The sequence below is a fragment of the Magnolia sinica genome, chromosome 3, assembly GCF_029962835.1.
Source record: "Magnolia sinica isolate HGM2019 chromosome 3, MsV1, whole genome shotgun sequence".
Lineage (NCBI taxonomy): Eukaryota > Viridiplantae > Streptophyta > Magnoliopsida > Magnoliales > Magnoliaceae > Magnolia > Magnolia sinica.
The window spans coordinates 103,265,057-103,337,145 of record NC_080575.1 but is presented as its reverse complement, the minus strand read 5'-3'; the positions used below and the strand labels follow the sequence as shown (position 1 = coordinate 103,337,145).

General features: G+C 39.1%; 2 protein-coding genes, 1 long non-coding RNA gene and 1 other non-coding gene across 18 annotated transcripts; all 4 read right to left on the bottom strand.

The window, feature by feature from the left end:
* Positions 1–7,458: 7,458 nt before the first annotated feature.
* On the bottom strand, positions 7,459–7,565 carry LOC131241903 (small nucleolar RNA R71). Its single transcript, XR_009169467.1, has one exon. It is a non-coding gene; the product is annotated as a small nucleolar RNA R71 (small nucleolar RNA).
* An 11,058-nt stretch (positions 7,566–18,623) lies between these two features.
* LOC131240488 (uncharacterized) lies at positions 18,624–22,721 on the bottom strand. The gene is made up of 7 exons (XR_009168775.1): positions 21,939–22,721; positions 20,170–20,388; positions 19,943–20,022; positions 19,713–19,855; positions 19,365–19,420; positions 19,158–19,284; positions 18,624–18,959 (listed from the first exon to the last, which is right to left on the bottom strand). It is a non-coding gene; the product is annotated as an uncharacterized LOC131240488 (long non-coding RNA).
* Positions 22,722–28,330: 5,609 nt separating this feature from the next.
* On the bottom strand, positions 28,331–30,543 carry LOC131240487 (alpha-glucan water dikinase, chloroplastic-like). 3 transcript variants are annotated; one of them, XR_009168774.1, is made up of 5 exons: positions 30,334–30,543; positions 29,750–30,121; positions 29,589–29,651; positions 29,311–29,408; positions 28,331–28,875 (listed from the first exon to the last, which is right to left on the bottom strand). XR_009168774.1 is itself a non-coding variant. In XM_058238747.1 (3 exons), the coding sequence occupies exons 1-3, from the start codon at positions 29,990–29,992 to the stop codon at positions 28,749–28,751; spliced, it is 468 nt and encodes a 155-aa protein (XP_058094730.1). In that variant the 3' UTR covers positions 28,336–28,748. The 3 variants fall into 3 exon arrangements, 2 of the variants coding, with proteins under 2 accessions (XP_058094730.1, XP_058094731.1); XM_058238747.1 differs by lacking the exons at positions 29,589–29,651; positions 30,334–30,543 and having other exon boundaries at positions 28,336–28,875; positions 29,750–29,992; XM_058238748.1 differs by lacking the exons at positions 29,589–29,651; positions 30,334–30,543 and having other exon boundaries at positions 28,337–28,764; positions 29,750–29,992.
* A 739-nt stretch (positions 30,544–31,282) lies between these two features.
* Positions 31,283–34,320, bottom strand: LOC131240485 (receptor-like serine/threonine-protein kinase SD1-7). Of its 13 annotated transcripts, none has more exons than XM_058238745.1 (5): positions 33,837–34,320; positions 32,959–33,502; positions 32,761–32,852; positions 32,275–32,318; positions 31,283–31,746 (listed from the first exon to the last, which is right to left on the bottom strand). In XM_058238745.1, the coding sequence occupies exons 2-5, from the start codon at positions 33,118–33,120 to the stop codon at positions 31,736–31,738; spliced, it is 309 nt and encodes a 102-aa protein (XP_058094728.1). In that variant the 5' UTR covers positions 33,121–33,502; positions 33,837–34,320; the 3' UTR covers positions 31,283–31,735. The 13 variants fall into 13 exon arrangements, 5 of the variants coding, with proteins under 5 accessions (XP_058094728.1, XP_058094729.1, XP_058094726.1 ...); XM_058238743.1 differs by lacking the exon at positions 31,283–31,746 and adding an exon at positions 31,767–32,183; XM_058238744.1 differs by lacking the exon at positions 31,283–31,746 and adding an exon at positions 31,767–32,180.
* Between the last annotated feature and the right edge of the window lie 37,769 nt (positions 34,321–72,089).

Below are 72,089 nucleotides of genomic sequence, written 5' to 3'. Positions count from 1 at the left end.
CATGGTAGCAGAGCGGATTTGCGTATAATAGGACTGCTCCACCGTATGTAGGCCATACAAAGGTTTGATAGAGGTAATCGCAACATCAGTATCACTGCAACCTCTCCATTGAGTACTAAGCATGTATGCTTAAAAGAAGCAATACCCGAATAGGGTGTCCAGGACCCGAATTCCAGACCCGTGACCTATATATAAAAAATAAAAAATAAAATAAGGTATGACAATTTCATATACATTTCATTTTTTTTTTTTTTTTTACACCATAGCCCAAAACTTTAAAATCCAAACACAAAATAAAATAACAAATTACATAATCTATTATTACATCGATGCATAATTATTTAACTTAACTTGAAGTAAGAAAATCAAGTCAAACATTACTACATTCAGAGTTCTAAAATAAAATAAAATTTATCATATGTAGGACATGCCACATGCATCTAACCACATTCCATGCTCCACTACTAATAGTAGTACCCTACATCTTTAAAATATTCATAACCTGAAATGATTAAAACATAATGAGTTGACAACTCAATAGGATCACATCAATCCCGAGTTGAAAATCTCACAAATATTATCAAATTTAATCTTGACATATTAATCAAAATAAGACGAACATTGGATGTAAAATTATAGTAAATAATTTGACATTCATGAATATGGAATGAATAAATTGTTTAACATAGCTTTTCTAAAAATACTAAGATTTGAAGTGAGCAAAATACTCATGTGTGCTAATCCTTTTAGGGGATAACCCACGGCAGAGCACCGGTGTTCATCCTTTCAGGGTATGACCCTCGGCAGAGCACCGGTATAACTTTTTAGGGACAAAAGCCTAGGGCAGTGCACCCGTGTGTATTGATCCTTTTAGGGAATCACCCAGGGCAGAGCACCCGTGCGATCCTTTTAGGAATGACCCTGGGTAGAGCACCCGTGTCGTGCTGATCATTTCGGGAATGACCCTAGGCAGAGTACCCGTAAGAATCATTGCATAAAAGAATAATTGTTCACATGTGATGCATCTAACTTATAAGGAAACATTATAACAAATAATATTCGAGCACCCCATAACAAATAATATGGTGATCCTTTTAAGGCAGAGCACCTGTAAGAATTATCGCATAAAAAAAATTGTTCATATAATAAATATTCATCATCACCACTAGATAATATTAAATGCAAATAATAATAACAATAATAATATTTGCATTGGTTCAGTAGTCAAATAAAGAATATCCTTCAATAAGGAATTACTTATGAATTTTTCAATGTCTAGATTATATAAGGCAATTTCTTATGAATCTTTCAATAGGGATTGATCACCTACCTGCTATGGAAAAAATGTGCGATGGGAGGAAAATAATCTGAAGCGATGCTGATTTCTACGTATACTAACTTGGATTGATCAACTCTAAACTTGATGTGGAGCCCTCACGGATACTCTTCCTTCTCACAGATTTTCTCTATGGTTTTCTTTTTTATTTTATTTTATTTATTTTTAGTTAAAACCTTCAATTCATTTCATATCAGAAAAAGGCTGTTTACAGGGACTATACTTCAGGATGCCCATAAATCCAAAAATTGACCATGGGCAACCTATCATAAGAAAAACTATACGTGGACCACCCTCCTAATGTTCTTGATGCCCACTTTATCTAAGACCACCCTTCCCCTAATATCGTGTGGAAGATCCTGAATGGACGTGTAGATATGATGTGTCTGGGTCTTACTACCCGCCATGGCCAGACCATCTGCTGGGCCATTGCCCTCTCAGAAAATGTGTGAAAAATGGAATGAACCGAGGTTGGTTAAGCTAGTGATACGGGCGAGCTAGTGAGACCATTTCCAACCCACCTGCGAGACACTGTTGATAAGATCCACTACTAATTTGGAATCCGATTCGACCAAAACTTGCCGCAGGCCCATGCGTGCACAAATGGAGAGACCCTCTTGAATGGCCGAAAATTCTGCACTATTGTTGGACCCCTGCCCGTATTTAGAACAGAAAGCAAAAATCATATTACCATCCTCCTCCTACAGATGCCGCCGCCTCCACATGGTCCTGGGTTGTTCAAGGCCGACCCATCGACGTTTAATTTTACCCATTGTGAGCCCAGTCTCCCCCATTTGACCACATCGAGGCGCATGGCGGGGGAGGAGACTCGGGAATTCCCAAGCTCATGAGGAGCATCCGATTCAGCTAGGATTGTGCGGGTTCCCTTTTAACACCCAGGCTAGCCACCATTTGGTCCTAGAAATAACATTCCCAATGACAATCTTCTTACCCTCAAACCTAGAAAAATTTCTGGCTCTCTAAATTTCCCAAATAAGGAAAACTAGAATCAGACCATGGATTAGGAGATTTGGAGCCCCTTGGACCAGCGCACCCACCCCACCAGTGGTTCAATCTGTCGAGAATGAGCTGGTTAGATGCACCTGAGAAATCTAGCAGGCTATAGAAGTGCCGCCATGCCGAGACTGCTAGGTGGCCCGAAGAGAAGATATGATCCAACGTTTCAACATCTGGCCGAGTGTAGTGGGGATCGTAGCAGACATAGCAAGAGGTGAGGACTGCTCCTTTCTGCTGAACTCTTTCGTCGATGGGGATAGCACCTGCCATTAGCCGCCAGATGAAGACAGAAATCTTGGACGGAATCTGCTGATGCCACACCCATCTAGACCAATGTTGAGCCTCACCTCTAATCCTGGTCGCCGCCCAAGTTGTTTTAACTGAGAATTCACCTAACGGAGTCAGGGGCCAAAGAAATTGATCATCCTCACTTGTGGTACAAAAACCACTGTCAAAGATATGGTGAGTAGTTTCCTGTGGAAGGAAAGCAAAAATAGAGGAGGGGGGCAGGGGGCCCTGACACCCAATGAAGTCCCTGACCTGTAATTTCTTCAGGTTCGAAGGAACATCCCTTGTAGCCAGGTTGATGAGCGGGCCTAGGCCTGTCCAATCATCAACCCAAAGGTTGCGTTCACCTCTGCCAATTAGCCAGGGCACTCTGGATGAGAGGTGGGGGATGACGGAGATAATTTTCTTCCAAAGGGGGGATGCCATAAAAAAAAAAGAAGCAACATCTTAGGAGTGAAGAAGATGAGGGGCTTCGGTGATTCACAGCTTAGCATCAATTAAACAAATGGTGACTAGACAATGAAAGACGAGAAACTAGTTGCATATTACGTCTATTTTGTACTTCTTGTCAATAAATTTTACAAAGTTACTTTTACATATATGTCGTTGCGCACCTAAAATTAATTCGCAGATGATCTTACTACACTGGCATCAATGCTAGAAATTTCCAAATGAGCAACCCATTAGGAAATCACAATCGAACTTCAAAAAGACTTGGCATTCTGCCTATAAATTGAAGAAGCCAAAATGCGACTTGATGGACATCCTTGGTATATTGACATCAAAGAATATCCAGAAGGTCAAGTATAACCAGAAAGCACCACATTGACAGACCCTCACACTATTCAATGACTGCCTCCACAAATCACAATTAACAGTAACATCCTGTAAAATGGTCCTTCAACGAAGTTCTTTTATAATGTGTGAACGAGATAGAAATGGAAAAATTCATTCATGAAGTCCGCGATGGAATTAGTGGTTTGCACATGAACGGTTACATGATGGCCAAGAAAATCCTATGGCTAGGATATTACTAGTGTTGAGGGTCAAATATTGCATATCAGACCCAGTTGTTACCTGGATTTACAAACATAGTATTGTTTAAATACCTGATTTAATGGTGTTTGTGATACAGAGTGTATTTACAAGCAGAGACTGGAAAAGGGTGGTAAATGCATGGATTTGACCAGGAACACCAAGGCAAGGAACGGACTCTAGAAGACCAAGAGCGACGGAATTATACACCAGGGGTCCGCGGAAATCGAGGAATTGAAGCTCAAGTGACCTGAAAAGTGTCCAGAATGCAAGATCATAGGGTCCCCACCATCTGATCAGTTCGAAACTTCATACGTGGCCTGAGGACCATAAACAAACCGTACATGTCAAATCTCAGCTCCCGGATCCCTGTGGAAGTGGCTCAATAGACACTTTAGCCACTAAAACTGTGATTTGGGGCCCACTTGCTATCTGGATGTGCCTCAACTTCGCCCTCCACGATTGAAAGGATATGAGAAAAAAGATGAACGGAACAGATCTTGCATATACATCCAAGTAGACCCCACCTTGAGTGGCATGCACATCCAGCGCATGCACACTCGCTGTGCACCGGAAGAACTGGACCGGTCAGCAGGCGCTGACTCGATCCATCTCCTCAACAGAGACAGCGGGCGGACGCTGTTCATCCGGTTTCACGTAGTGGGCCCCATCAATCGCGGTTTTCGATGATCAGAACCGTCCATATGCTCTGAAAGGTGACCAACACCGTTGCCTAGCTTTCCTTTTTGGCCCATGCACACGCACAAAGGCAGAGTACCTGATAAACGTCAGATGGACGGCGGAGTAAGCAAACTTGTGGACCACACCGATTCGCTCCAAAAGATACTTATTTCCGGATAGTTTTTCGTCCTGAACCTAGAGAACGGAATGGATTTCTCAAAATACATCACTGTGGGGTCCACCGACCATCACAGCGCTCAACGCGCAGGCTCTGTTTCGCAACAGAGCCTGCGGTGGATCGTTGTGGGCCACTCTCTGAGGTGATTGGGTCAATCGGGACCGTCTAGTGGATTCCAAAGAGGCTTGGGACCATCACCTAGGTGGAGTTTTTTTTGGAAGCAACATGTAACGGATTTCGATTGCCGAAACTCATGAAGGACGACGGAATACAGTGTCCAGTGGGCCATACAAGAACCTACAAAAATCACTCTCTCCTGACTGGATTTCCACGAGGATTCCAATGGACGGCGGGGATCTCGTTGAAAGTCTCGATCGTGGGCCTCATCAAACATCAGCGCAAAGCAAGATGCGCAGTTACGCGAACGTCTGATCGTGTCCCAGCAGCCCACGAACGCAAAAGAGGCAAAGTCCCACCAGGAGTCTGCTGCGAATGGAGAGAAGCAGAGGCGGACAACTGCATAAGAGGGAGAGGCTTTGGGACGTGGAGGGGATCCGATCAAGTGGGAAGTTTGGGAGGAGCCGTTGCTGCTGTGCACGGCTGGGAGAGAAAAGCAGAAGGCTGCATGTGGAGTACACCGCTGGTTTCTCTGCTGCTGGAGACAGGGAGCAAGGGGATCGGTTTTAGAAGTTTTGGGAGTTGGACGATTGAAGGAGTGGCTGCTGCTGTTATCCACGGTGAGGGAGAGAGAGAGAGAGAGAGAACGGCTGGAGAGAAGCACGTTCTGGGTGTTCTGCTGCTACGTGGAAACAGTGGGGTTCGGCTGCTGCTACGTGGAAACGGTGGTGTTCTATTTTTCTTTTGTTCCTTTCCTTTAATGTTTTTTTCCTTCTTCTTCTTTTTTAGTTGGAATTTAACCTATATCATGCTCGGCTAAACCTCTTAGCTAGGGCTAAGGGGTGAAGCTTGTAGCCTGGTGGGAGAGATTTTACTGTGTGCCTTTAAAAACTGAATTTGATATAGTTGATTATTAAAGGAATATTTTTCTTAGTCTTTAATGGTCTGTTGTGACTGAAATTACAATGGGTTTGCAATGGCTTTAAATATTTCTTTTCTCTTTTGATGTTTATGACGTCAGGAGGCCCTGTTGTTCATCATTGTCCCATGGGCATGGTAGGATGACAGTACCTTCCTGATCTTCATGGCATGTTGATTGATTGATAATTAGATTAATTCTGTTGTTTGCTTTGTCTCCTGGGCATGGTTTGGTGATGGAATCTATTCTAATTCATACACCTTTCACCTCTTGAAACCTATATCAATGGCAGTTCAGTAAATTTCCGTAATCTGTGATCTTGGTATACGATCTCCCTGATCTCTACAAGTGGATCCTCTGAATCCCTAGTTCCCTATCTCAGAATTCCTTAAAGTCTTAGATAATTCTTCCACAATTATTTCTTAAATTCTATTTGGTGTAGATCACATCTTAGTCTAGTTCTAGTTCTACTTGGTTTCAGATAACGTACAGGTATCAGTCCCTGTGGATTCGACCTCGGTCTTACCGAGTTTATTACTACATCACAACCCTGCACTTGGGGAGTGAACAAGTTTTTGGCGCCGCTGACGGTTACGATTTTCTTAAATTAATTAGTTTTAGAATTAGGATAAGATTAGGATTTTATTAACTTTAGTTTTAGATTTTTATTTCTATTTGATTTTTAGAACTAACTTGTTTCCTGTTTTGTAGGATCCTGACATAAAATCTCTAAATTGGTAATTCTTTCCTAAATTCTCTACTTTTTCTTTTTATAGAATTAGGGTTTAGATTTTAGACACTTTCTAATTCTAGTATCCTCTGTTCTGTAGGAAATAGTTTAATTTTAGAATTTAGGTTATTTAGAAATTGACTTTCTATTTTGGTTCTATTAACTTTCTAATTCTAACACTTTTTGAATCTAATTCTGTTTCTTAATTTATTTTTAGGATTTTTGTTTAGAAACTAACCTTCTTATTTTTATTTTTTTTTAGGCCTTTAAGATAGAAATCTCTATTTTGGTACACTCCTTCCCTACTCTCTATTTTTCAATTTTCTTGTAGTAATTTACTTTTTAGTTTAGGCTTTCCTAGTTTACTTTAGAAATTTCCGTTTTTCTTTAAAGAATACTTTCTTTTAGAAATTAATTTACTGTTATTTTTCTTTTAAAGTATCGTTTCTCTCCTTTATAGAATCTAACTTATTTTTGTTTTATTTTGCGGGTCCTTAACTTAGGGGCTTCAATTTGGTAATTTCTTTCCAACTCTCCTTCTCTTTCTTTTTAGATTTTCTTTTCCTTTCTTAGGATTAGACTTTGAATTTGATTGAGGGCTGCGAGTGTTTCATGCCCAAGGGCCCGTGACGACACTCGACGTCTCTTGACTGAAGGAGGATTGGTTGAGGGGTTGACTATCCATCGCAGGACTAGACACGCTCGAGATCCCCAGAGTTAATTAAAGTGATGGCTGCAAGCTAACCTCTTCTACCCAACCTAGGGTGGAGGACATCTAGGATGAGAATGAGGTGCATCAAGCACCCCCGCCTCGTACTTACGAGATTATCTACAACCGGCGGGAGTGAGTACGCCCTCATGCATGATTTTTCCTGAAAACACGGGACAAATGGACATCAAGCCAGGAGTTATCCAACTCCTTCCCAAATTCCATGGACTTGAATCAAAGTCCATATTTACATTTGAAAGAGTTCGATGAAATAATAGCTACATTATGTTTTCCTAATGTATCCTTAAATATTAGGGTGAAACTCTTTCCTTTTTCCTTAAAAGAGAAAGCTAAGACGTGGTTACATTCACTGCGTCCTAGATCCATTGGCACATGGAACGATATGCGGAGGGAATTCATAAAAAAATTCTTCCATCATAAAACGATTACCCTCAGAAAAGCGATCATGAACTTTGCCCAAAAGGAAGATGAAACATTCTTTCAATGTTGGGAAAGGTTCAAAGATTTGGTCAGTTCATGCCCACAACACGGATTTGAAACGTGGCGCATTACAAATTTTTTCTATGATGGAGTGACATGTTCCATGCGCCAAATGGTCGAGACAATGTGTAATGGAGAGTTCATTAATAAAGATATCGACGAGGTATGGGACTACCTCGATAGTTTGGCTGAAAAAACACAATCTTGGGACTATTACCCAAAGTCGAACACCACGTCTAGGCCAACTCAATTAAAGGAGAAAGGTGGATTATATCTCTTGAAAGAAGAGGATGATCTCAAGTGTAAAGTGACTACGCTCATAAGGAAAGTTGAGGCCATGGAAGGAAAGAAGGATAAGGTCAATGAAATTGTTTTCGGCATCTGTGATTGCAACATTCACACAACTTGAAAACCGTCCTACAATACCTGCCTTTCGAGGAGTGTTGAATGAACAAGCCAATGCCGTAAATAACTATCAAAGACCTTTTACTGGACCCAACTCCAACACATACAATCCTGGCTGGAAAAATCATCCAAACTTTAGTTGGAGGAATGGACAAACGGCGACTCCTCCCGGTTTCTTCAATCAAAATCCAAATCAAGTGAAACCTCAAGAGGAACCGGTTCAAAATCCCATACAAGAGTTGGCTCAGGCAATGCGGGGAATTACAGATTTTATGCCAAAGATAGATTCTCGTATGACGGTTATAGAAAAGGGGATGCTTCCTGCACAACCTCTCCCCATCCTAAACCGCAGTACGATAATAATGATCCCAGCTCTTCAAATCAGATGGGGCATGCTAAATCCATCACCACTCTTAGGAGTGGGAAGATCATTGATAAAACTCTTGCGGATAGGCCCGAAAAGCCTCAAGAACCAGAAGAGGACAACAATGATGGATCCAGTGATGCCCCACAAAAAGTAGAACCGGAACTTCTAGAGAAGCCGGTTGCTCCATTCCCCAACGGTTGGTTTCACCAAAACCTCTCTCTAACTCTCGGGATATCCTAGAGGTGTTAAACAAGTGAAAGTCAACATTCCTCTACTTGATGTCGTTAAACAGATACCTTCATATGCCAAATTCCTAAAAGACTTATGCACGACCAAGCGACGGAAAATTATTCAAAAGAAAATCTTCTTGACTGAGAAAGTGAGTGCCATCCTGAAGCAAGACGTGCCGCAGAAATTCAAGGATCCCGGTAGCCCAACCATATCATGTGTAATCGGGAACCATCGAATTGATCACGCACTTCTTGACTTAGGAGCAAGCGTCAATCTGATTCCCTACTCGGTATACAAACAGTTAGGTTTGGGTGAATTAAAACCCACCCTAACCACACTACAACTTGCTGATCACTCTGTTCGTGTACCAAGAGGGATAATTGAGGATGTGTTGGTCCAAGTTGATAGATTTTACTACCCTGTAGACTTTATCATCCTGGACACTGAACCCATCAATAACATGAGCACTCAGATTCCTGTCATTCTTGGTCGCCCATTCCTTGCCACGTCAAATGCAATTATCAATTGCAGGAATGGTATCATGACTATGTCTTTTGGAAATTTGACATTGGAGTCAAACATCTTTTTCAATAACGGCAGCAACTCAGAGGATGATGACGATTTCCACGATATTAACATGATTGACTCTTTCGTGGAAGATACGACACCTCTGACCTTATCCTCCGACCATCTAGAGACGTGCCTGGCCCACTCCCATGATTTTGATGATGACATGATTAGGGAGACGTGCGCCTTGCTTGATACTGCACCGGTACTTTGAAGTTAACCGATGGAGGCCACAATTTGAAGAATTACCACAAACCGATGTAGTGCCTCTACCGCTAACCTCAAGCCGCCGAAGCTTGACCTAAAACCTTTGCCATCTGATTTGAAATATGCATATTTGGGTCAAGATGAGACATACCCGGTGGTGATTCCCACCTGGAGAAAGAACAGGAGAGTATGCTTATATCTACTCTCATTGAGCATAAAGGAGCCCTAGGATGGACGATAGCGGACCTCAAGGGAATCGATCCCTCGATTTGTACTCACCGCATATATCTTGAGGATAATGCAAAAACCGCTCGGCAACCACAACGTAGACTAAATCCCAACATGAAGGAAGTGGTTAAGGCCGAGGTTCTTAAACTATTAGATGTGGGTATTATATACCCTATATCTGATAGTCAATGGGTGAGTCCAACTCAAGTGGTCCCTAAGAAGTCCTGGAATCACCATCGTAGCCAATGCTAATAATGAACTCGTGCCAACTAGAGTCACTCTTGGTTGGAGAATGTGCATTGACTACGGGAAGTTGAATACGTCACGAGGAAAGACCACTTTCCTTTACCATTCATTGATCGGATCCTGGAAAGGTTAGCTGGTCATTCCTATTACAGTTTCCTTGACGGGTATTCAGGCTACAACGAGATAGAGATAGCCCCGAAGACCAGGAAAAGACCACATTTACATGTCCCTACGGCACCTTTGCCTATCGAAGGATGCCATTCGGAATATGTAATGCCCCTGCCACCTTTCAGCGATGTATGCTTAGTATCTTTTCTGATATGGTGGGGCAATATCTAGAGGTCTTCATGGACGATTTCTCTATTTACGGTCCATCTTTCAGCAAGTGCTTGGAAAGTCTTAAATGTGTGCTGAAAAGATGTGAAGAAAAGAACTTGGTACTTAATTGGGAGAAGTGTCATTTCATGGTTCAGAAGGGAATTGTCCTTAGGCATATCATCTCGTCCAAAGGAATCGAGGTAGATAAGGCAAAAATTGATCTTATTTCTAACCTACCTCCACCCAAGAACATCAGAGACGTGCGATCCTTCTTAGGACACGCAAGATTTTACAGGCGATTCATAAAGGACTTTAGTCTCCTCTCTTGTCCTTTATGTAATCTTCTTCAAAAGGATGCTCCATACGAGTGGAATGAGGAATGCCAGGAAGCTTTCACCAAGCTTAAGGGCACGTTAACCATTGCACCTATCATGCAGCCACCCGACTGGAGCCTTCCTTTTAAGCTTATGTGCGACGCTTCTGATTATGCTCTTGGGGCGGTCCTAGGCCAGAGAAAAGATAAGAAGCCCTACGTCATTCACTACGCAAGTAGGACTCTAAATCCTGCCCAAGTGAACTACTCGACTACGGAAAAGGAACTCTTAGCCGTAGTGTTCGCCTTGGACAAATTTAGGTCCTACCTGATCGGATCCAAGATCATTATCTATACAGATCATGCGGCACTGAAGTATCTTCTTTCTAAGAATGATTCTAAGCCCCGCTTGATACGATGGATCCTTCTACTCCAAGAATTTGATTTGGAAATTAAAGATAAAAAGGGAGTAGAGAACGTAGTGGCCGATCACCTTTCTCGCCTTAATACCTCTGAGTCCCTTGAGACGACTCATATCAATGACATGTTCCCTGATGAACAACTGTTCAGAGTCTCCCATTCACCTTGGTTTGCTGATATTGCTAATTATCTTGCTACAGGTGCCATACCGACACAGTGGACTGCGCAAGATAAGAAGAAATTTTTCACCGAGGTGCGTAACTTTTTCTGGGATGATCCTTATTTATTTAAATATTGCCCAGACCAAATTCTAAGGAGATGTGTACCAGACGATGAGCATCAGAGCATCATCTCCTTCTGTCACTCAGAGGCCTGTGGTGGTCACTTTTCTGCTAAAAAGACCACGGCCAAGATTCTGCAGTGTGGCTTTTACTGGCCCACTATGTTTAGGGACACTCATGAGTTTTGCAAAGCTTGTGAGCGTTGTCAGAAATTGGGAGCATTGTCCCGTCGAAATATGATGCCTTTGAATCCCATTCTTATCATTGAAGCATTTGATTGCTGGGGCATCGATTTCATGGGACCATTCCCCCAATCGTTTGGAAATCTGTATATTTTGCTCGCCGTGGATTATGTCACTAAATGGGTCGAAGCGATTCCGTGTCGAAAGAATGACCATCGCACGGTCATTAAATTCCTAAAAGAAAACATCCTTTCTCGATTCGGAACGCCTCGAGCCATCATTAGTGATGGGGGCTCACACTTTTGTAATAGACCATTCGAGAGCTTAATGAAGAAATACGGTATCTCTCATAAGGTGAGCACCCCATACCATCCACAGACAAGTGGACAAGCCGAGATTTCTAATAGGGAGATTAAGCACATTTTGGAGAAAACGGTTAACCCTGATCGTAAGGATTGGTCAATCCGATTGATCGATGCCTTATGGGCATACCGTACTGCATTTAAAACTCCTATTGGAATGTCTCCCTTTAGACTTGTCTATGGGAAAGCTTGTCACTTGCCTGTGGAGTTGGAACATAAAGCGTACTGGGCGATCAAAAATCTTAATTTCAATCTGGACAACGCTGGCTCGCTACGTAAACTTCAATTGAATGAACTTGAAGAAATCCGGAATGATGCGTATGATAATTCGAGAATTTACAAGGACAAGATGAAAGCATTTCATGACCAACACATTTTGCGAAAATCATTCACGCCTGGTCAGAAGGTCCTTTTGTATAATTCTCGATTACATCTCTTTCCGGGTAAGCTTCGATCTCGATGGACCGGCCCTTACATTGTTGTTACTGCTTATCCTCATGGGGCCGTCGAGATAAGAGATCCCGACAATGGCAAGGAGTTTAAAGTAAATGGACATCGTTTAAAGCCATTTGTCGAGAAATTTGATTCAGAGGACATGTCCATGCCTCTGACTGATCCTGTTTACCAGGACTGATCTCCTAGTCTGATGGAGGTATAGATAGGTTTATCGCTTTCATAGGATTATGGTAGTTGCTTTGGTCTGGCTGAAGACGTTAAACTTAGCGCTCCTGGGAGGCAACCCAGCTTTTCAACTTATTTCATTTTCCTAGCAAGTTCAATGTTTGTGGGTAACATTACTGCAAACCCTCACGAGACTACAACTCGTCCACTAAGGGTAACCTAGGGGTTTAAAGGCTTGTTGCATACGCTAAATGCAATCGAGAGCACCTACGAAAGTGGTATAGATAGGATTTTATTTTGTGTCATTTTTGTTGCCTTTTCTCTCGTGCTGATCGGTGCCCAGGCTGTGATCTCTTGAAAAGTGTCTCTCTATGCATCATCCAGGTACTATCTTCCCATTACTTCTCATTTACTCATTTCGTCCCATGTGCATTGCATGCTTATTTCTTTTACATTGAGGACAATGTAGATTTTAGGTTGGGGGTGGGAGATTAGGCTTCCTAATCAGTATGTTCCTAGTCATGAGCAGAGATTGTGAAAATTTTTAAAAAAATTTTCTAGAATTTCATATGAATTCGAAGCGATTTTAACGGCCATCTTGGATTTAGAACTACAAGATGCGTGATGTTGGTACTTTATGACTCTTGGATTCAGTCATCTATCAAATTTCAGGGTTAAGTTTGAATTGTTAATCCATTATTAGAATTTGTAAACATTGATTGAGTCATAAATTCGCAGGACACATCTCGCTTGCATATTAAGGTTTCAGTTCGATATTAAAGGATTAACTTAGTAATCACTAAACATGAAAGGAACCAACTTGGAAAATTGAAAGGATTAGGCGAATGGTCTACACCATAGGTTTGCTCCCTATAGGTGTAGATTTAATTCCCCATGAATGATATGTGAACAAATTGGGTGTACAGTCTTTACCTTAGGTTTGCTCCCTATAGGTAAGGATTTGATTCCCCTTCTTGACATTACTTTCAATGGAAAAGTCAAAAAATTAAAAGAATAAAAAGATAAGGTGTAAGCCAAGTTGGGTTATCGTAATTTCTCTTATTTGTTACCAATGATATTCTTAAATATCAAGGTGAATCTGAATGATTAACAAGTCAAGATTGGACTATACATCCATGGGAATTATTCTAATTAATGGACAAATATTTTGAACCTGATTATGAAGTTTACCGTGAGCTTGATTTGAGCTTGATTTCAGGAAAAAGTAATGCCAACATTCATGAATCTTAGAATTCGAGTATCTGAACTATTTTTCATAAATCTCTTGAGTTTGTAGAAATTATCCTGTAATTCTCAATTTATTTTTCGCATACTTTGCTCGGGACTAGCAAAATGCTGGTTGGGGGTTGTGTTGAGGGTCAAATATTGCATATCAGACCCATTTATTGCATGGATTTACAAGCATGATACCGTTTAATAGCCTGATTTAATTGTATGATACAGAGTGTATTTACAAGCAGAGACTGGAAAAGGGTGGTAAATGCATGGATTTGACCAGGAACACCAAGGCAAGGAACGGACTCTAGAAGACCAAGAGCGACGGAATTATACACCAGGGGTCCGCGGAAATCGAGGAATTGAAGCTCAAGTGACCTGAAAAGTGTCCAGAATGCAAGATCATAGGGTCCCCACCATCTGATCAGTTCGAAACTTCATACGTGGCCTGAGGACCATAAACAAACCGTACATGTCAAATCTCAGCTCCCGGATCCCTGTGGAAGTGGCTCAATAGACACTTTAGCCACTAAAACTGTGATTTGGGGCCCACTTGCTATCTGGATGTGCCTCAACTTCGCCCTCCACGATTGAAAGGATATGAGAAAAAAGATGAACGGAACAGATCTTGCATATACATCCAAGTAGACCCCACCTTGAGTGGCATGCACATCCAGCGCATGCACACTCGCTGTGCACCGGAAGAACTGGACCGGTCAGCAGGCGCTGACTCGATCCATCTCCTCAACAGAGACAGCGGGCGGACGCTGTTCATCCGGTTTCACGTAGTGGGCCCCATCAATCGCGGTTTTCGATGATCAGAACCGTCCATATGCTCTGAAAGGTGACCAACACCGTTGCCTAGCTTTCCTTTTTGGCCCATGCACACGCACAAAGGCAGAGTACCTGATAAACGTCAGATGGACGGCGGAGTAAGCAAACTTGTGGACCACACCGATTCGCTCCAAAAGATACTTATTTCCGGATAGTTTTTCGTCCTGAACCTAGAGAACGGAATGGATTTCTCAAAATACATCACTGTGGGGTCCACCGACCATCACAGCGCTCAACGCGCAGGCTCTGTTTCGCAACAGAGCCTGCGGTGGATCGTTGTGGGCCACTCTCTGAGGTGATTGGGTCAATCGGGACCGTCTAGTGGATTCCAAAGAGGCTTGGGACCATCACCTAGGTGGAGTTTTTTTTGGAAGCAACATGTAACGGATTTCGATTGCCGAAACTCATGAAGGACGACGGAATACAGTGTCCAGTGGGCCATACAAGAACCTACAAAAATCACTCTCTCCTGACTGGATTTCCACGAGGATTCCAATGGACGGCGGGGATCTCGTTGACAGTCTCGATCGTGGGCCTCATCAAACATCAGCGCAAAGCAAGATGCGCAGTTACGCGAACGTCTGATCGTGTCCCAGCAGCCCACGAACGCAAAAGAGGCAAAGTCCCACCAGGAGTCTGCTGCGAATGGAGAGAAGCAGAGGCGGACAACTGCATAAGAGGGAGAGGCTTTGGGACGTGGAGGGGATCCGATCAAGTGGGAAGTTTGGGAGGAGCCGTTGCTGCTGTGCACGGCTGGGAGAGAAAAGCAGAAGGCTGCATGTGGAGTACACCGCTGGTTTCTCTGCTGCTGGAGACAGGGAGCAAGGGGATCGGTTTTAGAAGTTTTGGGAGTTGGACGATTGAAGGAGTGGCTGCTGCTGTTATCCACGGTGAGGGAGAGAGAGAGAGAGAGAACGGCTGGAGAGAAGCACGTTCTGGGTGTTCTGCTGCTACGTGGAAACAGTGGGGTTCGGCTGCTGCTACGTGGAAACGGTGGTGTTCTATTTTTCTTTTGTTCCTTTCCTTTAATGTTTTTTTCCTTCTTCTTCTTTTTTAGTTGGAATTTAACCTATATCATGCTCGGCTAAACCTCTTAGCTAGGGCTAAGGGGTGAAGCTTGTAGCCTGATGGGAGAGATTTTACTGTGTGCCTTTAAAAACTGAATTTGATATAGTTGATTATTAAAGGAATATTTTTCTTAGTCTTTAATGGTCTGTTGTGACTGAAATTACAATGGGTTTGCAATGGCTTTAAATATTTCTTTTCTCTTTTGATGTTTATGACGTCAGGAGGCCCTGTTGTTCATCATTGTCCCATGGGCATGGTAGGATGACAGTACCTTCCTGATCTTCATGGCATGTTGATTGATTGATAATTAGATTAATTCTGTTGTTTGCTTTGTCTCCTGGGCATGGTTTGGTGATGGAATCTATTCTAATTCATACACCTTTCACCTCTTGAAACCTATATCAATGGCAGTTCAGTAAATTTCCGTAATCTGTGATCTTGGTATACGATCTCCCTGATCTCTACAAGTGGATCCTCTGAATCCCTAGTTCCCTATCTCAGAATTCCTTAAAGTCTTAGATAATTCTTCCACAATTATTTCTTAAATTCTATTTGGTGTAGATCACATCTTAGTCTAGTTCTAGTTCTACTTGGTTTCAGATAACGTACAGGTATCAGTCCCTGTGGATTCGACCTCGGTCTTACCGAGTTTATTACTACATCACAACCCTGCACTTGGGGTGTGAACAACTAGCAAACTATGGAAATAGACTATTGCTGGCACGTCAGGACATACTTCAAATGTTATGAGCATGTAAATCGGATCCACTTAGCTGCTTCTGAATTATACAACCTAATGATACCTTGGCCTTTCCCAATATGGGGTATCGACATCAAAGATAAAATCAGCCCCAAGGCATCCAACGGCCATGAATACATCCTGGTGGTAGTCAATTACTTCACCATATGGATGGAAGCAACATTATATACCACTATAACAACATTACATACATGGTGTGGTTCCTAAAGAACAACATCATCAGCTAATATAGAGTTTCACAGGTCATCATTACAAAGAACATGGTACCCTTTGTAAATCAAAAGATGGATAACTTTCTCAAACAATTTAAGTTTAGAAGGCATAGATCACACCCTATTGATCGTAAATGAATTGAGGGGTTGAAGTTGCCAACAAAACATTCATTCGCATCCTCAAGAAGATGGTAAAAACATACCATGACTAGTTGGGGATGCTTCGATATGCACTCTGGGCTTATCGAACGTCCATATACACTGCTATGTACGAGTGCCACTCCACAAAATTCTTATATATGGAATGGAGATCGTTCTACTAGTCGAGGTTGAGATTACATTGCTACGCATACTATTAGAAAGTGAAGTCGAAGAAAGAGAATGGATACAAGCTCGCTATTATAAGCTATATCTAGCAGATGAAAAGCGCATGCGAGCACTATGTCATTCCCTAACTTACTAAAAGAGAATCGCACGAGCATGTAACAAGCGGGTCTACACAAGAACATTCAGAGTAGGGAACATGGTAATGAAGAAAATCTTACCTCCTGATCACTTGCCTGATCCAAGGGATAGTAAATTTAAACTCACGAAGTACTTCCTACAAGCACTCTTTACGTCACCAATAAGAATGGTGGAGATCTTTTTGAGCTAATCAATGCCGACCACATTAAAATTCACCACGGGTAGATTCGATAAGCCACCCAAGGTCGACCCCCATCCTTCTCTACCAACGTGCCCCAAGAAAAAAAGGGAAGCAAAAACAAATTGTGTATAGAAAAAGGAAAAATATATGTTGAGGTAAATTAACTTTGAAAATCACAACTTCTTGCTGGACTGTTCTGTGCACTTTTGGTCAGACCGAACCAACCTCAAGTGGGACCAAATAGCCTCTTATTTTTATTGTTACACTGTGTGATTTTGCTGTTGGTTTCCTTAGATCTTTGGCACTTGAATTCTTCAATAATGATCTCTAAATCTCCAAATCTTTACTTGATTAATCTTTGAGCTTTAATCCTCCTTCATAAGTATGATTTTGTTTTTGTTTCCTAAATTAGATCGCATATATAAAATATACACTACCAGAAAAATGGGCAAAGGCTACGGATTTAAACTGTAGCCATAGACCTATGGCTATGGATTAAATCCGTAGTACGACCGTCGTCGTAAGTGCCGAGCCAATAGGTTTAAAACCTATGGCTACGGATTTAATCCGTAGCCATATCTTAAAATAGCTACGGATATAATCCGTAGAAAATATTTCTGTAGTTAAAAACACCTACAACTACGGATATTATTGGTAGTTAAAAGTAGTGTTGGATCCGTAGTAATATGCTGAATTTTATAACAGCTACGGTTAATATCCGTAGCTATTGCCTATATTAAAAAAATTATAATAATTTATTCATTCATTCAATTACAACTTGCATAATCATTCATTCATTCAATTATAATCCTTCATTCAATCAATTACAATCATTCATTCATTCATTCAATTATAATCCTTCATTCAATCAATTACAATCCTTCATTTAAATAATGTTGAAAATACAAAACTTGGTGAGTCTGTGTGCACTCGCATATGGCCAGGTGCATCCTTTATCCTGGCCTTTGGCTTCATTAGAGAAATTTGCTCGACTTCACCCTGAAAAAAGACAAAGTGAAAGAAGTGCATCATGTATGACCATTTTCTTTTTTTACCTTAATGAATTAATAAAAACTCAAAGAGGAATGAAATTAACACAAAAGGAATGGTCTCACCATATGGTTTGTAGGGCCAAAATAAACGTCTAGATGATTTTCGCAAGGACCATCGGTAGCCACAAGTACCCACTTCCCAAGTGGAACAGATACTGACCACGAGTATCTATGACTTAAAAAATGTGCAAGCAAAGCTGACTATCATGAAAAGAAAATCTCCATTTGCTTGTCAATTACAAGTAGGACATGCTAGTGATTAGTGGCAATGCCTCGAGTTCTAGATAGTTTCTAAGGTATACAGTGCATCACGTTGTATAGAGAAAAGATCACCATCAGAAAATAATCTAATGATGTTCAGAAGTAGGTTCACCACTTGCTAGAAATGTGTACCTTCTTGGTAGAGCCCACCTGAGGAAGGGAAAGAGGTTTGCTAAGCTCACATGCATGTACAAGTGAGCTAATGCACACACTACCACATGCCAGCATGGCAGACATATGTTATATCCAAGCCATCCATCAGAAGGGTAAACTGTATATTCTGTACATATCCCAAGAATCAGGTCAGTCCTCTAGTCAGGCCACAATCAACTGAACGAATCTATAGCTATGAAAGACCTATCTAAAGTTTTCTAACACATCCACTTATTTCTAATATCATGGCACAACTATTGAGCAGACCGCCTTTATCTTTCACCAGTAGTATCTATGCAGTGAGATCCACATGATGAGTGGGGCTTGGATATTTTACCTGTGTGCCAAGCTGGTGCATGCATTAGCTGACTTGCACATGCATGTCAGCTTAGAAAAGCTTTGACGAGGAATGCCCGGAACATTGTTAGAAGATCCAACTAGGATCAACTCGTTCGCTCTGAGTCGAGTCATGACTCTCCTATATGAATTCAATTGGCAACTTAGCTTCCTTACTCTTTCACATCACTTCTACTGTTATGTTTTAATTCTTGGGGTAAGCTAAAATAGCAAATTGTAATTCCATATACCAAATTTCAAATGAAGTTTCAACAAGATTTTCATCGTAACCACAAGAAAATAGGAGGAAAGTCAGATATGCATGTAAGAAAATGAGTACCTCCAACAGCTCTAGTGAAAACGTTAAAATTTGCAGCCTTTTTGAATCTTTAAGAGATCTAGAAACAAAATGCCAATCATCTCATCCAAACACCCATTCCATTATCCATAGATTTACAGCTTCTTTTCTGCAATCGAAGGTGAAAATACTTGTATTATCTGTAACTCTACAAAAAAAGGCTGAAATAGAAGAAGATACCAAACATACCAACATTCTGAGAGTTGCATCTAACTTGTAAAGGCCTTTGCTTCATGAATAGGCAACTACCCATTTGAAATTGTAGTTTCTTTTGCAACTACCCACAATTAAAAATAAAATAAAAAATAAAAAATAAAAAGAACATGATTTGTTTCTGTCATGCTCAACAAGCCCATAAAAAGTCCGACAAATTCTAGAGGGGAAATAGGGCATTTTAGGCTCTCAAATTCACATTCCTTTTGGTGTTTTACTTGTCAGTGTTTTCACATAGCTGCCATTGGTAAGATAATATTGATCATCTCCAATATTGGGATATCCCATATATGATGGATGTCTTCTGAGAATACAAAAGCTTACCCGCTCATTTGTAGTTTAACAAAGGCACGTATGGGTTAGTCTTCTATATTTCTTCCGGCAGAACTGACCTTTTTTTTTCTTAAACGAACAAGTAACGACGTTGTGCCCCTAAAAAATGAAGGCTTCTTGATGCAGTTGATGCCCTGTTGTGAAAGATCATAAAGTGTCATACCCACTGACTTGAAGAGAGAAATATTAGATGATTGATGTGCTTATAAATAAAATCAAACCATGCTTGACGGCATCTAGTAGCTTCCTAGAAAACGGGCCTCTTTGGATTTTCGAGAGCCTTTGATATAGCCCGTAGTACCTGCAAAAAAGTTTTTCAAATATGTATTACATAAGAAGCTTTTGCAATCAGCTGACATGAAAAGGCATCGACTATCATAAACTGTCCAACAAAATGCACATAGGGGAATTCATGTCGTTGAGTTTACAAATGTAAAGGGAAACCAACCTGCGGTCTCATGGGATAAATCGTCACATGGGGCAGCCCTGACATGGCTACAAGGCATTGAATTGCTGTTTAGTGTTGTCTATCCGACAACATTCTAACCCAATGATAGCCTTTAATTGTATATCCGACAACATTCTAACCCAAACTCCAGCACGAATATCAAACCTCTCGACAAACAGACTGGCTAATCTCCAAGCATAGGATCCATTGTTAAACCACCTAATTGCATCAAGCAAATCAGTCATAATTACCAGCCAATTTTCTTTTTTTCCTTTTCACTATTCCACAAAATGGGTTTTTACAATTTGTTTCAAGCAACTCAATGAAACACATTACGATCTTCTAAAATGAATACATCTTCCTGTCTTCTTGGCATTCCTCTGAGAAATCAAGTATTCTAGCAAGTTTGACAACTTGATTAAAACTTCAGCTTCCATAATGTAGAAATTGCTTAGTTGCATTATTCAACCATAGGAAAATTAGAAAATGAAAATGCTAAAAGCAGTCATAACAGAATCTGTCCAGGATTGGAAGTAAACCATGATTGGCTGCTACCTATAGGAACCCAGAAGAATGTGGCCTTGTAGGTATAAGGAAGAGACCTGAATTAGTTCAAAGTATTCTAAGTTTCACGATTCCAAGTATGAAAATCAAATTTCCATCAACAAATAGCACTTAGTTCAGTAGAAGTTAAGGTGGGGGAAGACGTAGAAAGATGATAGTTCATATTTTACACTATGTTTGGAGGAAAAATTTCTCCTCCAAACTAGTTTTCATGAGAACATGTGAGAACCCTTCAAGAACCAATCCCATATGTACCTTTCATCTTGCTTGGATGAAGGGTCATGCAAAAAATTAGGCTGTTTTGCAACTTATTTGGGCCCCAGTGAAAATCAAGGGCAGGTTGCCTCTCGCTTTGGTTCCCTTTGCTGTGGCTCACCTAAATTTTGAATCAGGCTGATTTTTGGGCCTAGAGGTTTCATGAGGTAACACATCTGATGAATGGGCAGGATGTCATGCACACAATACGCGGGATGAGTTCTCACGGAAGTTATTTACAGACTAGTTAATAGGAGATCATTACAAAAGAGAATATTGACAAGTTTAGTTTAATCAAGAGATAAAATATAAAAAGTTTTAAGATGTTTCCTAAAGTCATGACTCATGATGCATGAGTATCCATCAAGTTGCAGTTAAGTTTCACACAAGTCCAACTTGAAAGTAATATATTGCAATTTGGTTCCCTGAGTCCAAGATACTCAGAATGAAGAACCAATCTGCCTTGCAATTGGGGTGAGAGTGTGAAGCAAGAACTGCATCAGGCAGGATCCTATTTCCCCATTTTTCTACTCCATATAGCAAGTGGGATAGGAACAACACTGAAAGCTGTTACTATTCCACCTGCAATTATGGAGGAGTGCATCCAGTCAACTGCAAATCAAGAAATTGCAAATAGACTCGTAATCTAGGCAATACAATTGCATGGGATTCAAAGAAATAGAGAAACATAAACAAAAAAATAGTTTTACCAACAATATATCCTCAAATATAGAGTGGAAATTGAAATATATATATATATATATATATATATATATATATATATATATATATATATATATATATATAAATATATATATATATATATATATATATATATATATACTATATATATATATATATATAGATATATATATATATATATATATATATATATATATATATATGCACCAATAACAGGAAAATCAGATAACCATGCAAGAAAGACTCACCTTCTCCAGAGCTTCCATGTGTTGTTTCAGATTGTCCTCCGATGCCACCTCCTTATGAATTACAATGATTGTTTCAAAACTAGCTTTGACAAGAAATACAGAAAAATCAATATATGGTGTCCCATGGTAATTGATATTAAAGATGCAACTACATGGATGGTTTAGTGTTTTCTATAGTTGTAATGTGAATGTTTTGTATTAAGATCCCGCATGGAGCATTTATATGAAGTGATCTTACCCCTATCAATACAAGTGAGACTGATGGTTCAACAATCCAAACCACTGACATGATGGTCTCAACCATGGGTTACACATGCACTAAAAACCCACCATGTTGGAAGATCCATGTATCCTGAATGTGGATCTTTGCTATATTTTCTTTACTAGCTGTATATTTTTCTAGCCAAAAATACCAATTGTAGGTTTAGGATTTCCCTACTTGGGAGGTTTTGGTGCATAGATCACCCACAATGGAGCCATAGCATCATTGGTTTGGATCAATTAAAGAGATCTACCCAGATGTAAATAATTTTGACTCGACATTTCATAGTAATTCTTTTTTTCTTTTTTTGAGAGGGTAAACTGAAGTTGGGCTCAAACCCAAGACCTCAATGTTAAAAGGAAAGTTTCTTCTTCCATTAAAATTAAATAAATTAACAATTAAAGAAGATCTTATTGAAAGCCATGAAATAAATGAATGAAAATATCAAATTTTCAGATCCAATCGCCATGCACCCAAACATAGAAGAATTGATCTGAATGTATGGCAACAACATATGCTTGAATCTGTTTTTGCCCTTTTAGATGCTTCAGGCTGTTTGGTGATAAGCTGGGACCGATCTCCTATGACCCCCTTGTCTTTTTTGTTTCGAGGGCTGGTCGTTTTTTGGTCGTGGTTGTTTTCTTGTGTGCAGATCCGTGTATAGCATATAGTTTTTTGGAATGAAATATGCCTTTTTGAAAAAAAAATGTTGGAATCATGGTTCTGATTAAAAAAAACAACATATGCTTGAATCTGAAATATGCAGCTCCAATCCTCCCACATGCAACATCCACATGAAAGAATGCGCATAACCGTCATACATGAGCAATCAATACAGGAATGTACAAGTAAAACCATAAAACAAAAATACTTACTGCACTTTCAGGATCTCCTCCATAATTAACGATCTCCTTCTAAAGCCCTTCTCCCTCCTCCTTTACCCAGGCTTGGGACCAGAAATGCAAGGAGTTGCATTGGCGGAGTTAAAAAAGGGCTTAGGCTCCATTTGGTTTGAAGGAAAAAAAAAGTATTCATAAATACTAGTGTGATGACCAAATGGAGCCCAAGACTTTAAATAAGTTCAAATATAGAGTACAAAATTCATTCAATATTAAGAAGAAAAAAGGGCCCCTACTCTTTTCACCCTCTCGGTGCTCTTTTCAGCCCCTATACATCCAAACAAGCCCTTATACGTCCAAATAGGCAAACAGGCCCTTGTTCGGCACTCTCTTAATAAATTCAAGAAAGAAAGAAAGAAAGAAAAAAAAATCTTATTTTACAAAAATAGGCAGATAGAACATCACTTGATTTCTATAATAATGTTCAAAAATCTAACTTTAAGGAATATAAAATAGACAGATAGAATATCACTTGATTTCTATAACACAGACTTTTTTTTTTATTTGAAGAGCATCAAACAATTACGATGAAACAAGACTTGGTAAAAAAATAAGTTCATGGAAAAGAATATATAGATTCGAATACCTCCTTTAATGAATTAATGAAGTTTATATGTGAGTTTTTTATAGCAACAAAGTCGTAAGTGGTGTGCTCTCACTCAATGTTGTTACAAAGAAATCTTGCTGACAGCTACGAACATTCCACCTGATTTTGTTATGGAGAAAGGGTCCTTGATTTAATAGCCTAGCTTATGCATTTCATCATTCCAAAGGCTTTTGGTGTATTGGCTAGGTTCTTAACAGTGACCCACTATAGTGTGTATATGACATCCAACCCATCAGTAAAATATTCCTAACTGATATAAAGGAATATCCATAAATAACGCCTATTAAAACATGGCCGAACCACTAGAATTTAAAGGTTGGAACATACTTTCACATTGTTGCATATGAAGTGGCCCATATGAGTTTTGGATCAACACGTTCCATCTTCATGGGCTTCAGTGGATTTTTTATTTGGGTGTTACACAAATGTTACTGTGGGCACCAAAATCAATCCCCTTTTACTAGTACCGTACATTCAACTCAAGCATGCACTTGTAAATTATGCATGTGATGTAATTAACTTAGATTTAACTGGATAAATGCAGGGGAACCTTTCCATGTGACACATGGTTAGATTTGAACCTGTTAGCATTCGCATCAACCATCTAGATTTTGTAGTGAGCCTACCATTACCGATATTGGTCTGTGCTCTATGGCCCCACCACGATGTGTGTTTTATTCATACTATCGATCCATTTTTCTAGCTAATTGGCAAAAAATGAGGTAAATTCAAATCTCAAGTAGACCACACCAAAGGAAAGATGGTAATTGAACACCCACCGTTAAGAACTTATTAGGGCAATAAAATTTTGGATTAAGATGATATTTATGTTTTCCCTTCATCCAGATCAGTCTAACATAAATCAACATGTTGGATAGCAAATAAACATTGCATTGGACCTTAGGAAGTATTTAATGGTGGCCGTTCAATCACCACAGTTTCTTATGGTGTGGTCCACCTGAGATTTAGCTCTTCCTGACTTTTGAGCTCATGCCCTAAAATGAGCTGGAAAAATGAATGGCCTGCATGCACATACATTATGGTCGAGCCCATAAAGCATTTTCAGAACCAACCAAGATGTAACTGTCAAATATGAGTCCAAACTTTTAGATTTTAGAAACAGAGAGAGGGGAATGTAGATTAAAGGATTGAAAGAATGCATAGGGATTGAAGGATTGAAGGCAACATGATCAGTTACCATTCATAGGGATTGAAGGATTACGCAACATAATAGTCACAGAAGCATTATGACAAATTATAATAGTCATAGGGATTGAAGGATTGATAAGATCTGATGATGACGATGGTGAAGATGATGAATTATAATAGTCATGGAAGCACAAATTCAAACATCAAACACAAGAATTCTAAAATGTGATAATGCAGTGCATGTTAAGAATTACTCTGCTCATTAGGCAGGATCCTTGGCCCAAAAATGAGTCCAGTCACTCTCATTCAGTAGGCCAGATGGGTAAGAAATAGACGTCTAAGTCCACATTCACTGACATCAGGCACACTTGATGAGTGGATCAATTCATCACCAACCTGCTTTTAGGCTAGAATTACACTCAAGCAGGAGTCAACCCTGATGAATGTGCAACATCTCTCAGACATGCCACACTGTTACATGTAGGGCACTAGTGTTTAGCATAATTAGCATTCACCTAAGGAGAAAAAGAGGTGATGCTAGCCATCCTAAGGTGGGTGTTCTGCACAAGATTGCTGAGAACAGGATTGACGAAGAGAAACACATTTCAGTTCAACTTAGCATGGGGCCGATAATTATTACCCAAATACAAATTAACAAAAAACAAAAACAAAAATCTTTGTTAATTGCAGCAAAAAAATGCAAAATACAAGATCAATACCTGAAAGGAAGTAAATTATAAGTTTCATCTGAACATACCACTGAAACTAGGCAATGTTTGTTTCCCTGGTCTAGGCCACGATACAGGACCCCAACATCCAACTCAGTGGTAATGGCTGCCAATGTTGCCGATATGTCATCTGCACTTTCACGAGTATTCTGCCAACCCAGAACTGCAACATCCACACCAACATGTTTTATCAATTTAAATGTTTGGCAAAGAAACCACGGGTGATTTTTAGAAGAAAGGGCGGAACTCAACTCAACAACCACTGGTATACCTGTTGTGAAAACATGTGGAGTCGTCGAAAGGATATGATGGATAGAGATTTCTTCTTCTCAACGCAACAGATTTCAGAAACAGAGAGAGAGAGAGAGAGAGAGAGAGAGAGAGAGAGAGAGAGAGAGAGAGAGAGAGAGAGAGAGAGAGAGACTAACCGTTTGCAGTGAAAGGGGATTTCAGATTTCAGAAACAGATTTCTCCTTCTCATTCTTCTTCTCCTTCTCCTTCTTCTTCTCCTTCTTGTAGCGAAAGGGGGTTTTGAAAACCCTAGCGAGAGAGAGAGAGAGGGGTTGGGAAACGGAGAGAGGGGAATGCAGCCAAGAGATAGGGAGAGGGTGAGGGAGAGCAGGAGATCGAGAGAGGGCAAGGGAAAGAGAGAGACTGAGTGCGAGAGAGATGGAGAGAGAGACTGAGAGATGGGTTTTGGGAGGCCTGCTGCGCGGGGGAGAAAAGGGCGAAAGATTTGGGAGGGGCGCGTTTCATTTTGGGAGGGGCGTTGACGGACGACCCATTTGGACTTTGGGTTTTATGACTGTGGGGCCCACCGTGATGTATTTTATTTATCCACTCCATCTATTAATTTTAAAACATTATTTTAAGTGTTGATGCAAAAAATGAGTCAGATCAAAGCTGTAAGAATACCACACAACATATTAACAATAGAAATTTAATTTTATTATTTCTTATGGTGTGGTCCACTTTGACCTTTAATCTACATAATTTTTGGGTTCATCTACTGAAATTATATATCAGAATTTATGGGCGTTTTAGATCAAACACATATATTCTAATGGGCCCTATGGAGCCCCTTAAGCACCATCAAGGTTATTGTCAAGAGGTACGTTTTAGCTACAGATCAATTAGACTTTAGCTAAGGATAAATCTGTAGCTAAATTGCTACAGATTTAATCTGTAGACAAAAACTTTCAAAGTCCGTGCCCTTTGCTCGATTTTTTGGTAGTGATATGTTAGTTAATCAATTAAACAATTTGAATGCATGGAAACTAATACAATTAAAAGGATCAATATGCAATATTTAAACATTATCACATAGTAATTCATTTCTTAGCTTCACAAAGCTTCCGCACACATATCCCATATGCCCACCACGCACAATTTCACATATGGCATTACAAGCTTGTTCAATCATTAATCTAACCATTGAGAATACTCCTTATAGGTAGATAAAGTTATCCAACTGTCCAACTTCAATAAGGACCATTATATCATCATCAAATAGACAAAAGATTCATTTAGGATATTTACACCTAATTATCCACATTTAGGATGCCTAATTATTCACAACTCTGAACCCCTCTTTATCTTGATATACTAAGATTATTATTATTATTTTTTTTACACCATTAAAGTTTAATTTCAATGGTTACATATATGCCATTGATCTTATTAAGTTTCTCATGGTGTACATGATCCTAATCAGCGCTACTCTTCTGAAAACATATTTATGAAAGTCTGATCATAATAAAACTTTAAACAATGTTTATTTGACCCAGTTAAACTGTACGTTATCAATACTGGAGTCTAACTCATAAGATCAATCATCCATCGATATTTTCATCATATTGACTCGATGATCCATCTAAAAATGAGACAGAGTATCGTTACAATACATAGATGATCCCTGACGAATATTCCTATTTACTTTCATATCAGGACACATCTAGACATATTTATAGAGATCCCAAATTTGTTAGGAAGAAACCCATGCATCCTAAAATTTCTAAAACAAAAACAAGGGGAAAAAAAAAGATCTAATGATCCTATGTATACCTTACATTTTACACCTTTGATTTATGAATTGCATGATTCAACAATCGATCGAGGAGTCTAACAGTACATCCATATCATAATACCCCAAGGAACCTTAACGATCTCTCGATTTGTATTCTTAACAAGATTTGACCATTGATTTTGAATCCAATCACTAATAACCGCACAACCAATAGCAACGGATTGAAACTATCTTCAATCAATCTAAATTGTTTGTTAACTGGGCACTGAACATCCTAGGCCTTGATCAACTGTCAATCCTATCCTTGACTATCCACATGCACGATGCAGACACTACAACAAATGGGAATTTTACCTAAAATTCCCTAAAAGCGTCGGTAATTCTATTAGCGGTGCTAATCAAGCGTCGATAAATGGGTATGTCGCTAAAGGTAATAGTGGCGCTAGTTAACTTTTCCCAGCGCTTTTCTGAGTGCCGCAATTATCGTTTTTCCCCGACGCAAATAAGCGCTGTGAAAAATCACTCAGAGCGCTGGTAAAAGTGGTTTGTGGACACTTTTTCTCATGAAAAAGCACTGTAAGATTTCTACACAAGCGCCGGTAAAAGCCTTTGTATGGATTCCCCAAGCTTCAGCATGCCAATAATTTTTTATTATATATAATTCATCAAAACCTGTATTTTTTAAATATTTGAAACATAAAAATGATGCAGAACAAATAAAACCGAATATTAAACAAAATTTATTACAATAAATGGTCTTGAATATAAATAAAAACAAATCCTCTATATGGTCTACTCCTAGCACGAGTGGCGTCAAAAGGCTGAAGTGATTTGAACTCTGGATTGCCCCACTTGTATGCAACGAGAAGAGTGGATCACCCACCATTAGCCCTTTGAAAACTACTCCTATGATAGTCAGAACCAGGCTAGTCCTTAGCTGCTCCATGGAAGTTGGTTTTTCGGCGCTTAACATGCTGATCTGTTGGGTGGAAAGAATGGTATGTGGCAATATTCCTTCATGACTTGAAAAGAGCTCTTTCCGCAGCTCATCAAGCTTCATCTCTAAACCTGATGACATACTACGCTTGGTATCTTTTATATTTGCAGTGTTACCATTCTGTCCAATGCATATTTCAAGTTCAATTGTCTTCTTCCCTATCAGATGACAACAAGACATGCATCAACTGCTTCCCACACAACCAATGATTTGGATTTTCCATTGAATAACCCAACTCGAATCCAAGGAAACCAAACTCTGACAGAGAACTGTAGTTCAAAACAACCATTTTGCATATCATGTTAGAGTTGTACTAAACCATGGTGCTCACTTTATGAAGAGAAGGAAAATATCACATAGCACAATTACAGGTTTAACCATCTCTCAAAAAACTAAAAAGAAAAAAAAACAAACAAATAAATAAAAGATGGGGCTTAACAGAGCATTCCATTGTGCGAAAATTTTCTGTATGACACTTTTTGAGGTTTAATGAAATTGTCAATTTATAAAAATATATAAATAACTAAATAATGCTGTCATGACCTATATCCACGGTACCTTGCCAGTCACATTAAAAGAAAGATACTAAAAAGACACTAATCCCAGAAATCCATAGCTGGTATACCAAAAGCTTTCATGAACAGAACTTTAAAAAAAAAAAAATTAATAAATAAATTCTGTTTTTGAGGGCCTGATTTCTTTACCCAAGAACATGGCAGCCTCCATCATAAACAGCTTGGGAGATCAAACCCATCAATCCCACACTCCCTCCCCCATAAACCAAATCTATCCTTTTCTTCACCTGAAACGCCACACTCAAAGAAACAATAATAATAAAAAAAAAAACAAAATCCATAAAATCTCATTAAAAAAAATACAACAAAAACATACCACCTCAATCAGCTCCCTTTTACACAATTCAAACAATAAAAAGAAAAAAAGCTTCAAAAATCAAAACATCAGAACAAAATGCATGCCTCACCAAGTGAAGCCCTCATCTAGGCATACACATTTAGCATTTGCTTGATAATCACCTATGTCATTTCTGATAATTTTGGAAAGGCTTCAAAGGTCGATATGTTAGAATTAGCATTCTATTGATGTTGGATACACTTAAGTGACATGAGATGAGATGAGACAAACCTGGTTTGAATCATCTAACAAAACCTTCTCAAAAACTCCAGAGGGCAGGGCAACTGATGTTGGAATTCCTATCGCGGAAGGCACTTTTTCTTTTAGATATGAAAGTTTATTTGAATACCATCCCTGATTTTCCATATGCACATAGATTAACTCCAAAATGCCATACCGATGAAAGAAATAAAGAAGTGGAAGGGAAAACAGATCTTCAAAAAACCATTCCATATATTTTACAAGACTAACCATTTAACTGGTGAATTTATGAGTTGGTATAACATATCTATCTGCTTTCTGATCAGAGTTAGGGACAGTGAAGATCCATCTTCTTTCAAATTTGTTGAGCTTGCATCAGAGAGTTCACTTTCCTCAATCTCACTATTGTTAAGACAAATGGATAAGGATCCGTTCTGTATTCATGTAGCCGATAGAAGTAGCATGAACACAAAATTACACAGAAAAAATAGTAAAAGACAATTTGTCAAATTAGACCATAAGCTCATTTTATGAGGAAAATATAGGCTTATCTTGTAAATTATGAGATATATTGTCATAATCACATAATCCACAAATTCAAGGGATATATTTACCTGTAAAGTATTTCTGCAGATGTAGCTTTCAGGCATAACAACTTTGGCAAGATGTGATGGTTGATATATGTGGCTTACAAGTAACTCAAATTAATCTGTCAGCACCAACTTAGATGCATCATAATCCAAAAATTACCTTGAATTGATTACCAAACTAGCCAATTGGTGGACAAGTATCAGATGGTTAAAATTGAAAAATAAAAATAAAAAAATCCATGTATGTGAAGAAAACCCATTACTATATCAGATTTCTAATTTCCTGTCATGAACTCTAGATTTCTGCAGAATGTGTGCAATGAAGATCGTGCACACGCTACACATGTGCTAGCATGGTGTGATGGATACAATATCCATTCCATCCATCAGAAGAAAATCAGTATATTCATACCCTAGTCCAAGATTCAGGTTAATCCACTGGTCAGGTGGGCCACATTTTGAATAAAAATGTACGGCTCTGAAATCTTTAGCTAAAGTTTTTTCAGCCCATCTAACTGTTCAAATATTGGGGCCCTCATGCTGAGTGGACCAGATTATATTTTGGAAAACATGTACAAGGTTGGACTAACCTGATGGATGGATTGCATCTCGCACCTATATCCATGTTGGGACACATGTTGCAAACGCGTGTGCGCTCTAGAGAAGCTTCTTATCGTGTCATACGTGTGAATGTGACACGTGTGAGGCCTAGGCAAGTAACCCCGTGGGGCTATTATCAGCATGCTCTAGCTAAGGAATCATGGAAATCCACTTGACCACGTTTTCGTGTGAGAAAAATCGACGGTCAGATAAATCTGACACGTAGCCTATGATGAACGTACAGATGTGGGCCACATGATCAGTGGACCAGCTGTCTTTTGGTCAGTGCATATTCAAGGTCGATGTCATACACGTGTACCATGTGTCTCAACTTTCAACAAACAATAAAGAGTGGTCGAGACTGTGACACTGTCATGAACTCTAGATTTCTGGTTCAGCGCCACACATTACTATATCAGATTTCTAATTTCCTGCTCCCTCAATCTCATGTATGTGAAGAACACCCCATGGTATGATCTTGACCAGTGGCATATGCACCGATAAGTTCATGACACCAGTTTGATGCCTAGTACTTATGTGTATATATATCAAAAATTCTAATTAAAAAGTAGCCTTGCTTCAGTCATTTGAAAAACACAAAATGACACTGATATTGCTAACCACAACAACAACAACAACAATAATAAAAGCCTAATTTTGTACATACGAAAGAAAATGCCACAAATCTTGTCTGATTCTGAAGTCAGCTCAGTTCCTCGTTTAGTTCAGAAATCTCTACCTGTCAATTAATATAATTATCGATAAACAATTTAGCACCTTCAATCTCCACAACTAAATATGCATAGTCACTGGTGAATGCAGAACATCATTTCCTCTCTGGAAAATCAAAATGTGGTACAAATTGAGTAAGAGAGTGAACGATTTAAAAGGATAAAAACAAGAAAAGACCATTGAAATATCGACTGGTTAAAATTTATCTACTAAAAGCTACATACAAGGAAACCTTAATATTCAAATCGTTTCATGAGTAATAGATTCATGTTTCAATACAACAATTTGAAAAAAGGTAAAAGCAGAAAAAGCAAAAGATCTTTATCTTGTTTCTTTATTGCCTTTTGGTACTATAGGCTTTTGTCAACACATGCATGTACAAGGCAGCTCATATACATGCCAAACATCTGCCAGCATGGCAAATTGGTTACTTATGGAGAGCAGCACATGCTTTCTCTACACCTCCAAATCTAGATGTAGGTGGACTTCAACAAATACTTTGAGGCAGTTGTGTAATCAAAAGAATCCAACAAGTATCTCTGCTACCAAAAAGAACAAAATAAATAAACAAACATATATTGTAGTAGGAACATTGTATCAAAGAAATGGAATGGTCAAGAGAAAAAATGATACTAGGATTTGGGACATGAAATCTCTTTCCATTGGTTCGGGTGCCTCTGCAACATTCGTAAACCTCAGTCAGAAGAAATTGGTACAGAAAGAGAAAACAAATTACAAGTGTAACCATGAAGGGGACCTTGCAATTACAAACCAGCAGAAACCAATAATACAAGCCAAAAGTTCACCAATTTCAATTGGGTTTTGCTTGTGTTAGAAGCAATAAAGGAGTTAACTGAATCAACAAAAAGATGATACTAAACAAAATGCTAGCAATTCTCAGAAGAAACTTAAAGTTTCAATTCAGTTTCAACAATCCAGAAACTTATTGGGTTGAAACTACTAATACTCCAAGTAAATCATCAACTTGGAATGTTTTGACAGCTTTTTAAATAGTTCAACTCAGCCAAGCTCAAGCCACAAGTTTTTTGAACAATGTACAAAAGAAAATCTACACAGCAATATGCCAGGACTACAACACTTCTTGTTTGAATATCAAACCTTTCAAATTTTCTATTGAACAACTTGTCAGTGGTGTGGCAATGCTTATATCCTTCCAGCCCATCTGTCTCTGCTAATTCTGAATTATCTCTCTTTGTTCACAAAAAGGGCAGGCTGTTATTACATAAAAAATATGGCTTAGCTGGGTGCAATGTTAGTGATGATATACATGGATCAAGAAGGAAAACTTGCACTTACATATCTTATCAAATTCTGTGAAGGATCCTCCTTGAAACAGTTGTTGTTCCTCTTGCCATTAATGATCTCCAGCAGTAAGACCCCAACGATAAAGACATCTGATTTCACTGAGAAAAGCGCATCCATTGCATACTCTGGAGACATATAACCATTGCATTCCATTTTCCCACATTAGGTTTCATTGTGATGAAAGAAATTTGAAGATACACAATGCATGATCAGAGTACATTTAGTCTTCTTGGGTTCTCAATATGGTGACCCAAAGAGATGATGGGCCCCACTGTGGACGACTCATGGCCTGAAAAACTCCCAAGTAGGAAAATTCTAACCTTTCAACTAGTGACCAAAAAGAAAATTCTTAAACCACTGTCCCCAATCCAATAAAACCCTCCTCGTGTAATCTGCACCAGATTTCCCCAATCCAATCAAGGAAGAGTGTGATGTGATGTAAAACATTGACAAAGATCATCCCCAAAAAATTCTAAAATTTGATTTTCTCCAATTGATTGTGAGTTGTGACATATCCTTCCATCTAATCATACAGCTGCCAGGAATAAAATAAGAGAGCTAAGGGAAAAATAAAAATAAAAAATCAAAACAGATGCATCGAATCAGCAAAATGCAAAAAAACCCTTGTTTTTTTTGGACTGCTAACAATTCTAAAAATAGATGCATCGAATCAGCAAAATAATTTCACAAAAAATATAAATATGAATTTTCGTATGATCTAAAATCTAGGGGCATAGGACCACTGCCCCATTTTATTTTTATGTATATATAGAGAAAATTTCAAATCCACCTGAAGCAATTAAAAAATACATTAAGACTGTACTGCTTCCAAACCATAGAGAAATATTGATAGGAAAAGAGAATTTTACCCAAATACCATAAAGGAAGCAGAACTCTAGAAATCTCAACTCAGTTCAAAGGCCCACTTAAAAATTGATCCGGGATGGGTTGATTTTTGGAGAATGGATCCATTTGCAACCCTATAAAATGGCCAGATTCTTGAATCATCAATGTCCAATGCTACCTTAGGTTCATTTCTAGGCAAATCAACATGAAAAATCAAACATGTTATGACCATGTTACTCCATTTGGGAACAGTAAAATAACATATGATCCCACTATTATGTCAAGCAACATACTAGCATATTACTCCAATACGATTAGGTCTTGCTTGAATACCACTATTAAGAACTCAGTCCTACAATAGGACCTAAAAGGTCGTAAATGCATTGTTTCAGTTGAAACAAAGATTGTAGACTCGTAAATAACAAGATTTGCTTCTTCTTTTTTTTCCCCTTCCTACATCCACAATCAGTACAAGAAGGAAAGAAGGGTAAATAACTTTAAACATTCTGTTTTACAGTTTTTTTTTTTTGAAAGGTTTCTGTTTTACAGTTATCATAGGCATGTCTTTGTCCTACCTGCTTGCAATGCACTTAAAACTGGTCACACACACACACACATGGCAGCCACTTGGCAGCTACAAGGTATATCAAATTCAATCAAACAAAAAGGCAAGAACAGAAGAAAAAGATGAATGACTCACCGGGAAGTCCAACTATTTAGGAAGCACTATAAAGTTTGCTCTTACTGTTACGAGTTCAGAATATGAGTAGAGCTTCGCTTAAGGAAAAGTAAATAAATGACCTTTACCGACGATGTATGCTGGATGCAAATAAAAACCCATCGGCAACATCCATCTTTCTTGTAGTGATTTAAACATGAGAAAAGAACTTGTGAAATTCAAAGTGTTATAGATTCAAGTATAATTTTTCATGTTTAGTTATGCAAAGTAGCTTGAACCATTCACTTTGCTGTGATGGTTTTAACAATTTTCATCATTATGAAGTTTTTAATTCAAAGTTCTCAGATTTTGAAATGATTGAGTCGCACTAATCATTGCACTCTAGGTGATCAAATTTCTCTCAGGAATTTCATTAAACACCCCACGTGCATACCCAATCTCTTCAAATTTCGCGTAAAAATTCAACAACCTGGTCTACAGGCTTGAGTTAAGCCCATTGAGGAAAACATGCGAATGGATTTGTAGGCCTTCTTCGAGTTTTTTTGAAGACTCATGTTATGTGCCTGATCTAGTTTCTTAGTTTAAAATAAAAAATAAAAATAAAAAAAGAAGGGAGAAACCTAAATACTCCATAGAAACCACCACTGGAAATGTGAAATATCCATAGAAACCTCCTCTAAGAGTAGAAAATATGAAACCTAAGCAAAAAATATAAACAACACACCCAAATCTACTGATTTGAAAAGAACCTCCAATAAATACCTTCAGAAATCCCAAGCAAGAAACTAAATCGTCAGAAAATAAACAAAACACATGTTAGATTTCCCAAAACAGAATGAAATCCTCTCATAAAATCATCACAAACAGAGATCGAAGAAATTAGGGCTGAAAAAGATAAAATAATGAAAGAGGAAGTGAAAGTTACTTTTCGAGATCTACAGAGATATAGATAGAGAGAGAGAGAGAGAGAGAGAGAGAGAGAGAGAGAGAGAGAGAGAGAGAGAGAGACTCGGGACGGAGAGAGAGTTGGAGAGAGCGTCGAGGGTAGTGAGAGGGAGAGAGTCGAGAGGGGGAGTAAAAGAGGGTTAGGGCTTTTTGGTACGGTATTTATACCCAATCGCTAACCGACGCCCCATTTTAATTAGCGCCGCTAATTAGCCAGATACGTCGTCAGCTAATCCTACTTTTGTTGTAGTGAGAGCTGAAAAAGCTCAGCACATGTATGCGTATGCATGAATAATTAAAACTAGTGGTTTCCCAGCAACAACTAATGTGTAAGAATCAAACGAGATTTCGAACATCTACATTGAACCCATCTACTACCAGCAGAGGATTTCTCCAACTGATTCAAGCCATTCAATTAATAGATCATAACCGTCCGGTTTTGAAAATCATCATCAACGGCCGTGGCTTCGAAACGTTGTAGAAAAAATGAAGCTTCCTCGCTAATTTCTCATAGTCACAAGTTCCATAAACAAAGAAGTGCTACATCAATCCAGGCCATTTGATCTCTCTTTTCGAATGAATCTTTGAATCCTTGAAGGATTCCAAGATGATCCCAAACTAAAAAATAATGTCGGGATCCTCGTCTCTCATAATAGCAAGCAGCAATAAACCAAAATCTTCAAACCTTGAACTCACCACAAATACATCACCAAATCTTCGATCTATGGGGCCCACAAGCTTCCTAGGGTCCATCTAAACATGTAGAAGAGACTAAACAAAGGTTAATAAACCGGGGTGAAATATGTCATTAACGACTCTCTTCTTCCTCGTCAAGAACTCATCACCATATAAGTTGTTGTAACTCTCAATTTGAAATCTAATTCAATCATTGTATGGCCCATGTGATTGATGTGAGATCCTTAGGATCCTAACTAAGATCATATTCAAATCCTAGATGTGTTGCACCAACTGATAGTGGTGGAGAAATACTCGCTAGAACGTTCCAAGCGTAAGACCAACATGACTCATTGCATGGGTATGATTCCAAAACTTGAGAAAGTTTATAAAAGCTCTACTTGCCAAAAGAAGAGAGAGAGAGAGAGAACTGTCGAGTTGACTCATCAAGTTGAACTGAGTTTTGATGAGTATGGGATCTCTGCTAGACGTGAGCTAAGAAAAAGAGGAAGGAGGGAGAGAAGAAGAGAGATTTGGAGTGTTGAGTTGACTCGCTGCCAAGTCAAGTCACTGAGCCATATTGAGTTGAATCAAATCCAGTTAGAATATTATAAAAGGTAAGCCGTATCAAAGAATTTAATTACCCTTTTATAAACTCAGAATTTGTTGGGATATGGAGTTTGAAAATTTATTTAAATAAAATAAATTTAAATTGAGAAAAAGATAAAACTTATTAATTTATAGAAGTTGAGGCGTGACGTGAGTCACTCGGCTTGAAATCGAATTTGCTCCCCTTGGACAACGTCCTAAGTGCAATAGGTTTTCAGAGCAATCGACCTCTAGGATACAATGACTATGACCGGATTTCAGCAGTGCACTCACTGTACATGGGCTCGAACCACTTTTAAGTCTTAACCCAAACTAGAAAACACTTACACTATACTTTTAACATAAAATAAACTTTTTTCTTATTTATTATTATTTTTTAAAAAAAATAAATGAGAGAAAGTCTATTTATAGACTTTGTGAAGACACCCTTAAGGATGTAGAGACACTCTTTCAAAAAAGGTTGTGACTATTGGGTTTAAACCTAATTGGTGTGACCCTTATAGGCTTCAAAAGACAACTTTTCAAAACAAAATATGAAAGGATGTAACCTTTCAGACTTAAGTGAAAAGACACATCCATATAACACCTATGACCACAACCATATCCCGTCCCAATAGATATTTTGAAATACTAAATTATTTTAAAATAATTTAAAATATAACAATCCTCCATATGTTTCAAAATTTTTGACATTTTGGGTTAAGATGGGAGAATTGTGCAATAGTGCCGGTGTCACCATAGACTTGAATCGACATTAGAGTAAGCTTGACAGTCTATAGGAATCAGTTGACACCATAATCTTGAACCTGATTCCTTTTGATGTAGATCACAAGTATATGCCACTCACACAACTTTTCCACTACAAGTGATTATGTGGTTCGGTGTGTTTCGGCTATGCACCATTACCTGAATTTTATAAGTGCTCTAGAGAATTCGCCTAGATTCTTATAGGAAGTGGCCTCCACCTCTACACCCATATAGGTGAATTCCATCAAGTGTACGCAGCAATTGAGTATACCACCAAATATATGGATATGGATTCATTAAGAGTTCAAAAACTCATCATTCTTCATTGCTGCTCACACTGTACACCATAGATGAGGCTCATTTATATCAGTGCAATCGTCTACCTCGTGTCTTATTGTTTACCCATTGAACCTATTTAATAGGATCTCCACTCGTATAAGTTAGGTTTTTTTTCCATATAAGTTAAGTTGCCAACACTGGTAGCTCATATATTACGCTCAACCCCTTTCCTTTCAATGTATCATTGACTAATCTTTTAATAGTCATTCAGTCCAAGGATTTATGACCCATATGCTTTTTACCTCCACCCCTCATTGCTCCATCAGGCTTTCTCCTATTACGAAAAATTCACCATTGTTACCTCTCATATGAGTTTGCCTATGTCTTAGTCTTATTGTGGCTAATCATCCTTTAAGATCAGCTAGGGATCATCGTATTGACAAGCTATTGCCTCACCAACTAGCTACTTAGAAACAAGTCTCTGCTTAGGTGGATTCCTCATTTTGCTCCTCAATCAAGTCTTTGGCAGTCAGTTACAACCTCTTTGACTATTCATATCTCAAGCCAAAGCATACCAAACTCATTTCTAAACTCAAAGAGTCAATAATTACGACTCCATCAAGCAACAGATACTAAGCATCACTTTTATTATGATAGTTGTCGTATTACCGGCTCTTAATACAACTAACTTTCTTAGCCTTGAATGTACTCTTACTATTTAAGCAACTTCACTAGCCTACCATTCAACCAATTGGTGGTGAATCCAATCAAACTTATTGTATCTACAATACAAAGAGGCTGAAGTAATCTGTCATGCATAGATATATGACAACTAAAATAGAGTGTAACCTTCATGTAATCATATTGTAACATTATCATGTTATCACATATTCCATAACACATGAAAGGTTGACCAATTTATCAATTAGTGATTAGAATTCAATACAATCAATGGATATTTGGCAATTGAATATAAAGAAGAAAAGTCAAAGATATCGATCTTAAATAGTTAGGAGCTTTCAATCCATGATCAAACATATTGACAGATAATTTGTTCATTAAACATGGCCCCCCACAAGTACGAAAGTCTGCTAATCATAAAAAGTAAAATATTATAAGTAGACTTACACCAAACTTGACCTCCAATGAGAATAGAGTTCAGCTTGAAAATTCCATTGATCGAATAATCATTTGTTAAATTTAGACCGTTGACCATTTTTTTCTGACCATTCATCTGATGGCTACCAAATTGATCATTAAAATATGCAATATGTTTAATTCCAGACACCTTATCTCAAAGACCTACACACCAACGTAAAACATGTGTATATTGATCTATAACATTCAACATATAGTTTCCTTAGTGTAAATCTTCAATTTTATGCCAACCCTTTTATCAAATACAATTGACTAAACTTAGATTCCATGTATTAAGTGGTTTATGCATCCGAGTGCACCCCCACAATTTCAGATTTAGCCTTGATAAATATATTTATAGCCCACCTGATAAATCTATTAACAAAGAGTTAAGAAAAATCTTTCGTAGGAACTATCATATAAATTGACTGGATCTAACAGGTGTTCTAGGTTGGCATATGATCGGATGGAAATAACATTCCCTCCGCCCTTCTAAGTAGGTAATATTGTCTATAAAGTATGGTGAACGATGCCAAAAGTGAATATAACTTGTCTCATAAATTAGGCATATACACTCGTTACCTTATCAACAACTTTATGTTTAAGAGAAATAATATGAACGTTTATAAAAAAACAGCGATAAGTGTGTTAAATAGTTAAGTGATATGTGCCGATGATCTGTTTGTTATTAGACCCAATATTCTATATTACTTTTTATATAATAAAATGTAAGTTAGAATTAACATTGAATTAAGACACATTCACTGCTAGTTCTCTTGAGAAACTCAAGTCACCATTTGCTTCATGGCAAGTGAAACTCTATATAGACAAGCATTCATATAATGTGAGTTATCAAGTACTTATTCATAAAAGTAATACACATGAAAGATTTAGACCTTTCATCCATTGGGCTTGTAAAAGGTAATATTTTAAAAATATACTAGCCCAATCATCCCACATGACACAATATAATATTTGTATGGATCTATAACTTTGGAACATTGTATTGCATCTAAGTATATAATCCCAACAATTTCAAATATTTATAAATGAGATATTTTTCACATATGTACAATTTCTAAGTGTCTACGTATCAAGTGTCATACATTGTCTAATATTTCATATTATAATAGGAAGACTGTATTTTGTACATGTGACACATGGATACAAGATTCAAACATATCAATCATAAACCCACATAAGATGGATCAAAGACCACAAGATACATGTAATGATACAAAAGGAATAATATGCGTTATATATAAATACACAGTGATAAGTGGGCCTATGGTTTGATAGACTTGGCCATTGATTTAATATATGGTTTGATAGACTTGGTCATTGATTTGATAGACTTGTCCATATATACTGATTTATTCCTTGTGTGCACTCATTATCATAAAGGTCATTCATACTAATGGTTGGTCTACATCATAACTTAATTTTTATGTCACTATAAATACAAAGAATAACCCACTAATGAACTACTCATGTTACAGACATGTGTGCAGTGATGCCTTAGTGTAAAACTGTGCATTCTACTGCATTTCTAAATATCAACATTAATATAGCTATTCATTATATGCACATCAATCACACAAAAATCAACTCTTTAACATGTACTTGATCAAAATGACATGTTATATTTGTTCTAGCACTAATAATATAGTAGACTCTATTTTTTCACGATTCAAACCATGCACTCTTGTGCCACCTATCATCAATCGTCATCAAATATCTTCCCAAAATCTCCTATCATAAAGTAGACAGTAAACTATCTACTTATAGTCCATAAGTTGGACATGTAAGATTGTCCAATGGATGAATATTTTGGTGACACATTATACATGGTCTGACACATTAGCTGAACAGTCTTGATCATCAAAATTGGGCCTGTATTAGATTATCCAAAGACATATAGCATATAAAATTATAGATTGCATGTGTATGAATCATGGTGCTTTGTTAAAGTATTAAAAAGTTGTCTAGGAGAATAAACTTACAAGAGAATAACCCCACGAGCAATTAAGATAGATGATTCTAACTGTTCACTTCATTCCCACTCAACAAGTAGTTAGATTATCGGTTCATTATTACTTTTTTTTTTTCATTTACACCCCTTTGGATTTGAGTCATCTCGACATTTTTATTTATTTATTTAATAGATTGCCCAAGAAATCTCATTATTTAGACATTCAAGTTCTTCTATATTTCATGATTTTGTTCCCATGTGAGATCCATCAGATCAGTGGACTAGATTAAGGGTCATCGGAATGCTATTTGCTTTCATGCAGCATGTCAAGTTTAGTAAGAATAGTTATAACCACCAAATACTCCTTGTTAGAACCCTTCTTAAGGGTTGCACTAACTTGAAAATGATGGGAAGACACATAATTAACAATTATATTTCCCAATACCAAGAATTCTATTTCTGACACGTACATGATGGATTTAGATCCTTCATCCAGTTGACTGTATAATGAATATTACCCATCCGCATGTGAGCAACTAGCAGACTTATGAAATAGTGGCCACACCATCGACCTATCAGGCCAATTTTAAAAGATACTTTGGAAGATTATATTTTTAAGTTTTTTTTCATATTTTTCTTTTCAAAGTTTTCTTTTTAATCATGCATGGTGGTTTATAAAGAAGAATTCCTAATATGATGGGAACCCCAACACAACATCTCATTTTGAAATGCATTTTGGGTTGATCTTAATTGTACATGGATGTTGAAATTAGTGTATATCCTACTCAGTATAGTTCAATAGTTTGATTTATTTTCATTTGAAAGTTACGTTTAGCTCAAGTTATGAGAAAATAAATTACAAATTTTGATATCTAAAAAGAAAGACTCATTAATGTCATATCGTGATTTTGAGAAAATCTACTAAATGCAGGCTTTCTTATGAGTGAACAGGCCCTGACATTATCCAAGAGGTAGGCACTACAGATGTAAGCCCCGTATCCTAGACCGTGCCGTTCCATAGACTTCCCCGGTCTTCCCAGTCGAATTCCGGCAACCTTCGACCCTTAACCGGTATTTGCGCGTGACCCTAATTCATATGTTGTGAACCCAATCAACTCAGCCCAAGACCTTTACCATAGCGACCGCGCCGTCGCCGCGGTTCCGATGCCGCGACTCACGCGCCGAGGCGATACCCTGGTCGGGAGATGTGGGCCAACGTTCAGTGCGAGGAAAACGCCGCGTGTTGCAAAACCTGAGAGAATCTCTACAACTTGTCACATTAATTAATCAACCCATCAATCCCATCATGTCAAGTACACATCACCTCCACCCATTCCCAAGCAACCACAAAAGTCAAAAAGTTCTTACAAAGCCCATACTTTTTTTACAACATTTGCCACAAAAGTCAAAAAAGGGCTCTTACACCCATCATTCACCACATCAACACATCTATCACCCATCCCTCTCTCTCCCTTTACAAGTCTCTCTCTCATTTTCAAACTCTCTTAAGCAAGAGAAAATCCATACGTATGAGCCTCTCCAACTCTTCCAAGCAACAAGTGTGGCCCACCTTTCCATCCTTAGATTTCTCATCCTAGCCATCCATTTCTTATCTTCCTCCATCAAAGAGAAGCACAAGGAGCTAAGGAAGCCAAGGGAGCAAGAAGATCAAGAGGTGGGTGCTTTGATAGGGTAGTTTTAATGTTTTTAAGATGGGTCAAGTGAGGCCAACCGATCAATGGTTGGGATCTCACTTTGAACCCTAAGATGTGGCCGATGGCCCACTTGGATCATCATGATCATTCCATGATGGGGCCATTCTCCATAGACCCCATCATGATGTTTATTTTCCTTGCATACTTAGGGTCATTTAGACCGTCTATTTTAGTGGAGAAGGGATCTCCACCATTGGATTTTGATTTAATGGGCCCACATGTAATGATCCACTCGATTTATGTTGTAGATCATTGAAGGGAGGGCCCATAGTGCCGGGGTCCCTCCATCACGCGTGTCCCACTCTCTATCTCTCTCTCTCTCCCTCTCTATTTCATTTTCTTTTATAAGATCATGATATGCTTGTGTGGCCCACTTGAATGGACCCCACCATGAGGCATGTATTCTACCCAAATCATCTACAAGTGGGGCCCACTTTGTGTGTGTAGTATCCACACCATCCTCCATGAGGTAGCCCACCTAAGCAGGGCCCACCTCTAATGTATTTGCTAAGTCCAGCATCCAGGGACGCTGGACGTTTGTTGGAAAACACAAATATCAGCTTGTTTCCAAGCTTAAGGGTGGCCCACTTATTTTGGCCCCACCTTGATGTATGCCTCCAATCCACACCGTCCATTCCTTTCCCAAGCTCATTTTATGCGTTGAACCGAAAAATGGTGTCAACCCGAGGTCTTGGCGGGCCATACCGTAGCAAATGGTGGTTTTCACCATTGAAACCTTCCCTAATATTTTCATATGTCGAAATATGCCCAATATTGGGCTTGTTTTGCTTATCTGGAGCCATGGAAGGCCATTGGACGTAGTGGATTCTCTAGATGTGGACCTCACCTGTGAAAACCATAAAAAAATTGAAATAAAAAATAAAAATAAAAATTTATAACATAACAGCCAACGCTGCTGTGTCAGAAGGCGGCAGGGTGTTGCCTGCGGATGGGCGAGCGGACAGCCACCCACGGCTCTAGCCGTGGGCCCCACCTTGATGTTTATTTGTCATCCAACCCGTTCATGAGGTGGGCCACTCCCAGCCGTGGGCACCCTCCAAATTTCAGCTCCATCCACAACTCAGGTGGCCCACACTGCAGGAAACAGCGATATTAAACTTCTGCCTTTGAAACTATTTTGTGGGCCACAGAAGTTTTGGATCAAGATGAAATTTGTGTTTTTCCTTTCACTCAGGTCCGTGTGACCTTGTCAACAGGTTGGATGGTGGGGAAAAACATTATGGTGAGCCACACATGTGGAACCCACCATTACTGTATGTGATGCCACACCATCCACGACTGTGGATGGTGGAACCCTCCATGATGTATACCGTCCAGCGGACGGTGGAGCCCACGGTGATGCATGTGTTTTATGCACACTGTCCAATGACAGTGGGACCCACCATGATGCATGGGTTGCACCCAATCCGTCCAACCATCTTAGAAGCCCATTTTATGGCATGGGCTTAGAGAATGGGCCAGATCCATAGTCCAAGTGGACCCCATCTTGGCTGTTGTAAGGCCCATTAAATGTATTTGGGGCCCATGGGTTAAGGCCCATTAAGATGTATTAGGGCCTATGGGTTGAGGCCCATTTGATGTACATATAAGGCCCATTTATGTGGCCCACTTGATGAATATAAGGCCCATGTGATTTGGCCCATTTGATGTATTTTAAGCCCAATGGGATGTACCTAAGGTCCATTGCAATGTGTGATCCCAACATGGTTTATGTGATAATGTTTATGACAGTCGTGCCTTGGGAGCAATGTTGCTTTGACGTCCACATTGCACGTTTAAATGTTGGTTAAACGTCCACATTAGGACTCTCCCTAGGGCCCATTGATAGGCTTGTACTCGTTGCGTGTAGGCCGTTTAGGCCATTTGCATTGTAAGGATAATGCATTACTTTATGACATGTGTAGTATAGCTCCATAACTCATGATCATTTGCATCATATGTATGCTTGATATGAGAAGTGACTGATCATAGTATATGCCTTCGGGCAGATTGTTTAGGGCTCCCAGATAGGGGGTGTTGCCCTACATGAGTGCATGATACGCGCAGGATTGCGGTATGACTGGATAGTATGATTCATGCATTCGCATTGTGTGATATGGTTACTGTACGCCCTAGCAATATCAAGGCCGTAGCCTTCACTGACGTATCGTGGTTGGCAGGATTGGATACCGAAAATATTGTGCTACATGGGGTGTTATAGATATCCCTGGGTGAAAGTCCCTAAACCCTTATGGTACCAAGAGGTTGCTCCAACGTTTAGACCTAGTGGGTGCATGAGCGCCGAGTGCCGATTACCAGACGGTTGAGCTTTCCACTCTGTCGTGGTCGGTTGGAAGGGGGTGCGGCCTTACCCGCCCGAGAGTAAGGGGCAATGCTAGGCTGAGTCTGACCATCTCGAGGAATGGGTCCGCTATTGATGAGCTGAGCCCGATATTGGTAGGCGGATAGTGAGGTCTCTTCTACTCACCTTATTGTGCGCGATGAGGCGGCAATCTGGTTGGAGTGTACTAGACCCCGGTGATATTTCAGATTTTGAGCTGTATTGATATGTGGACTTAGATGAGGATTTGTATGCTTGAGTTGCATTTCGCATTGCATGGCCCTGGTATGGCCGACATCATTCATGCTTTGCACTGCATGGCCTTGGTATGGCTATGGTATTCTTGGCTTTCATCAGCATGTTCCACATTACTCTGATACTGCATAACTGCATTACCACCTTGAACACATACTTTCACCACCCTCTAAGCTTTCTATAAGCTTATGCACGACCGTTGCGTGCAGGTGACGTTGGATCGTAGCAGTGCTGAGGCTTGAGCACGTGACAGATTATTTTGGAGTTTGTTCATCATCATTGTATTTCCCTTTATGTTCATTGTACTTGTAAAGTTTTTGATCATAGTGAAAATGTGATGGAGTTTTTGGTTGTTGTTTGTGGGTTATGCCTTTGGTGATGCTTATTACGAATCAAACTGATGTTGAAAAATCCTCATTGTAGCATTCCAGGATCGGAACCTAGCAAATGGGCGTTGGGAGCCGAGAATAGGGTTCTACGAAGGTTGTCGACGCCGAATTCGGCGATTGGGAATTTTGTGAGCCCGGTTTCCGAGTTTGGGGCGTGACAGCAGATTTTTTGAATTTTACATGTGTAATAGAACGACATGTGTTTAGGACATAAAGACCATATGTAGGTTGTAGCTCTAGTACCCAAGATGGCCTTAACTCGACCCATCTGACAACTTGAGGATCATACTTTGTGCTAAAGGGGTTTACAACGAACCCAATCAATTGTTCAGGAATCCAGGCCTCTCATATGTTTGATCATAGTCTAACCATTCTCATTTATAGATATCAAGATTTAAATATCTTTAACCATTCTCAATTAGTGCATACGTTCACTTTTGTACATGTGGTCTAAACAACTTACATAACAAGTATCTACACGATGTTGACCATTAGGTGTGATATGACAACTCTAGATTATATGGGTCATGGCCCACAAATCGGGTTGGTGTAGTTTTATTTTGGGCTATTCCAACTATATAGATGTAACCATAATTCTTAAATAGATTTTCAAATATATTCGATTTCAAGATTATTGGGATATGGAGTTTGACAAACTATTTAAATAAAATAAATTTAAATTAAGAAAAAGATAAAACTTATCAATTTATAGAAGTCGAAGCGTGACATGAGTCACTCGGCTTGAAATCGAATTTGCTCCCCTTGGACAGCGTCCCAAGTGCAACAGGTTTCCAAAGCAATCAACCTCCAGGATACAACAACTATGACCCGGTCCCAGCGGTGCACTCACTGTACATGGGCTTGAACCACTTTGTGGTCTTAACCCGAACTAGAAAACACTTAAACCATACTTTTAACATAAAATAAACTTTTTCTTACTTAAAAAAAAAAACAAATTATAAACTTTGTGAAGACACCCTTAAGGGTGTAGAGACACCCTTTTAAAAAGGGTTATGATTGTTGGGTTTAAACCCAATTGATGTGACCCTTAGGCTTCAAAAGATATAACTTTTCAAAACAAAATATGAAAGCATGCCACCTTTCAGACTTAAGTGAAAAGACACATCCATAGGGCACCTATGGCTATAGCCATAGCCCGTCCCAATGGATACTTTGAAACACTAAATTATTTTAAAATAATTTAAAATATAACAGAATTGTGCTCTTTTAATTCTACTCATCGACTCATTGAGTTAGGACTAAGTTCAAGTCAGTCCAACTGTTGAAAACCCTTGAGTGAGAGCTAAGGAATCCAACAAAAGTAGTTATAAGCTGAATTCACATCGAGTGAGCTAAGTATAAATCTAGTTGAGTTGAGTGAAGCCAAGTTCAGATTTCTTTTGCGTTAGACATGTGGGTGCTCTAATTTTTCTATATTACGAATTTTAATGTTAATATTAATATATTTGAATATCGAATTAAATACAATCTCAAAATTCTAAATCATGTCTAAAACTGAAACTCTGAGATTTATTTTTTATTTTTTATTTTGTAAGAAAACTAAAACCATAAAAAAGATATATAGACTACATGTCCATCTAGCCATAAGCCTTTTGTCCTAGATTGAGAATGAGAAAGTAATAAACTAAAGCATCAAAACGACATTACAAAGGAGAATCTAGTTTGCAAAAACCTTGCCATTGTTCATCTAGAAACATAAGATTTAAATTTCTTTTTCCTTTTCAAGCGGTTGGGACCTCTATATCAGTGGCCAGCATTGACGACCTCATGTACTCCTCTTCCTCCTTCGGGGTGTGGATAGTGACCAAATTAGGGAGAGGCGTCGTGGGTCCCTAATATCAATCTAATTAAGTATATGATATTGATCAAGCATGTCACGACCCAGATTTTGGGTACCTAGCGTATACTTCGGACCCGAGATCCATGTCATGACTGGCACGCTAAGTGTACTTAAACTACTAAATTACTTACAAAAATCTCATCTACCCAATAGCTTTACCATAGATCTATATTCCATTCATACTAAGAAGCAACTTATAAACAAGAAATAACTATTTATTTCAAATAACCAATCATAAACATAGTTAAGGACCCTCCCATTTGGGGTTTTATGAAATGAAATAAACATGTCCAATAAATTGAAAGGATTAATTAACAATCTAAGAAAATCAAATATAATTAAAGTAAAAAAAAATCATGGCTACTTTAAGGCAGTAACTTCTTCTTCTGTCAAGTAGGGCTATGTGTCCCTTAAATCCTCCTTTAGCTCGGCCACGTATTCCTGTTCTCAAGCCACCGGCTCACCCTCATTCACATCTGTATGTTTTTTCCATCAATAAAAAGGATCAACTGGCCAAACCTAGTGAGAATTCTTGACATGGTTCTTTACATCAAATTATAATAGAATGCCAATAATCATACACAATATAAATTTTTTCAAAAAATGTAAATGCAATGCATCAAGTGGGAATCCATCCACTTACTTGAGTTAGAAACCCGTCAACCCGCATTTACCCCTTGGCTGGCTTCTACCATTTGGTAGGCATAGGCAAGGCCTGCATCTACTCATTGAGTAGGCTTCCACTAGTATAATGGGCTTCTGGTAACGATTCTACTAGGATATACCATCCAGGGAGGTCCCCTAGGAATCTAGCACGTGTTGTGCATACAATTATAGATGCACCATATAATCATCAATCATGTATTGCATATGTTATTTTGATTATCACATTTGAATCAATATAGTCTAACACATTAATCAAATGATATCATTATTAATACAGAAATCACAGTCCTTTAAATCAACTAACAGTACATAACAATTAAATCAGGATAATAACACATTAAATAATCTATCTATTTTAACTTGATGGATGAGAAACACATCGGGACACTCACTTTGATGTGGTGGAGATGATTCCGTGAACCAACGATTTGAATTGAATCAGGACTTTCTAAAATCACATAAAATTTTTTTTTCTTTAAATCTTACGATTACACGTAAAGAATAAAACGTATGATTTATTATTTATTTAGATCAATATTACCCATCCAATGGTCTGATCTGTCTAGAATTTAAGATTTTAATTTATTTTAATCTTAAGGAACTAATGAATAGTGATGATTTAATCACATATTTCAAAATATGTCATATAATTTTCTGTGCCAAATTGTATCTTGCACAAAGAATTATTCTTCCAATTTTTTTCGTTAAGTTAAGGAAGAAGATTGATAGATATATGACCAGTACGGTCCATTAAGGTGTCGAATTAATCTGATTCTTAAAAATATTATATAATTAATTCTTATAACACCCATGAATAGTACGAATCATACTGATATCTATCTATCATAAAAAAATAATCACATTTTACATATTAGCCTTAAAGTCATGCGCATTTGTCACACCCTGAACTCGGAAACAGGGCTCACAAAATTTCCGATCGCCGAATCCGACGCCGACAGCCTCCGTAGAACCCCATTCTCGGCTCCCAGCACCCATTTACCAGGTTCCGATCCTGGGATCCTACAAGGAGGATTCTAATATCAATTTAATTCATAATGAGCATAACCAAAAGCATAACCCATGAACAATAACCACAAAAACACCATCACAAAATCCACTATGATAAAAAACTTTTGAGTACAATGTGTGAAAGGAAAATACATAAATCGAAAATCAAGCTTCAGAAGGCCGCTGCACGCTGCACGCTCCATGCTCAACACATGCATTATGGTGGGTCCCATGAAGGCCTACCATCATGTATATATTATATAATATAATATAAAAATCTATATATAATATATATAATATATACAATATAATATATATACACACACACACACACGTACACACATCAGCCCCACATGTGGGGTGGTCCCACCATGATATGTATTTGCCATCTAAACTGTTCATTAGGTCATGTGGACGGACCGAATGAAGAGAAAAAAACAAATATCAAGTCTATCCAAAACTTTTGCAACCCAAAAGGGTTTTAATGGTAGGCGTCCAACCCAACTGTTCCCTATGATGTGGGCCACCCGAGTTCACTTGGATGGTTAATTTAAGGTGGGCTCACCGTTTGAAAAGGGGGCCATCTAATGCACGGTGCTAATGTTCAGTACACAACATGGTGGGGCCCATGACTGGGACCCATGGTCCCTGCCTCCAACGCCCACACAGCAGGACGCTGCTGGCGTCCTTGGGTTGTCAGCGGTGGCAACAGCTAGTGCTGCCTCTCTTTCTTTTTTCTTTTTTTTTTTTAAAATCCAATTTTTCCTAGGTGGGGCCCTTATCAGGAAAATCCGCCCCGGCCATTGCATCCCATGGCTCAATACTGACAAAACAAGCCCAATATTGGGTATCTTTCGGTGTGTAGAATCATCGGGTGGGTTTTTAACGGTAAAAATTACTATTTCTTATGGTATGGCCCGCTCAATTATCGGATTGGACTCATTTTTCAGCTCAACACCTAAAATGAGCTGAGCAACGGAATGGATGACATGGATTATCTACATACATCAAGGTGGGGCCTGCATAAGCAGCCCACCCAAAAGCTTTAAACCAAACTGATTTTTTTTTGTCTTCGCAGGGCACGTCCAGACGTGCATTCACTGACGGTTCACACTTCACTACACGTCCAGCGTCCGAGACGCTGGACGGTGTGAATTTAGCTCATTCTGGTGGGTCCCATATGTGTGGACCCACCCCAATGTGAAGTACATAGTGTCAATGTGGGACCCACCTAGAATGAGCTAAATTCACATCGTCCAACATCCCGGACATTGGACGTGTAGTGAAGTGTGAACCGTCAGTGAATGCACGTCTGGACGCGCCCTACGAAGACAAAAAAAATCAGTCCAGTTTAAAGCTTTTGGGTGGGTTGCTTATGCAGGCTCCACCTTGATGTATGTAGATAATCCACATCGTCCATTCCGTTGCTCAGCTCATTTTAGGCGTTGAGCCAAAAAATGAGTCCAATCCGGTAATTGAGCGGGCCATACCATAGGAAATAGTAATTTTTACCGTTAAAAATCCACCTGATGATTCTACACACCGAAACATACCCAATATTGGGCTTGTTTTGTCAGTATTGAGCCATGGGATGCAATGGCCGGGGCAGATTTTCCTAATAAGTGCCCCACCTAGGAAATTCCTTAGAAAAACAGGATTTTTTTTAAAAAAAAAGAAAGAGAAGCAGCAGCAGCTGCCGCCGCCGCTGACAGCCCAAGGACGCCAGCAGCATCCTGCTGCGTGGGCGTTGGAGGCAGGGACTGTGAGTCCCAGCATGGGCCCCACCATGTTGTGTATTGAACATCAGCACTGTGCATTAGATGGCCCGCCTTTCAAACGGTGGGCCCACCTTAAATTAACCATCCAAGTGAACTCTGGTGGCCCACATCACAGGGAACAGTTGGGTTGGACGCCTACCATTAAAACCCTTTTGGGTTGCAAAAGTTTTGGATAGACTTGAAATTTGTTTTTTTCTCTTCATTCGGTCCGTCCACGTGACCTAATGAACAATTTAGATGGCAAATACATATCACGGTGGGACCACCCCAGGGCTTGTTTTGTCAGTATTGAGCCATGGGATGCAATGGCCGGGGCAGATTTTCCTAATAAGTGCCCCACCTAGGAAATTCCTTAGAAAAACAGGATTTTTTTTTAAAAGAAAGAGAAGCAGCAGCAGCTGCCGCCGCCGCTGACAGCCCAAGGACGCCAGCAGCGTCCTGCTGCGTGGGTGTTGGAGGCAGGGACTGTGAGTCCCAGCCGTGGGCCCCACCATGTTGTGTACTGAACATCAGCAATGTGCATTAGATGGCCCCCTTTTCAAACAGTGGGCCCACCTTAAATTAACCATCCAAGTGAACTCTGGTGGCCCACATCACAGGGAACAGTTGGGTTGGACGCCTACCATTAAAACCCTTTTGGGTTGCAAAAGTTTTGGATAGACTTGAAATTTGTTTTTTTCTCTTCATTCGGTCCGTCCACGTGACCTAATGAGCAGTTTAGATGGCAAATACATATCACGGTGGGACCACCCCACATGTGGGGCTGATGTGTGTACGTGTGTGTGTGTGTGTATATATATTATATATATTATATATAGATTTTTATATTATATTATATAATATATACATGATGGTGGGCCTTCATGGGACCCACCATAATGCATGTGTTGAGCTTGGAGTGTGCAGCGTGCAGCGGCCTTCTGAAGCTTGATTTTCGATTTATGTGTTTTCCTTTCACGCATTGTACTCAAAAGTTTTTGATCATAGTGGATTTTGTGATGGTGTTCTTGTGGTTATTGTTCGTGGGTTATGCTTTTGGTTATGCTCATTATAAATTAAATTGATATTAGAATCCTCATTGTAGGATCCCAAGATCGAAACCTGGTAAATGGGTGCCGGGAGCCAAGAATGGAGTTCTACAGAGGCTGTCGGCGCCAGATTAGGTGATCAGGAATTTTGTGAGCCCGGTTTCCGAGTTCGGGGCGTGACACATACCTTAAAATCTCACGTTTTATACTTTAACAAGTCATGCGCATACCTTTTTACATGAATTAATTAGACCTACACAATGAATGTTTGATTGATCCAATCCATCCAATGTATAGATCATGCCAAATTACATATTGCATAAATAAAATAAGAAAATTAATATAAAATTACTTACATTAATCAGTGAATTCCAAAGAAATTCCTCCTTCCCACTTTTCCTTTTGTATTTTTATTACGAGGTTTACGTTGGTTCTTTTAGTTTTGATAGAACTCTTGCTCTCTCACGTTCCCTTCTTAAAAAGAAGGTTCATTAGGAAACTACAAGATACGGGGAAATTTTGAATAAAGAGAGATAAGAGGAAGGATGATGAGATTGGTGGATCTCTTTCAGTCAAAATTTAAAATATAAAATTTTAAAATTTAATTTTTTTAAACAAAATTTGGGGGCATTACAAAACATATTTAAGACTAAACTACAATCTTAACTAGAATCTAATTTCAAGTGATACATTGTGATTTAGGGCCTGTTTGGTTGCCAGTAATTACTGGTAGACAATAGTAAAAGCATAATGATGGTAAGTGTTGGTTGTTCCAAAGAAAGGTGAAATTTCACCTCAAAAAATGGGTAGTTTCCAAGCAAAAACTTTGTGGGTGCAACCATGATGTATGTATTATATCCAATTCATTTTTCATATCATTTTAGGGCATGAGCTTGAAAATGAGACAAATCTAAAGATTTAATGGGCCACAACACAGAAAATAGTCGGTTTAACAGTGGGCGTCATTATTCCCATTGCTTCTTGTGGTGTGGTCCACTTGGGCATTGGATTTGCCTCACTTTTGAGATCATGCCTTAAAATGATATGAAAAAATGAATGGGCGAGGTTGATAAAACACATCCATCATGGTGGGGCTCATAGATTTTTGTTACACATAAACCAAGTTTTATTGAGATGTGTACCCATCAACATCACATTTGTCTAGTGGAGAGCTCCTCCTTGATCGAACAGGGCTTGGCTCAGTTTGGGACTCTTAGTCCCTTCTCCCTCAGATCCTAGCTTAGAATCATCCTTTTGTGCCCTCCTCTCCTTTTTGTTATGAAGGGGCATCATCTATTTGTATCTCCTTTATAAAGTTCCCTACATATGAAATATTAAGACTTCCTTTTTACAAAAAAAAAATAATAATAATAAAATAAAATCACATTGCATGAATTATCAAGGTAAATAATTGCAATAAATCAATCATGCTATTAATTTAAAATTTGAAGGATGTACAATTGTGGTGAATTTAGTATTCGATATCTTTGTTGATTATGAGTTTGTATTTATTGTTGCAAAAGAATGTCTTAAATCTTGTATTCACCGCGCTACTCGATCAGTCGAGGGGGTTGCTCGACCAGTCGAGGCCCACTCGACTCGAAGTCCAGCGTGTTTTTTTTTTAGGTGTCCGAGTCGCCCAACCAGACGAGGGTCAGGATCGACCGGTCAAGGGTGCCCTTCGACCAATCGAAGCCTTGGCTTGACTAGTTGAGGGTTACACAGATTCTGCGCTGATTTTGCGCGAACTCTGTAAATTTGAGGTTGTTTCAAAGAGGTGCATAAGTGGAGTTTCTTAAACTATAAATAGGAGTTCCTAGGGCTATTTTAGGGTATTCTAAGGCTTTCTAAAGTGGTTCAGAAGGTTCCTAAAAGGGTTTTAAAGATTTTTAAAGGGTCTAGTAAGGGTGAAATTTGAGGTTGTTCGAATCGGGTAAGTCCTTTTCTCTTTGTAATTTATGCTTTCAGAGTGGAATTCTGTCACTTTGTGCCGTGGTTTTTTCCCGAAAGGGTTTTCCATGTTAAATCTGCGTGTTCTCTTGTGTATGCTTGGTGCCATTGGATTACTATCCTAGATCTAAATCTGTGTGATTCCGCAGAACAAATCCCCAACAAGTGGTATCAGAGCAATCGTTAGGGCATAGATCTGAATCTGAGAGATCAGTAATAATAGCAAGCACTAGGTATGATATTGAGAAGTACTCAGGAAAAAATAATTTTGAGTTATGGAAGATCGAGATGATCAGTTTCTTAATTAAGCAAGGCGAACATGGTGCTTTTCACGAGCGAAAGTCTACTATAACTGATGATAAATGGAATACTCTTGATAAGAAGAATTTATCATCGATCTGTTTATGTCTCATTGATGAGATTCTCTACAATGTCATGAGGGAGAAAATTGTGGCTAAATTATGGGCAAAGTTAGAGGATGTCTATAAGAAAAAGTCCTCTAAAAATTGCCTACACTTAAAGCAGTAGTGGTATAATTTCAAGATGGCAGAGGGTGGAGATCTGGAGGCTCACATTAGCAACTTTAATAAATTAGTTTACAAATTGTTAGATATGGAGGAAGTGATGAAAGATGAAGAACAAGCATGTATGTTGCTGAATTCTCTTCCGGCGTCTTATAAGTCATTCAAGGACACAATGTGCTCCACGAATAAAATTGAGTGTCGACACCATTATCTCATCCCTTCAAGGGAAGGCTATGAGAAAGCTTAACGTCGACATGGGGATATCTTCTGATGCACTGCTTACAAGGGGTAGAAATTCTAAACAAGGTATAGGTTCTTCAGGTTCTAGGTCCAAATCCAAGGTCAAGGGTAAAGGAAAGTTAAAGCGCTGGAATTGTGGGATGGAAGGACATGTGAAGAAGGATTGTACAAATCCTAAATCTAAGAGAGAAGATTCTGAAGCTTCGTATAGAGAGGCCAATGCTGCCACGTCAGATGGATCGAGTAGATGTGATGGTGATGTTTTGTCTGTGTCTACGATCGGAAGGCTATACGATGATGGTAAGGACGAGTAGATGCTAGACACAGGGGCATCTTTTCACATAACTCCTCATCGGAGTTGGTTCACCAACTACAGGGAATGCGATGGTGGACAGGTGTTTATGGGCAATGACATTGCCTGTAATATTGTGGTTGTTGATATAGTGTGCATCAAGATGTTTGATGGGGAAGAGCGTACCCTAACTGATGTGAGGCACATTCTTGACATGAAGAAGAATTTAATTTCTCTTGGCGTACTTGAGGCAATGGGCTGCAAGTTCACATATATTGATGTTGTGTTCACTCCCCAAGTGTAGGGTTGTGATGTAGTAATAAACTCGGTAAGACCGAGGTCGAATCCCAAGGGACTGATGCCTGTACGTTATCTGAAACTAAGTAGAAGTAGAACTAGACTAAGATGAAGTCTAAATTAACTGTAAATTGAGGAATAATGATGAAATAATTATTTAAAATCTAAAAAATTTAGAGGTAGGAAACTAGGGATTCAGAGGATCCACTTGTAGAGTTCAGGGAGATCTACACTTGATTCATGAACTCAACTGGACTTTGAGTCCCATCTTTATCCAGTTGGAAGGTATATCACTAAAGCACAATCTGAACTTCCTTTGATCTAGTTTTCAAAGAGATGAAAGGTATAAGAATTAGATATGATTCCATCACAAATCCATGCCCATGAGACAAGGTAAACAATAGAACTAAACCAATCCACAACCAATTAGAGCTGTACACGAGCAGGCTAAGGCTCGAGTACTCGCTCGACTCGACTCGGAATACTCGACTCGTACTCAACTCATGTGATTTTGAGCCGAGTACGAGCGGGTTTATAAGGCTCGTTTAGAAAACGAGTAGAGTACGAGTTGAGAAGTACTCGACTCGGTACTCGACTCGTACTCGACTCGTGTACCGGTATATATAACTCGCTTTAAAAAAAAACCCTACTCGTCTGGGTCGTTTTCAAACAGTGCCCGTTCAAAAATGAAAACCCCCTTCCTCCCTCTCTCTCTCTCTCTCTCTCTCTCTCTCTCTCTCTCTCTCTCCCTCTCCCTCTCTCTCCCCCAGCGACCGGCTGGCCGTCCCTCTTCTTCCCTCTCTCTCTCTCTCTCACTCCTCCCCTGTCCCCTGTCCGGCCGTCCCTCTTCTTCCCTCTCTCTCTCTCTCGTCCCTGTGGCATGTTCGGTGCCCTGCACCGCTGGTCCGCTGCACGTAAAGGGTGGAGATACTCGTCCGTCGTCCCTGCCCTGCACGCTCGTCCCTGCCCTACTCATCCGTCGTCCTTGCCCTACACGTTCGTCCCTGCCCTACTCGTCCGCAAAGAGTATGAGTCCCTAATCCTTATTCATACTTTCTTTTTCTTTTTATTATTGTATGCCTAATGTGATTCAAATCTGCCCAATTTTTTGCCATGAGAAAGGCCCACAATCTGTCCATTTTGGACAGCGAGGATGGCCTTAAATCTGTCCAATTTTTGGACCGTTAGACGGCCCACAAATTTGTCTAAAATATGGACCTTGGATGGCCTTAAATCTGGCCAATTTCTGCTCATACTCGAACTCGCCTCGAAAACTTGGACTCGACTCGACTCGTTATCTACTCGTACTCGGGCGAGTAGAGTACGAGCAGGGAGTCCATGCTCGTTGGCCGAGTAGAGTCGAGTACGAGCACGACTCGGGCATTAAGAGCCGAGTACGAGTAGTGTGATACTCGGCTCGACTCGACTCGTGTGCAGCTCTACAACCAATCAGAAGATATATGAATGTTAGGAAGGATTCCGTCATCCGACCATGCCCAGGAGACGATGGTGAACAACAGGGCTTCCTGACGTCATAAACATAAAAGGAAAGGAACATGCTCAAAGTTATCGCAGACCCATTGTAATTTCAGTCACAACAGACCATTAAAAACTAAAAACATTCCCTTAATAATCAAACCACAATCAAGTTCAATTCACAATTTAATAGTTAAATCAAGGCATAAAAATAGAGTCTCCCATCTCACTACAAGCTTCACCTCTTAGCCCCAGCTAAGAGGTTTAGCCGATCATGGTCATGATTAGACTAAATCCAAAACAAACAAAAAGAAGAAGAAAAGAAAAAGAAAAACAAATAACTCTACTCTCTCTCTCTACTCACGTCCAGCCCAAGCCTCCCCTTTCTCCCTTCTCTCTTTATAGCTTCTGACGATGGTGGATGGAAGACAATTCCCGCACAAACAGAGGCGGTGGAGAAAATCCGGGCGCGCGCGTAAGGCTTTCGTACTTTGTGCAGCGAAACTGCAAACAGCCTGCTTTTTGGAGTGATTTTTGGAATAGTGAACCTCCTGACCTTGGAATCTGACTGCATGGTGGGTTGAAGGCCCAGTTCTCTAGTGTTTGGATGGTTCGGATTGGCCATCCAACCCTCTCTATGGATACGTAATAGCCTGGAAAATTCGGGTTTCTTTGGACCGCGTAAATAGAGCCTGCGTAGACAGTTACGTTGGCTCATGGTGGGGTCCATAATATGACTTATCAAAGAAATTCATTCCGTCCATTGAATTCATGACGAAAAATTAGTAAGAAATGACTAGTTTCTGTTTGTATTCGGTGTGGCCCACGTGATTGATCATACGACCGTCCGACCTCTGTTTGGACGATTTGAAATCATTCCTCGCTTCCTTCTGGAAATCTGTCACCTAGGTCGTGGTAACATGGGCCGTGGGAATCTGATGGATGGTCCAGGTTTATCATCCAGACCACAATGATGGCCCACAATGCTCACCCGCAATGGTTCGTGCGGAAATAATTATTTCATCATGATTAATTGCGGAAATAATGCTCAATTTCATCATGAAAACGGAATTTCCGTTTTCATTGCGGAAATAATGAAAACGAAAATTCCGTTTTAGGAAGACAAGGTTGGTCAAACCGACTTTGACTAGCCCGGCTGGTCCGGTGCACAGCTAGTGTACATGTGCACTTTGCACATATAACTCAAGGTGGGACTCACTGTGATACTCATGGAAGATCTGATCTATCCATCCCTTCTATCATATCATTTAAACTGTTGAGGACAATTTAGAAGAATATCCAGATTGTAGGTGGGCCTAAAATTGGAGATTAATGGGATGATCTGTCCGTTAGGCCACTTCCCGAGCGATCCAATGGCTGAAATTTAATATGTACGGTTAATTTATGGTCCCCATCACATTTATGAAGTTTTGAGTCAATCGGATGGCGGGAACGCTTTGATCTTGCATTCTGGACCATTTTCGGGCCTCTTTAGTATGAACGATTTGATTTTTTCGGATCCCTGGCATGTAAATCCGTTGATCTCAGTCCTTTGGAGTCCCCTCCAATGCCTTTGGTGTCATCAGAGCGTTAAATCTATGCTTTATCATCCTTTTTCAATCTAAGCTCGTAAGTGCACTTTGCATCACAAACACGATTAAATCAGCCATTAAACGGTATTATGCTTGTAGATCCAGGTAATAACTGGGGTCTAATATGCAATATTTGACCCTCAACATGGTGCTCTTAAGGTATCTAAGGGGGCACGGGTAATCATGAAAGCTCAACGACTTGGTAACATATACAGGTTGATCGGGAACACTTCAAAAGGTGGAGTTATAATGGATGTAGTGGATTCCACCTCTGCATGTGTGTGGCAGTTGAGCATGGCCACATGAGCAGGTAGGGCAGGAAGGCTGAGATGCGTGAACAGAAATATAGAGCAGGTGGAGCAACCACCTGTGAAAAGGATCACATAGCATAATCGTAGGATATCGGCGAGGTATATGGACGACTCCAATATCGCAGGTGATTCATTTTCTATTCAGATAGTTGTAGGTAAGCTTAGTGCTGAGAAGTGGAAAGTGACTATGAGCAATGTGATGGACTCGTTGTACCAATCGACACATGCATGGAAGCTGGTGGATATTTCAGTGGGCCAGAAAGTGGTTGAATGCAAATGGATCTTTAAGATGATACAGCATAGATATAGAGCGAGGTTGGTGGTGAAGGGTTATACTCAGAGAGAAAGGATCGACTTCTTAGAGATATTCGCGCCGACGGTATAATAGATGTCTATTAGATCCGTGATTGGCGCTGGTTGGCCAATGTGATCTTGAGTTGAAAAGATGGATGTGGAGTTTGCACTTTTATACAGAAAATTAGAAGAGCAGATCTACATGAAGCAACCAGAGCGGTTCGAAATTAAAGGGGCTAAGAAAAAGAGTTTGAAGGAGGTCGTGGTACGCCCTTTCACCTAGGCAGTGGTATAAAGTTAATTGATTCCTTCATGGTGGGTCAAGTGTTGTATGTTGATGATTTATAGATCACTAATTATGACATGTTTGATATCGATATACTAAAGACTTGGTTAAGTGGGACATTCAGGATGAAGGATTGGGGGGCTGCAAAGATGGTTCTCAGTATTAAGATTGGAAGAGGAGTAAGCTTTGGTTATCTCAAGTAGAATACCTTGGGTAGGTCTTAATCAAGTATATGATGGACCAGGCAAAGCCGGAGAGCGTTCCCTACGCGTATCTCCTCAAAGTTTTCCTAAGGACATGTCCCAAAATAGATGAGGAAAAACAGGATATATCTCATGAGCCTTATTCAAATGTGGTTGGTGGTGCATGCCATGGTCTGGATTAGATCGGTTATTTCACAGGCTATCAGTATTGTGAGAAAATACCCCGGCAAGCAATATTGTGTAGCGGTGAGATAGTAAGAAGATTACGTCTTTCCTTTTAAGAAGATATGAGCAAAGGTAGTTAGGCACGTGGATTTTGATCCGGCAGACATGCTCACTTAGATCGTTCCTACAGATAAGTTCAAGTTCTGTGCAACTTATTTGGGCTTGGCGATGACAGAAAAGAAGGACAGAGTATACACGAGAAGGTATGATGTGATATAGAGATAAGATAAGAGGTCAAGAAGCTACATGGTTAAAGATTGAAGACATAGTGGAGATTGTTGCAAAAGGATGTCTTAAATCTTGTATTCATCGCGTTACTCGACCAGTCGAGGGGATTGCTTGACCAGTCAAGGCCCGCTCGACTCGAAGTCCAGCATATTTTAGGTGTCAGGGCCGCTCAACTAGTCGAGGGTCGGGCTCGACCGGTTGAGGTTGCCCTTTGACCAGTCGAAGCCTTGGCTAGATTAGTCGAGGGTTACACAGATTTTACGCGAACTGCGTAAATTTGAGGCGGTTTCAAAGAGCTGAGTAAGTGGAGTTTCCTAACCTCTAAATAGGGGTTCGTAAGGCTATTCTAGGGTATTCTAAGGCTTTCTAAAAGGGTTCAAAGAGTTCCTAAAAAGGTTTTTAGGGTTTCTAAAGGGTGTAGCAAGGGTGAGATTTGAGGTTGTTCGAATCAGGTAAGTTCTTTTCTCTTTATAATTTATGCTTTCATAGTGAAATTATGTCGCTTTGTGCCGTGGTTTTTTCCCGAAAGAGTTTTCCACATTAAATCTACGTGTTCTCTTGTATGTGCTTGGCGTCATTGGATTGCTATACTAGATCTAGATCTGTGTGATTCCGCAGCACAAATCTCCAACATTTATATCATGCACATATGGTTATTGAATTGAGAACCGAAAACACATGTATTCGGCCTTGATTTTCCTAAAAGTATATTTATATGCTCTACCTTGGAATTCGTAGAAGTAATTTGTAGGTGTCCTATCTTAATTTCTTTAAAAGTATATTTGCATGTGCTCTACCCAGAATTCTTAAAAGTAATTCATAAGTGCCCTGCCTTAGATTCCTTAAAAGTATATTCATTAGTTCTACCTTGAGTTCCCTAAAAATAACATGTGTTCTGTGTTGGGATATTCCTGAAAGTATAACGGTGTTCTGACTTGCAAAGATCCTAAAAGTATATGCATGGATATTCTACCATAAACATTCCAAAAAGTATCATAGGTGGGTATGCCTTAATATATATGTAAAAATAACGAGGACATGAAGTTGTAATCATTTAAATTATTATTATTATAATCATTGGTGAGGAGATGATCCCACTGCCCCAATAGAAACCTATATATGGACAACCATCTAATAACCTCCTAATTCACATGGAGGCCCACATGATTAATGGATCAGCCTTACTGAGGCATCCAACTCTCATGATATGACAACTGTTGTGGACAGGTTGGTTGCCATATACTTGCCATGTTGACTCCACACAAAACGCTTGTAAACAGATTCCTTGAGGCCTTGCGGAGGAAGCGAGTTTCCAACTTTAATTATTGAATAGCCCGTTAAAGCTAATGAAAGCGTTAGGCAGTATTCCAATCAACCTAACATTACTGGAGATGGACAATAATAACTGAATTATCTCAACAACACACTTCACATGGGTCAATGAACCTAACGCAACTCAAAATAAAAACTATAATGAAATAGTAAACTTGTTAAAATAATAAAAGGCTTCTAAACTTACCCAAACTCTTAAATCATTTTTAGATAATTCAAACACAATCTTTAGACTATAATTGAACTATCGAAACTTTTAGAATTAGTAAAATTGTAACTTACTAATAAATTTTGACTTCAACTTGAAATTTAACCTTTAAAGTTATCTTAATTTTCAAATCATTTAGGGCAATGAACTTTTCTGATTAGCCGAGGCCTAGGCTCGTTGATAATTTTTTTCAACTACAACTCATATAGACAATTCTAGTAACTGATTGCATTGTTACAACACTTAGGAGTTAGTACAATAAGGCTATTATTGCCTTATCCTCGTGCGTGATTTCTTTACATCCTAGCCATGTTTTTTTTTTTTTTTTATTCCCGAGGAAACAATTTCATTTCGTCTGTGGGGAAAGCTGAAAATAGACTATACAGTTTCGAGCAGGACCACCAATAAAAAGGGTGGGCCGCCTATCATAACTACCAACGAGCAGCAAAAGTAACAGGAAAAAAAAAAAAAAAAAAAACAGAAAAAGGACCAGGAGAAGGGACGGCGACTAGGACTCCCTAATTGAACCAAGGCCATGGTTATAAGACTTGGATGAGATTACCACAATTACTTGTCGTAGTTAATTTAAATTTGGTACAACCTGATCTGATTTGATACGTGAGTCAACCCGACTCAGGCGAATCGCAAGTCGACTCAAGAATGGACATTATCTGAATCGCCGAGTCTAAATACCATGATCCTGGCCCTTAAGAAGGTCGTCCGTGATTTATCCCGCATTAACTTTGCAGCATTTGGTCAAATGTGGTTGTTATATGATTATTGATATTTATGGTGGTTGGGGGCGGATTGGCGTTGAAGGTCATCCCAAAAGAACAGTCTTAGTCGTGAGTAGTGGCTTTCAACGACCTACTATTCATGGAGTACGACAACCAACCACACGGCCGGCCAGGCGGATAGCTGCGATCCCGGATCCAGCTACGTGGGTGCTACCCTGACTGTGGGGCCCACATTTATGTCTGCGTTGTATATCCACTCTGTCCGACCGTTTTCCCATCTTATTTTAGGGATAGGCCCAAAAACTGAGGCAGATAAAAATCTCATATGGACCACACAGTAGGTATTGAATTTCTACCATTAAAAGCTTCTCGGGGCATAAAAGTTTTGGAACAAGATCTTATTTATGTTATCCATTCATCAAGGTCTTTGTAACCTAATCAACAGGTTGGATGGAAAATAAAATTTACGGTGTACCATAGGAAGTTTTTAATGTTGGATGTTCAATGACCAATATTTCCTGTGGTGTGGTCCACATGAGAAATATATCTGCTTTATTTTTGGTAATAGTCCCTGAAATAAAATTCGAAAACGGATGGACGGCGTGGATATACGATGAATACATTGAGATGGCCCCACAGTCAGGTCCAAACACCTGGCTAGATGGGGGGACGCCGCTATTCCGCGTTCCATGGCGTTGTCGATTTCCCCCAATCTTACACGTGCTATCTGGTGGGGCGCGTGAAGACGGAGACCTCCTATTTATGGTACTTACCGGATAGGTATCCGTTGGAACTCAATTACGTCCTGACCACGCAATCATAAAAGTAACATGTACTTATTCAATCTTGTCTCCTTTGAGACCTTTTTATTTTTATTTTTATTTTTATTTTTTTTGAGACCTTATAAAAGAGAATTTCACGGACAAGTCGTATCTTCAATCTGAACCATCGGTTTGGCTGGACCCACCCCTCATATCCGTCCTTAAAAACTTCGTACTGATGTTATGATCCAAACTGTCCATTTGGTGGCATGGAAAAAATTAAATACAATATCGTCCACACAAGCTGTCTCCAATGGAGGATGTTTAGGACCATCCGATTGTGTAATGTTTGCAAGCAGTGGAAGAATTATGGACTGGACCAAGTGGACGGTCCAGATCTGGATGGTCACATGTACAAGTGCAACAACTCATGAGAAGTTTTCATACACTTAGCCTATAGATGATCATTACCATTATTTTCATAAAATATTTATATATATCCGCAGATATTAATTAGCTGTCCCAAATCAGAGGGATACTAAGGGCCCATTTGTTTCATTAATTACACCGTAATGGTTTTTCAATAATAAGAAATTACTTTAACTGCCTCCCAACAATCTGTACGTAACTGCTAAAATATGCTGATTTTACTGTTTGGATTTTAAGTTTTCATAACAACATCTTCGAAAAGTACATTAATTACAAATTTCTTTATTGTCTTTTGAGGGAGTCGATTACGGGAGACCTTGGTCTCACCCAAGACGGTGCGGCCCTTACTGAGGGCCCACCTTGATTTATGTATTCTATATCCACAACGTTTATCTATGTTTTTCATATCATTTTAAGGCATACAAAGAAAATGAAGATCTGAATTTCAGGTGGACCATACTCTGGGAAACAATACTGATTGAACGCCTTACTATTAAAAACTTATCATGGTGCACTTTAATTTTTTACATAGTGTTTATTTGCCATCCAATCCGTGGATAAGATCAAGTAAGCCGGTATGAAGGGAAAAGACAAATATCAAATTGATCCAAAACTTTTGTGGCTCATTAATGGTCAATTACCATTGTTTCCCATGGTATGGTCCACCTAATAATTGGTTCTGCTTTGCTTTTGGGATCATTTAATAAAATGAGCCGGAAAATAAGGATAGAGTACGTGGCTACAGGATGGACTGCGTGGCTACAGAATAAATACATAAAGATGGCCCACCATCTTGGGTGAGGTGGGGGTCTCGCCTAATCTGCTTCCATCTTTTGAACACCAGTGATGATTCCCCTGCTTAATTTGAGTGATAATTCATTTGCTTGGTATTATTCCCCTGCTTACATGGACTGAAGGATAAAGATATGCTTGAGAACTATGGAAGCAAATCGTGAATCTAAATCACATGACAATAAGCAAATGAAAACAATTGTTAGCAAATATACACAATTTTTACGTTACAAAATCCTTGAAAGAAAAAACTTATGAAAAAAAGTAACAACGATCACTATGAAAATGAAAAAGTATAAGATATTGGATCCACTTATAATTAGAAAACCCTCGTTTTCTCATCTCCAAATCCTAAAAACGCTTAAGCTCCGATTGAAATACCATAATCTTGTAATTATACTCATGTATAGCATAACATCTATAATAGAAAACTAGTCAATCAATTACACAATAATGAGTGCATCATCGATCTAACCATCGATTAATCGACATTGATCAAGTAATCCTTGATCGATTGAGCTCCACATATTTGATCAATCAAATATGCACGAAAGAGTTCAGAGAGATTACAAATATTTTTTGAATTATGTCGATCGATCGACCTGACAATTCAATCAATCGAGACTCTCCAAAACTATTCAGAGACCAATCTGTAAAATCTGGGGCTCACTTGATTAATCGACTAGGCTGGTCAATCGATCAATCCCCAATCTTTTACACATATTGAAGACATTTGACAACAATCTCCACCATGGCTTCAATCATCATGTGTCATGGCTCCAATATTCATATTTAATCGCCTCCATCATATATTCATCTTCGTCATTTCTTTTCATATACACTCTATCTTCATTAACCTTTTACCACACCCAGAGAAGTCGAGCAAATCTTAAACTTCTCTGTACAAACTATATTCGTAAGCATATCTGCCTAATTCACGCTTGTGTGAATCTTCTCGAGATAATACCACCTTTATCCAGCACCTATCAATTAAAATGATTATGAACATTAATATGTTTAGTTTTAGAATGGTAAACTGAATTTTTTACCAAATTGATTGCACTTTCGTTGTCACAATTAACTAGCATAACCTCTTGCTGAAGCCCCAACTCATTAATCATTCTACACGACCAAATACCTTCCTTGAATGCCTCTGTCACCGCAATATACACAACTTCAGTTGTGAAAAGAGCCGCCATAGATTAAATCTTAGACATCCAATTAATTACTCCACCCACTAGTACAGATAAGTAATTAAAAGTCGACATTTTGTTATCCACATTTTCTACATAAGCTGAATGTACATAGCCTATAAGCTTTCCCTCTGATTTCTGAACTATCAAGACATAGTCCGTTATACCTCGTAGATAATGAAGTAGCCATTTTACTGACTCCCAATGTCGCTTATTGGGGTTTGACATAAATATTTACTGCATGTGAAATATCCGATCTTGTAGAGACCTTAGCATACATCAAATTGCCAACCTTGCTCAAATAGGGCATACAAGACATAACCTACTTTTTTCCATATGTAATAGAACATTACTCGGAAGAAAGGATAAAGTGAGCAACATGGGGCATGTTAACTCGCTTAGCCTTGTCCATGATCTCAAACTTCACCAATACCTTATCAAGGTACTCCGCATGAGATAACTGTAATATACTCTTTTCTCTATCTCTGTGTATGTCTATGCCGAGAATCCTCTTTACAACCCTCAAATATTTCATTTTAAATGTCCATAATAACTAAGTCTTCAATAGATTGATTTCAGACATGTTATGGCTAACAATAAGTATGTCATCAATATATGATACTAGTAAGATGAAATTTTTATAACTTAAAATCTTAAAGTGGACACAATGATCATATTCACTCCTAGTAAACCGTTGACTCACGATGAAAGTATTAAACTTATTATACCATTGCCTAGGCGATTATTTTAGGCCATACAACGATCTCCTTAACATGCAAACCTTATTCTTTGCCCTTTAAATTTTATGTAGATATGTTCTTTACATTTTTCATATATGAAAGTAGTCTTAACATTCATATGTTCATGTTCAAGGTTGTATTGGGCAACCGGCATCCACATAAACCTGTTAGATACATGCTTGACAACTGAAGCTAAGATCTCACTAAAGTCAACTCCTTCTTTCTGAGCATACCCATTCGCAACCAATCTTGCCTTGTATATGTCCTATTTTTTTCAATAAATTCACTTGCACCCGATCACTTTATGGCTAACAGGAGACTCGACCAATTTCCACATCTCATTCTTGTACAAATAGTCTATTTCGTCTTTCATCGCCGCTATCTGTTTCTTAGTATCTGAATTATCTAGTGCTTCTTGGAGGGTAGAAAGATTTCCCTCATCCGTAATAATGGCAAATGTAATATTCAATTTATCTTTGTATTTAACTAATAATATACTATCTTTCGGTAGATTTCTCCTCGCAGGTTGCTGCTTCACCTGCTCTTGTATCTCTTGTTGCGGCTCAGCTCCATCCTGTGTCTTACCTTTTTCTATTTTAATGCCAATTGCCATTAACTTTCATGTTTTCTTATTTTCATCCTTACGAAATAAGGAATCCTCATCAAATCTAATGTCATAACTTATTATGATCTTTCGTGTTACTCAGTCATACAGCTTATATCATTCACACCATTACCATAGCCAACAAAGGTGCAGTTCTTTGCCCTTTGGTTCATCTTATCTCCCTCAGCTGACAGTACATGAGAGTACATGATAGTACATGAGAGTAAGCGTCGCAACAAAATACTCACAGCCTTAAGTAATCAACATCATGACCACCCCACACTTCTTCTAAAATTTTATAATTGATCCGTGTAAATGGAGACTGATTCACTACGTAACAAGCAGTGTTAACAGTCTCAATACATAGTTCATTGCCTAACACAATATTGTTAAATATACTTTGGGAACTCTTCAAGAGAGTCTGATTCATTCGTTACTCTACACCATTCTCTTTTGTTGTGTGCCTGACCGTGTTATGTCATATGATCTCCTTATCTTTATAAAATTGATTGAATTCATTTGAAGTGATTTCTCTATCATTGTCTGTCCATAATACTTTCAATTTTTATCTTAACTATTTTTCTACCATTGCCTTCCACACTTTGAAGGTTGTAAAAATGTCTGATTTATACTTCATGAAGTATACCTACACCTTTTTAGAGGAGTCATACATGAATGATACAAAGAATGATGACCTCCTCCAGAAACTACGGGCAACAACCCTCATACATCAAAATGCATATAATCAAACACCCATTTACTATTATGTTTTTCTGACTTAAAAAGATAACCATGATTGTTTACTATATATACAATGCTCGCATATATTTAAATCAACACTTTTTAAAATAGGAATTAAGCATCAATCGTAAAGTACCTTCATACTGCGCTCACTCATGTGACCTAAACGTGCATGCCACAAACATGCTGATGTGGACTCCGCTACATACGCTGCAGCTCGACCCGATACAATTTTCTCAATCAACTTGTAAAAGGTTATTTGTCCGTTGTACCTTCATCATTATAAGTGACTATTTTGAAACTTTTAAGAGACGAAGAGACGATCAAACCTAGTGGGTTTGCACCCAAGTGCATTGAGAGCTCCCAAGGATATTGGATTCTTCCTCAGCTTAGGAACATGACTAACATCTATTAACATATGCTCTATTCCATTAAACATCTTGATACGTATTATTAATCTAATTCCAACAATCTTATAGGAAATGTCATTTTCAATAAACAGATGTCCACCATCATATTGATTATAACTGGTGAACTAATCTCCTTGAAAACTCATGTGGTATGAGGCCCACGAATTCAAAATCTACTCATTGCTGATATTGCCAAATTTGGATGCAGTCAAGATGCCACCACCATCCACCTCTTCATTAGATTTTACTGTGTTTGCATCCTTCAGCGCTTCATCTGAGTTTTCTCCTTTTGAGCTTTTAGATTTTGACAATCCTTCTTCATATGCTCCTGTCTTCTACAGTTCTAGCACTTCATCTTCTCTTTTCCCTTAAACTTGGACCGTGATCACGAGTTTTCCTTGTCCCACTCAAAATTACTTCCCCTAACTACCAATGCATTCATAGAGGACCTCACGCCCCTATCCTTCTTTCTCAACATCTTCAATTGAATGACTGAGATAATAGTCTCAACATCAATGGTATATCTACCGTGGCACATAGTGTCTACGAAACTATCATAAGACTCTGCATAAAACTCTGGAAAGAAAATTTAATAAAAATAGGGCTTGGTCTTCCTAGTCAATCTTCGCTTCTACACTCATAAATTTGCAAAGTATCTAATTAAACGTATCGATTGATGATCTTCCCCATCTTCAAATTATATAATTGATTTTTTTTTTTTTTTAGATATAGATGATTTGACAATAATTTCATCATGTACAAACTAACTTCTTACAAAGCCCTGTGGTGGTCTTTTGATTAAGGACAGGACGTCATCCACCAAACATAGTTGGACCGAGGTTTTCACCCACTCATCCAATTCTTCTCACTTTTCATCGCTTATAGACATTGGACGCTTTTCTATACCAAGGAGTGCATGTTGCAGCCTTTGCTAAACTAGGAGGTTTCTCATCTTCATATTTCATAGTTCAATGTTGTTTTTCCTAATGAACACATCTGTTTTATACTTCACGTTTAATCCTTAATCTTTATGTCTCAATTCCAAACTTGAATCCCTCCATTAGCTTTGATACCACTTGTTGGGTAACCGCGGAAGCAAACCCCAAATTCGGATCACATGACAAAAAGTAAAAGAAAACAAAACATGCACAAGTACATACGATTTTTATAAAGAAAAACTCTCATAGGAAAAAAACCACGACACAAAACGACAACAGTCACTATGAAAATGAAAAGTAAAAGAGATGGATGCACTTACAATTAGAAAACCTTTAATTTCTCCTTTCTAAACCCTAAAAATGCTTAAGCCTCGATTGTAATACCCTAATCCCACAATTACACTCATATATATAGCATAACACCTAAAATAGGAAACTAATCACACAATTATATAAAACCATGTGCCATCAATCTAACCATCGATCGAGAGCTCCATATATTCGATCGATCAAACATGCACAAAAGAGTTTAGAGAGATTATAAGTGTATTTTGAATTCTGTCGATCGATCAATCCAGTAGTTTAATCAATTGGGACTGTCCAAAACTATCATGAGATCAATCTGTAAAATTCGGGGCTCACTCGATTGTTGATCGATCAATCCCCATGTCTTCTGCATGGATTGAAGACATTTGACAACAAAAAATTACTACAACTCCTAGAGCTTAGCTATGATAAGGAAGTATAAATTTGATTTGTTTGTTTGATTGGTATGAGATGACTTGCTTTGTTGAATTCTTCCGCTATTTTTAGATTTTTATTATGGCTTCTCTTCAGGCATTTCTTCCTTTATTTGACAGCTATGATAGCTGAATTGTTGTCATATGGGTTGTCTAGATCCTTATTTCTCCTCTTGACATGTGTCCATCTAATTATTTTTTCCGTTCAACTGCTCGACCATTTTCTGCTTCTCGGACTTCTCAACCATACCTCATCATCAGATGGTGTGTATTGCCAGTTGTACTTTTTATAAAAAGTACTCCAAATATCTCTAAAGATCCTTCGCTGACACGTATCATTTCCTAATTGAGTGTCATTTCCTAATTGACTATTTTAATAACAGTAAAAAAAAAAAAGTCCAACAACCACAACTTGATCAAAATTGTGTAATTAAACCATGCTAAATGTTTGGCTTCCTATTAAATTCAAATTATCCTGAATGAACTTCTTTTTTTTTTTTTTTTGGGGGGGGGGGGGGAAGTGAGCTATGGATGTGGATATTCATGCTTGATAATATAGTGTGCAAGATCCTTGTTGTTCATCACCGGTACCCCACCATACATGTGCCCTAGCTTGAAAATCAACTTTATCTGACCATTAGGTGGCCATATGTGTGCACCCAATTTGGAGATAGGTCACCATTTCTCTAAGACTCATTTGGCATACTGATGAATTGACTATCCTTATTTTTGGACCATGCACTCTTTGAACTCCAGTTAATGAATGGTTCAAATCTCACACCCAACCGTACCAAATGGGATCGTGATGCTTAGTGAGAGGAGCTTCAATCTTAATGAACATCATGCAAGAGTCAGGAATTGTGGGAATAAATGAACATAGTGCTCATTGTACATTTTTTGAACAAATAATCAATAATAGTAGGAATTACTATAGGGAGTCTTGTTGGAATAACAATTGGTTCTCTGTCCTTGTCAACAGAGAAAGTTGTAGGTTCTTCAAATCCTCTAGGGGCTTGAGAGAAAGCGACCCCCTCTCCCCCAGTCTCTTCATCCTTGCAACCGAAGTTTTCAATAGGGGGATCTTCAAGCTTGTGGTAAACGAGGAAGCATACAGATATCTCACCTGCTTTATGCTAATGACATGGTATTATTTCTAAATGGCTCTCATAAATCCCTGGAAGAGGTGCACGGTTTCATTTCTAAATATTAATTAGTCTCTGGTGGAAAACTAAACTTCAAGAAGAGCTCATTCCACTGTTCTACTAAGATGCCAATTGGCAGGATTAGGTCCATTAAAAGATTATTGGGCTTTCCAAGATCGGCTAGTAATTTTTCGTACCTAGGGGTCTCGATAGTGAAAGGTAGAATCAAGAGTAGTGTTTTCAGCCCGTTGTTCAATAAGTTGAAGGCCAGGATTCAAGACTAGAATGCTAGAATCCTCTCGCAGGCCAAAAGGCTTACCCTGATTTCTTCTGTTCTTGGTAGCATCCCAATCCATACAATGTTTGCGACTGTCATTCTAATGAAAGTGCTGAAAGATAGGGAAACAACATTTGCTAACTTCTTCTAGGGATAGTGTGATGGAAAGAAAAAGCTGCACTAGAAAAAATGGAGCTCCATTTGTTCCGAAGGAGGAGGTGGGCTAGGTGTCAGAAAACTGAAAGAGGTTATGAGAGCTCTTCAATTAAAAATGGCTTGGGCTGCTAGATATGGGAAGAATAATAACTTGTGGGCGAATTTCATGACAGCTAAATACCCATTCTTCGGAGACTCTGTCGTTAGCAATAATCACAGCACCTCAGCCTCTCCTATTTGGAAAATCTTGATGAGACGTCCAATGGGAGTTGGGCCATGGGCTATGTAATATGTGGACCTGTAACTGGACCGGTCTGGGTCCTCTGGAAGCCATCCCCTTACTCGATATCCCTCCCAATCTCATAATCCTTGCTGTTTCTGATTTCCTTGATGAGGATGGCCTAAAATGTTCAACCCCTGTTGTCCTTCCAGATTGGATCCAGGCCCACATCCAACAGGGTGGATTCTGCTTTTCCGATGCTGAAGACCATCGTTTCTGGCCACATGCTCCTGCAGGAAGGTTCTCAGCAAAATCTGCATGGGATGTCAGCAAAGATAGAGGGCTGAAGAAAGCCTAGGCCATGTGGGTGTGGCACCCCAGAATCCCTCCAAAGATCTCCATGTTCCTGTGGAGGATGATGCAGGGGACCATGCCATTTGATGAGAACATTCAGCATAGAGAAGTTCTCCTTGCTTCACAATGTAACTTCTTTGGTAACATCCAGGGCCATGGACCACATCCTGAATCTCAAACGCACCTATTTCTAGACGACAATCTTACTGGTAGCATCTGGTCTCATATTGTAGGTATATTTGGGATTTCCCTATTCTAGCAGTCGACAATCCAGGACAGACTCAGTTCGTGGTGGTAAAGGCCACTTCCTCGTAGAATTTTCACTACCCCCACCCGATTAACCCCTGCTTTCTTTCTTTGGGAGATTTGGAGGGCCAAAAATGAGGCAAGGTATGACGGACGTCCCATAACTATCCAAGCTGTTCTTAGTAGAGCTACACGTTGGTTACTTTCTTGGTTCTCTCGCTTCCAAAACAGTCCAAACTTGTTGTCAGAAGACC

Bases quoted from the DNA above. Each gene is read 5' to 3' on its own strand.
- LOC131240487 (XM_058238747.1), bottom strand. From the start codon at position 29,992: ATGGTTAGTCTTGTAAAATATATGGAATGGTTTTTTGAAGATCTGTTT. The intron at 29,409-29,749 runs GTTTGTCTCATC...GTGGCGTTTCAG, and splicing joins TGTTAGATGATTCAAACCAG to GTGAAGAAAAGGATAGATTT. The intron at 28,876-29,310 runs GTAAAGAAATCA...TTTGAACTACAG, and splicing joins GGAGGCTGCCATGTTCTTGG to TTCTCTGTCAGAGTTTGGTT.
- LOC131240485 (XM_058238742.1), bottom strand. From the start codon at position 33,120: ATGGAATGCAATGGTTATATGTCTCCAGAGTATGCAATGGATGCGCTT. The intron at 32,853-32,958 runs GTAAGTGCAAGT...TTGTGAACAAAG, and splicing joins CACAGAATTTGATAAGATAT to AGAGATAATTCAGAATTAGC.